This window comes from Rattus rattus, chromosome 9 (assembly GCF_011064425.1).
Source record: "Rattus rattus isolate New Zealand chromosome 9, Rrattus_CSIRO_v1, whole genome shotgun sequence".
Classification (NCBI taxonomy): Eukaryota; Metazoa; Chordata; class Mammalia; order Rodentia; family Muridae; genus Rattus; species Rattus rattus.
This window is the reverse complement of record NC_046162.1, coordinates 82,577,183-82,642,641: the sequence shown is the minus strand read 5'-3', so window position 1 is coordinate 82,642,641 and position 65,459 is coordinate 82,577,183. Positions and strand designations below refer to the sequence as shown.

Genomic DNA, 65,459 nt, shown 5'->3' with positions numbered 1-65,459 from the left:
CCAGCCCTCCTCCGATCCTCGGGCTACCTTATCCCCGTTGCAGTCCTGGCCCTTCAAGAACAGGTCTTCCTAAGGCAGGAGGCTGGCTGTTTTGACCTTGGACGAGGCTGGCTGAGCCGCACTGGGGCAGCCTGCCCACCTCCTTGGGCCAGGTTCCAAGTGACTCAGGCTTTGCGGCCTCCCACAGTTGGAAGTTGGAAGCAGGCCGCTGAGGGCCTGGCTCCCTGGGCCCTGGGGGAGGACAGGTATGAAGTTTCTGCTTCCAGGTCCTGAGGTTACCCACACCCATGCGCTTAGAGAGAGGTCTAACGGGCCCAGCAGGTTTAATTCACTTCCTCTGAGCTAGCACACCAGGGATTACCTCCCTGTGTTCGTGCCCACACTAGCAGTGGGTTCGAAGAGCTGTCCTGCTCTCTCCAAGGTCACGTAGCCAGGTCTGGGGCAGTGCCAGCAGACCTCCCCCGTTCTGTCTGGGTCATGTTTCCTTTGATGGAATGTCCTAAACCCAGGCACACGTGGCTGCATTTCTCAGGCTCCTTGGCTCTTGGCCCTTGCAAGCCTTACTTGGCGTGTTAGCTCTCAGGAGGTAGGAATGCCAATCCGGGTTTTCTTCCTACCCACTGGCTGTGTGGTTTTGGAGAAGTTACTCGACTTTTCTGAACTGTTCCTACCGTTCATTACAAAGTGGAGATGGGCTGGAGAATTCTAAGAAAGATGAGGGGAGCTTCAGTAGAGATGACATGGGAAAGTGCCCGGTGCAAGTTCACAAGCCCAGGTCATCTACACTCCTCCATTCTGTCCTCTTTTAAACCACTTTTTTTATTTTTGAGCAGGGTTTGTTACAAAAGGCATCGTGACCTGGCGATTCTTTCCCCTGCTGGCAGCGTGTACCTCAGTCCTGGCCTCAGGCAGGCTTTGAGTTTAGCAAGGAACAGAAAGGACAAGGCGAACCCTTACCTGGTGCTAGTTACCACAGCCTGGATGTCTCTGAGGCACGCCTGCTCATCAGATCCGATTTCCCTGGCTTCCTGTTTCTGAACTACTTTCTCCAAACCCACAGAGCTGCCTTGGTGGAAAGAGCTAGGCTTTTCCATTGCTCACGCCACGTTCTCGAGCCCCTGTCTGCCTCTCCAGCTGTACTGATGTGGGGGCGCAGTTGCAGGGGCAGGTTTGGATGGTCACCTGAACTGGGGGGTGTCTCCTGCTGTAGAGGCCTCAGGACCTGGCTTGTGCTGCGAGGATCCACGTATCCTTCAGTGATCTGGAGGAATCCCTGGCTGGGAGAGAACCCCCATAGCCTCCTTCCCTCCCTTCCATGGGCAGTGCAGCCATGCACCCCTACCCCAGCCTCACGGGCAGTGTGCCACACTCTCACACAGGCCTAGGGCCAGTTTGTTTCCTTTGCATGGAAACAGTGTAAGCCCCTAAGAGCAGGGCCCAGTAAACAGTTCCAGAATGCCTTTCAGGGGTGTCTCAACACTCAGAGACCCAGAAGCCAAGGGACCTGTGAGAGAGGGTTCATGGGATAAATGCAAGCCCACCATTTTTCTCCTTTTTCTTCATGGAGTTGCCCTTGGCAGAGCGACAAGCCTGGTCACTAATCTTTCTGGCTGAATTACACACGGAGCAGGAAGGTGGTAGCTGTATTCCCAAGGGCCTTAACCAGAGCCTCTGACCCTATGTCTAATATCATCAGGGCTTGGCTTCTGGGGCCTGGTGGCCCAGAGGGGAGCACTTTTTAATTTTTTTTTGTCCAGAGCTGAGGACCGAACCTAGGGCCTTGCGCTTGCTAGTCAAGCTCTCTACCACTGAGCTAAATCCCCAACCCCGAGGGGAGCACTTTTAACAGAACCACTGATTTGTCTCAGACATCCTACCGTAGGGGTGGGCAGGAAGGGAAAGGAGGACATATATGGTTTTTCTTCTTGGACTCATTCTCACAACATGATTTTGGCCTCCCTTGGCTGGGACTTGCTCCTCTGGGTAGGCAGGGAATTGAGGGAGTGGGATGGTAAATCCTGGTTCACTCAGTTGCATGTAGCATGATGAGGTGGGTCTCTGTCCTGATGTGGGACGATGCCCACAATGTGCCATTAAGTAGATAAAAGTATTGGTATAGTAGAATTTACGGTTTAATTACATAGCAAATTAAGCTCATACTTATGGTAGCATGTATGAGGATCAGATGGCACAGCTACACAGTTGTGGGCACATGACCTCATTAAGTGACTTCTCTTAGGGCACGAAGGGACTTCAGTGTCCACGAGCTATTCAGAGCCTGTGTGTCTGTAATTTTCCACTTTCAAAGCCAACCCGTTAGGTGGGCACAGTGGTATGGCGCTGTAATTTCAGCACTTGGAAAGAGAAAGCAGGAAGATCAGGAGTTCAAGATCATCCTTAACTACATAGTGAGTTCAAGGAGAGCCTGGACTACATGAGACCCTGTCTTTTTAAAAACAAGCAAACAAACAAAAAACCAAAAACTCCAAACAAACAAACAAACAAACAAACAAACAAAAAACCAGACAATATGCCACCAAGATGGCTTGGGGTTGGGGATTTAGCCCAGAGCACAGGAAAAGGCTCTTCACTCAAAAATCAGAGTGGTGACTTGAGTTTGATCTTCAGGGCCCACATGGGAGGAGGAGAGAACTAACCTCCAGGAGTTGGTCCTCTGACCACATGTGTGTCAAAACACACACACACACACACACACACACACACACACACACACACACACTCACACACAATGTAATTTAAAAAGATTTTAAAATCACATCCCATCCACCTCCCTGGAAATAGGCAGGCACCCAGAATAGGATTCCTTAAGAATATTCTATCTGCCAGGCAGGGGTGGCGGTGGCACAGGCTCAAGCCTTTAGTTCCAGCACTTGGGAGGTAAAGGTAGGCGGCGGATCTCTGTGAGTTCAAGGCCAACTTGGTCTACAGAGAGAGTTCCAGGACAGCCAGGGCTACATGAAGAAACCCTACCTAGAAAGAACAACCAACAAACAAAAGAAAGTTCATGTCCTTTTGAGGACCTCAGTGTCGTAGGTGCTTGAAGCCACTTCCTGAGGATGAGATTTGACCTGAAGGTGTGTGTCGTTAATAGCATTGGTGGATCTTCCCATCCTGGGTGGGGTGGCCTCCCTGCTTCCCTCTGATCTTATCCTTTCTGTCAGGCCAGTCAGCGCACGGCCACTCTGAGTGTGACAAGGACTTATTCACAGGATGGTTTCTCCATCCATGGGTTAAAGCCATGATTCCCATCCTAGAAAAACAGAGACTAGGTTTGCGTTTGGCTTGTCGCTAACACTTCCCTGAGAGGAGCCGCATGTGACAGTAAGGAGGCAGAGGCAGAGGAAGCTTGGGGACAGCAGGGACGGGGTGGGGGGGAGGGCTACAGAGTGAGATCCAGGCACTGTTCTACAAGTCAGGGGACAGTTTGTTGGAGTCGGTTGTCTCCCTCCACCATGAGGATCCCTGGGATTAAGCTCTGGTCGTCAGGCTTTGTGAAAAGCACTTTTACCACTGAACTATCTCACTGACTCCAGGTTTGTTTGTTTGTTTGTTTGTTTGGAGACAAATTATCCAGTCTCCAAGCTGACCAAAAACTTCAAGGATGACCTCCAACTCCTAATCCTCTGGTGTCTGCCTCCCAAGAGCTGGGAGTGCTGGGCTTACACTCATACCTCACCAGGTCAGGTTTTATTCTGTGGCGGGAATCAAATAAGGGTTTCATGCCTGCGAGGCCAACACTGCACTGGGTGATCGGCAGCCCCAGCCCTCAGAGTGCTTTCAGACATTCTTGTCTCCTTTGTCTACACTGCCAGTGACATCGCCTTGGTTACCGTTCCCATGCCTGGCTCTGAGAGGGCCGGGTGGTGTTCTGTTGTAGATTTCAGTCCCTCATCACGCTTGAGGTTCAAGTCCTGTCTGTGTGCATCCTTGTGCTAACCCGGGGGACCAGCTAGGTTAACCGTGGCAGGGAACTGGGTTCAAGATGGTGCATGAACAAGATTTAGATGTACAGGTTTCCTCAGAACGGGTTTGGGAAGCTCAGTATGGTGGTGTATGCCTGTAATCCCAGCCCTCGGAAGGCTGATTGAGGGCTGTAGAAGGCTGAGGCAGGGGGATCAAGAGTTCAAGGCAAGGGGGCTGGAGAGATGGCTCAGTGGTTAAGAGCACTGACTGCTCTTCCAGAGGTCCTGAGTTCAATTCCCAGCAACCACATGGTGGCTCATAACCATCTGTAATGAGATCAGATGCCCTCTTCTGGTGTGTCAGCGATAGTGTGTTCATATACATAAAATAAATAAATAAATAAATCTTAAAAAAAAAAAAAAAAAAAAAAAAAAGAGTTCAAGGCAAGCCATGCAATGGTGGTGCACACCTTTGATCCCAGCACTCAGGAGGCAGAGGCAAGTGCATCTCTTAAGTTTGAGGCTAACCTGGTCTACACAGGGAGTTCAAGGACAGCCTCAGTTACACTTTGAGCTTGAAGTCCATACGAGCTAGAGGAGACCCCATCTCAAAACAACAACAAACAGAATAAAGAAATAAATAGGAAAGGAATATATGTGTGTATCTACATATTAACATTCTTAGCACGCGCAAAGTTCTGGGTTCTATCCCCAGCACCTAAACTAAGGAGAACAGAGAGAAGCAGATCTTTCTAGGCTAGGTTGGGGTCACCTTCATTTCCTAACAGCCCCACCACCAAAGAGTTGAGGTTCGTTTGCTTCAGCTCCTGACCCTGTCCCTCATTTCAGGTGACACCATCAGTCCGCTGCAGCCCCCCCTGTGCCAGGATGACTTGAGGATGTGATCTGCAGTCCATCTAAAGCCTGGCTGAGGTCCGCATGCTGCCACCACTCTGGTCCCTGTCCCCCAGCCCGGGCCGTGCATTCCCGCCAGGAGGAAGCACAGGAGTGAGTCTTCTGAGCCTGTGGAGCAAGCAAGTGGCCGACAACGGAGGGACCCCGGGCCAGCGGCTTCTCGGTTTGTTGGAAACATTCTCCCACAGCGGCTCCGCAAGATGACCAGCCTGTTTCGCAGGAGCAGCAGCGGCAGCGGCGGTGGCGGGGCCACGGGGGCTCGCGGGGCCGGGACCGGGGCTGGGGATGGCAGCGCGGCCCCTCAGGAGCTCAACAACAGCCGGCCGGCCCGCCAGGTGCGCCGCCTGGAGTTCAACCAGGCCATGGACGACTTCAAGACGATGTTTCCTAACATGGACTACGACATCATTGAGTGCGTGCTGCGTGCCAACAGCGGCGCGGTGGATGCCACCATAGACCAGCTGTTACAGATGAACCTGGAGGCGGGTGGTGGCAGCGCCTACGAGGACAGCTCGGACTCGGAGGACAGCATCCCACCAGAGGTAGAGGAGGGGCTGGGACAGTTCACCTCCAAGAGAGGTCCAGCCTCTCTTAGCGGCTCTGGGGTGCTCCCAGCCCCAGCCACAGAAGGCTGGGATGTGGTGGGGTGAATAGATACTTTCTAACCAACAAGCATCCCCCCTTAGGGAACCTAAGGTCAGATAGTGACCAATATTATGGGTAGCAATCAAGCACCTATTCAGTGGTGTACTAGGGATGGTACAAGACCCTTGCTAAAGTCATAAGAATTAAGATGCTTGTTTAAAATGTAGGTATACAAGCCCCACTCCAATACTCTGACCCCATAGTTCCAAGCCTAGAGTTTCCAGTGTGTATTTTCCAAGAAAGACTTATTAGTTTTTCACGACAGGGGTTTTCCTATGTAGCCCTGGCTGTCCTGGAACTTACTGTGTAGACCAGGCTGGCTTGGACTCACAGAGATCTGCCTGCCTCTGCCTCCTGAGTGCTGGGGCTGAAGTTGTGTGCCACTGCTGTGGGTTGCCCTGGTGCTGTTTGCATTCTGATGTTAATTCTGTTTTCTCAAGAGAGGCTGCCCGGATGAGGAATGGATCACGTATTCAGGTGATTGCCTGTGAAGCTTCTCCCTCATTCTAATTGGTCAAATAAAGACTAGAGCCTATGATTGGACAATGGAAGGGAAAGATGGGGCTGGAGGTCTTAGAGAGTGGAGGAAGGAAGCTAGAGCAGAAGAACCACATGGCCTGGAGAAGCCACAAGTGACAAGGAATCTCACAGCTGAGGAATAGAGTAGCGTAGTGGGAGATCTGCCCAATCTAGGCACGCAGCTTATAAATATTATATCTGTGTTGTGTGTTTTTTACATGGGCTTATTGGGGTTGGAGACTTACTACAACATGGCCACCTTAGCCAGCCAAACCAGACTGTTTTTGGAACTCACACGATTGGAATCATGTGTTGAACCAGAGTAGGAGAGGCACAAGCAGAGGAGAGATATAGCAGAGCCGAGAAAGGAGGTGAACTGGCCCTGGGAGCACCTGTCAGGATCCCAGAGATGGGGCGAGAGACCAGTAAGGTTCTCCATACCCTCCTCCACTTAGAGCAGGGCAGCACCCCTACAGACAGGGAGCTGAGGATGGCTGCAGCGTGAGGAAGATCTGGGAGGAGTATTTCAGAACTGTCAGCTCCAGCCTACAGACCCGCATAAGCAGAAAGCCATTTCCAGGGTGGAGGGCACTGCCAGTCACAATCAAGGCCGGACGCTTGTGAGTAGCTGTTTTTCTTCCAGCTCCATTCAAGAGTTCTGTGCTCAACCAAGCCTAGAAAGACATACAGTTCTCAGGGCAAATGGGTGAGCTATGCAATCAGGACCAGAGCCCATGGATGAGACAAGGACCAGAAGATAGGAACAAACTCCATTTGTTTTTTGTTTGTTTGTTTGTCTGTTTTTTCTTTGCAGTCCTGAAAGTTAAACCCAGGGCTTCATACATGCCCTGCAATCCCTGTGTCTCAGAATCACGCCCAACCCTCTTTTTTTTTTTTAAAGATTTATTTATTTATTATATATGAATGCACTGTCACTGTTTTCACCCACACCAGAAGAGGGCATCGGATCCCATTACAGATGGTTGTGAGCCACAATATGGTTGCTGGAATTCGAACTCAGGACCTCTGGAAGAGCAGTCGGTGCTCTTAACCACTGAGCCACCTCTCCAGCCCCCCAGCCCTCTTTTTACATAGGGTTTGCCTATGTGTGTGTTGGGGAGCATAGAGACTTATGTTTTCTCTGTAGCTCAGGCAGACCCTGAACTTTCCATCCCCCTGCCTCAGCCCCTCAGGTATCTGGGATGACAAGTACGCTACACCAGAATTCCACTCTCTCCAGAGTCCAGCCTGTGCTGGGCATCTCCACTGCTTCAGAAATGCATCTTTTCTGTTTCTCAAACTCGATGAGAGCAGTCAGTCACCCTCGTTGATGTGAGAACTCTGGACCAGATATTACTGCAGAGCCTAGACTCTTTGATCCTCCTACCCCCCTTAGTGAGTGCTTCTAGGATTCTCTCTCCATGGAGCAGCTGTGTGGGCAATGATGACTTGTGCCAGCAGGGCGTTCTCTCCCCAAGCACATAGCAGTACAAGGGGAATGTTTGCGTCGAGATGTTACTAGTGTTTGTGTGTAAGCCGGAGACCAGTTTAGGGTGTTGTTTCTCAAGAGTAAGCTACCTTGTTTTGGGGGATAGAGTCTCTTGCTTATTAGGCAAGGCTGGCTCGCTGGTGTGCTTCCAGATCCACTACTGGTTCCACTCCCTCTGGACGGGCATCCCTAGTGGGGGCCACCAACTTTATTCGGTGCTGTGCATCGAACCCAAGACCTCAAACTTGTGTGGCAAGCACCGACTGAGCCATCTCCCTAGCCCTGTTCACAGTGTCTCTGCACAGCTTTCTCTCACCTTTTCCTCTGTCAAACATCCCTTTGGCCTGCCTGCATTAGTCAGTGAAGAGAACACTGGAAAATCCAGATGCTTCTCGTTGAAAGGAGGTGTGAGTTCATGTGCGTGTGTGCACGTGCAGGTGCATTCTTTCAGTGTGAGATGGGAAGTCCCCCGCATGCTTTGACTCTCTATGGTCCTGTTGGTCCTGACAATCTTGGAGGCGGGGTGTTTCCTGCTTTGCCCACAGCGCCTGTGGCACCACAGACCTCTTCAAGGCTTCCCCGGCCCCAGGCCTCCATTCTGTACTGCACTTCTGTTCCCAGGAAGTCTGCTGTCCACACACTGAGCCCCTTCTGGGCCACCCTTGGCTCTCTCCCAGCCCCCACCTTTGGAAGCCTGCCTGGACCCATCAGCAGGCAGCTCCTGGGCCAGTGCAAAACGCTGCAGAAAATTTATGAGGAACAATAAGAATGACAATAACTGCTGACTGGAAAAAGCCCCGTCTCTAGAGGCTGACGGATGGTGGGCTGGCTCAAGGGGTATCCTTGTCACAGAGAAAAGGCTCCTATCAGATAAATGGCCCAGAGCCTGCCTCCCTCCCAGCCTCCGGAACACCTGGCTGACACCCATCACCCAGTGAGTTAGGCTGGGGGACCACAGAACCTTTAGAGCCAGAAAAGTTCCTTGTGGCTAGAAATATTGGGGGTGGGCAGAAAGATGCTGGGGTTCCATCTCTGGGACTACAGGTTTTCTTTTCTGGAGCTGGCCGGCCCACCACGTGCCCGCTTCCACACTATCCAGCATTCCTCTCTGGAGGCTGCGTTTGCTGCTCTGGGAAGCTGCACTGTAGTAAACAGGCTCAGGGCCCGCCTGCCTCCCTGGGCTCCTTGAGTCTGGAGGCATGCTGCAGATCAGAAGAAACCCATGGAACTCCCCTCTCCCTCTCACCAGACCAGGCCTGGACCCTGTCACTCAGAGCCAAGAGCTGTCAGAAACGGGGTTGTGTAGGGTAGAGGAGGCAGCAGCCAGCCTTCTGGGTACCCTAGGATCTTGCTGAGCTCCTTCTGTGCTAAGCAATGGGGTGTCACCATACACCAGGAGCCCATTCCTCATACCATCCCCCACCCCACATCCCTCTCCTCCCTGGTGGAATGTGGGGTGAGCAGTGCAGCGTCCCGGCCGGCCAGGCGGCCTCATTCTTCTTCTGCAGAAGCATCTGTTTAAATACTTTCCGCCTCACAGGAAAGAACACGCATTCCAGGGCGGGAGCCTTCTTGGGTCAGGCTGGCGTGCAGAGCGCTGCAGTGTGTGTGCTTGATCCCTGCCAGGGAGTCCCTGCCAGCCTGCCTCCCCGTCCGTCCTAGGCGCAGCTGGGATAGGGGTCAGATATGTCCATGGAACCTGACCTGGCAGCAGCAGAGACACAGCTTTAGGGGTGTCTTCTACAAACCCAGGGTTTAAGTGGGTCTGGGGGCTTAGGGGCTGAGTCGGTTAGGACCTCTGAGCCCTTCCCAGGTTCTTTGGTCTCTGAGGAAGTAGGAACAGAGCTTAGGGGTGGGGTGGGTTGAGGTGTGTGACAGAGAGCTGCCCAGATGCCTCTGGGGAGCAGATTCATATCCACTGAATCACAGGGACTTGGCTTCACCCTATCCCCAGCCTTCCCCTGCCCTGCTCTCTCAGTGAGGAGGAAAGGGCCCAGAGGGACTGTAGGCAACTGGGCTGTTCACCCTGATCATCTTACTTAGGTGTGCGGGCTGCCTGAGGGAAGGCCGAGACTGTGAACCCCATGGTTCGTGTTGAAGGTTCCAACCTAGAGCCAGTCAGTGGTGTTGGCCCAGACCTCAGCCTCTGTGCTGTAATCTGAGTCTCAGCAGGCAGGGCAGGAGCATCAGAAGTGGCCTGACCTGCGCTCCTCAGAACAGCTCTGACTTCTGACACCAGCTCTTCAGCAAGCTTGGGCCTGTTCCCTCATGGAAGGCAGGGAGGGGCATTAGAGGGTCACCTGTGATTTTAGCCCTGCCCTCTCTCCTACAGCCACCTCCCCTCCGTCTGCGCTTTTGCTCCGGCTGCAGATGAATTTGGGAGATGCTGGAGTATTCAAGAAGGTGGCTAACTCAGGGGCTCTACAGAGCTTTCAAGAGGTTGTCAGCCATGCTGGACTGGGCTGGGCCTTTGGTATACAACTGTTGGAGGAGGGCACTCTCTCTTCTTCACATCTTCCCAAGGGAAGTAATGAGACAGGTTCAAGGCCAGCCAGGGCAACTTAGTGAAACCCTATTTCGGAATAAAAGTAAAAAGAACTGGCCCATACTTCAGTGGTAGAGTTCTTGCCTCATGTGTGTGAGATTCTGTGTTCAATTCCAGGTACCACAGAACAAATAAAACACACCCGGGCCTCAATTTTCTCATCCATAAAATGGACCTTAACTTGCCAGACTGGGGTTAAGATAAGAGATGTGGAAGTGCGATGAAGGAAGGGTATGGATGATGCCATCATCAGAGATGAGTACAGAGGACATGGGTCTCAAGTGTGCAGTCCAGTGGGGTTTCATGGCACGTACATACCCCGTGATAGGCACCCAGATCCATAAGCCTCTTCCACAGGCAGCCCCAGAGTCCCTAGCACCTCCTCCCATCCTCACCAACCCTCACTGTCTCTCTCTTCCACCCTGTGTTTGTTTTGCTGCTCTTGAGCATTGCTTGGACAGATGCTGCTGCCATGAACCATTCTTCGAGGCAGTGCATTGTCCTGTTTGCTAAGTATAATTGAGGGGTCATGGTAGCCACGTTGTTAGTGTCAATACATGAGGCTAGCATCAGCTCCCAGCAGCAATGCACAAAACTCCTTCGGACACATCCTCGCCTATACTTGGTTTCATCCGAATGCCACTGAGGTTCAAGGATGGATTATTAATCTCCTAATCAATAATTGTGACTATGTTTTTCTTTGTTGTCTCTAACTCAGATCTTGGAAAGGACTCTGGAGCCCGATAGCTCTGAGGAAGAGCCCCCGCCTGTGTATTCACCGCCAGCATACCACATGCACGTGTTCGACCGGCCTTACCTGACTGCTCCTCCAACTCCACCTCCCCGGTTAGAGTCCATTTTTATCTCAGAGCACAGTGGGTAGAGATGGAGACAGGAGTCGGATTGTATAAATCACAGTGGGAAATTGGCCGCCCCCGGCAGACATTGTTCTACTAGCTGCAAATTTGTACGGTGGCAAGGGACATTTTCACAGGACACCTCTGGGAGAACTTTCACCACTTCAACACTGTGGGACAGGGGAAGTGGCTCTCAGTCGGCAGGGTGCTTGTTGTACAAGCAAGGGGGCTTGGGCTTGAACTCTTAGTCCTCTACATATAAAAGCTGGGCACAGCAGCCCACGTCTGTAACACCAATAGCTGGCATTGCAGAGACGGGCAGGTCCCTGAAGCTAGCTGATTTAGCCAGTCGGTAAGTTCCAGGTTCAGTGCAAAACGATCCGAAAAATAAAGTGGAAACTAGAGAAATGGCTGCCCCTAAAGTGCCTGCAGAGAAAATACAAGGACCCGAGTTTGGAACCCATGTAAAAAAGTCAGTCATAACAGCATATGCCTATGGGATACAGTTAATTAAATATGGTACAGCCTCCAGGTTCTTGGAATGTGTAATCAAGGGTAGGAAATATTGTACTGACCCTTCCCTTCCCCAGCACATGGGCACATTAGTAATTAATCATTGTGCTGTCTCCTGCTGAGGCAAGATGAAACCTCAGAATCCCTCCCAACCCAGAACCCCCAGGTAGCCATCAGTCACCAGTGGATGACTGTTTGTCACCCCTGAGCTAGCGCTCTTGAGAGGATTTTTAAGCAATGTGAAGATGTGTCGTTTTCTGGGCTAGTTTGATGACTGGAGACAGAAGAGTGGACAGCAAGGACCCCAGAGACTTGCCTCAGCTTTGAGACTCTTGTTATTTGGAAACTTAAAATGAAGCTGGTGCCAATGGCGTCTGTTGTATGTGAATTGCTTGCTTTCTGGGCTCTGTGTTCATCTGATGCTAGAGCCGAGGTGTGGTTGCTTTGGCCTGGAGCTGCTGTTTCTTAGAATGACAGACTGGGTGAGAGGAGATGATATGAGGGGGGGGGACTGCAATAGTGACCCCCAATTCTATACATCTTAGGAGCCCTAGAACACTGATAGTGGGGAACCTGGAGAGCCAGGAAGAACAGCTACCATTTGCCAAACACCCTTCAAATGCCAGAGGCGGCCACAGTCCTTTACTCAATGACTTAAGTACTTAAGCAGTGCACCCGCCCATTTCACAGCTGGCAAAGCTGAGCCTCAGAGGGTTCCTGCTGTCCCCGTGGCCAAGGCTAGGGGAGATCAGAGCTAAATGATTTTCCTTTGACTCCTCCCCGCCCGACCCCCAGATAGGGTTTCTTTGTGCAGGCTTGCCTGTCCTAGAACTAGCTCTGTAGACCAGACCGGCCTGGAACTCACACCGATCCACCTCCCTCTGCTTCCTGAGTGCTGGAATTAAAGGTGTGTGCCACCACCACCTGGCTTGACTCCTGCGTCCTTGCTGTCTTAATCCCCTACTCCATTTAAGTTGCTGTGACAAAACACCCGAAGGCAAGGACTTGATTGAGGAAAGGCTTGTTTGGCTCCTGGTGTGAGAGGGATTTTAGTTCATTCTGGCAAGAAAGGTGTGGCAGAACAGAGGGCAGGGCTATGGGACTTTCACATCACCGCGCATCAGGAAGCAGAGAGAGCTGGTCTAAGGCCAGAGGCAGGTGCACCCTTCCGGGCCTGCCCCTAGTGACAGCTCCTCCCACCTGTAAAGAACCCATAGCTTCCCAAAGCAGTGGCCAGCTGGAGACCAGGAGTTCGACCATACACATCTGTAGGGGACTTTACAGACCAAGCTATAACATTTATTCCAAAGTACTTAAATATTTTCAAACTACAGCGTGTGTGTGTGTGTGTGTGTGTGTGTGTGTGTGTGTGTGTGTGTGTGTGTGTTGCTTGTCCTCTGGGCCCCTCTCCTGTAGATCAGAATTTAGGGGAACCACAAACATGGGGACCCAGAGGCTGCTGCCCAAGTCATGGCCTGACATCCACACCTCCTTACTTTAGTGAAACTGAAGTAGGAATGTGTTCCAGACAGAGGAAATGGTGTATGCCCAGGAGAGGCAGGAAGAGGGGACCATCTCGAGGAGCGCCTTCCTCATCAGAGCAAGTGGAGGGGAACATGCGTCAGTCACAGGGGCCCTGTGGGGCTCCCAACCAGCACACACCTTACCCCGCAACTACAGGAGACGCTGTGGGACTATACCACGGCAGGGCGCTGGTAGACTGGTATTCTAGAAATCTTTGGCTACTAAAGGTTAGGTTTGAGAAGGGCTAATGATCTGCTCCCTTTCTGTCACCATGTCCCTGGGATGAGCCTGGTGACAAGGGCAGAGTTTCAGAGTTCAGATGCTGTCCTGCTGGGTCCAAAGGAGCAGGGCCATCCCAGAGAAACAAACCTGGAATGCTAGGGTCCTTCGCCTAGGTTTTTGCTTGAATGATGCAGCTCTGTGACCTGTGACAGGGTCTGGCCCACGTGAACTGCATGTCCAGATTCCACTGAACCCCCCTCTGCAAAAGTGCATGTCTGAAATCCTTCCCAGTCAGGTGGTCCAACATCCTGTGGTAAGTGTGAAGTCATCACCTACCTCAGCTTGAAATTCTATTCTGGAGAGATGGCACAGTGGCTAAGAGCACTGACTGCTCTTCCAGAGGTCCTGAGTTCAAATCCCAGCATCCACTTGATGGCTCACAACCATCTGTAATGGGATCTGATGCCCTCTCCTGGTGTGTCTGAAGACAGTGTACTTACATACAATAAATAAAAAGGAAAGAAAGGAATTCTAGTCTGGGGCCTCTGGGAGCTCAGTACCTGAAGATCCTCTTGGCCTCCGTCTCCTTCCCCCTCCCCTACTGAGTTCTTCCCTTCATCTGCTTGAGTCTCTGGCAGCCTAGGAGGCCCCTCCACAGGCCGCCTGCTCTTTTTGTGTGGAAATTGTTTTACCTCAGCAGCTCATTTCTCTCATTCCTTTCCAACCATAATGGAGTTGCTGGGCTGCCTACACTGGGCTGGCCCGGTGCAGCTGAGGATGACTTCACCCCGACTGGTCGTCGTCTTTCCAGGACCCGTGCCCAGCAGCCCCGGGGAAACTCTGGAAGAAAAGGAAATCTCCCCATGTCAGCTCTCACCCCGTGGGCATCCCAGAAATAAATAGCTAGAAGGGTCTCAGTCAGAGTTTGGATTCTCCCTGTGCAGCCATCTTGGTTGGCTTCCAGGTATAATTGTGTTGGGGTGTTGACCTTGCCACAAACGAAGCCTAGATGAGCTTTCTTCCATTATGGCTGGAAGTGGTGTCTGTGGGACTGACAGATGGGCCTTGGGAGGAAACCAGAATTTGAGACAGGGACGTAAGTGGCAGAGCATTGTGGAGGAAACCTAGCCCTGGGTTCCCCTGCAGGCGCCTCTCTGGATAGCCCTGTGTGTCTCCGGCTGTGAGTTGAGCTCCTCCTAGCACTTAACAGCTGGTTATCCGTCTGCTGCTGCCCCAGCCCTCCCCTCAGCCCTCCCCTCATACCCACCGGGCCACCAGCCCAAAATAGAAAAGGAAAGGAAGCTATTTCCTCAAGTTAGCGGCAGACGGAAAAGCTCCTCTCCAGTGAGGGGGTGGAGGGATTCCTGGAGTTGGAGGCCAAATCAAAGCCAGGCTGAGCCCAGCATGGCCCCCACCACCCCCAGCCGCCTGCCTTCGCCATGTGTCATTTCCCTGATTCAGCGGGACACGTGTCCTGCGGTTGCCACGCAGCAGGCTGCCGAGGAGCCCTGAAGCTTCTGGCCCAGCTCCAAGCTTCCTTCAGGCCTAGGCTTGGGATAGAGCCTGGGGTCAGGGCATCCAGACTCTTCCTCCTCCCCCGTCCTGGCTGCCTGGCACAGACACACCTTGTCTGGGAAGAGAGGCCCCATTGAACCCCCTTGGAAACAAGAACCTAACTGTGGCCTCCAGCAGTTCAACCTGCAGCTCATGGGGAGGTGTGTGTGTGTGTGTGTGTGTGTGTGTGTGTGTGTGTGTGTGTGTGTCCCAGTACCTGGGCAGGAGGTCAGCAAGGTCAAGATTTTGTAACAAAGTACCAGGGGCTCCCCAAGGCTTCCCTACCCTTTGCTGGCTCTAGTAGAGCTAGAATGGGAATTCAGATCTGCAGGAATCTTGGGGAGCTCCCTTCCTCAGCAGACAAGGACAGAACAGACTGTTGGCGGGCTGCTTGTCTGCTGTTGGGGGGTGGGGGGGGTATCTATTATTTAACGGTTCAGCACTGTGCTGCTAGGGACCTAGCACAGAAGTGTCTGACCCAACCCCCCAGTCTATAGGGGACATTCATAAAGTCTGTATGTAAATCCATAACATTGACATTCACACCAGAGACACTGAGTGACAGGAATGTGGCCTAAGCCCAAGGCCAAAGCTGAGGAAAGAGCTGACTGAGGAGTGCCCCAGAGAGGAGAGAGAGATCCCCATGGCCCCTGGCCTGGCCGCCTTCCTTCTCAGTCTGCCAGTTCCCTCATTCTGCAGAATACACCCCTGTACCTTTGTTCCAAAGGCAGTGAGGGCACTGGACACTCTGAGTAAGATCTCCATCTGCCCAAGGGTGGGCCAACAGAGCTATGGCTAGGCCTGACTACTCCCTGGTCTCCGTATCTCCCATCCCCCAGGATTGATGTCCTGGGCTCTGGACAACCTGCAAGCCAGAGGCGCTACAGAAACTGGAACCCACCCTTGCTGGGCAACCTCCCAGATGACTTTCTCCGAATCCTGCCCCAGCAGATGGACAGCATTCAGGTAAGAGGCTGCCCTCAAACCTCCAGGCCCTACCTGCCTGTCCAGCATCTCTTCTGGGCTAAGTCATGGTACACCAGCCAGTTTTACTTCTTGCTTTTCAAGCTGCTTCTGTGGATTAGAATTAGTAAGGAAAGAAAGGTGAACCCACAGCCTTGCTTCTTGTCTGGCCTGGCTCTCTGGCATCAGCCTTCACCTCAGGCCGAGGGAGGGAAATGGGGTAGCTAATGGTGGGGTTGCTACTTTCCCCTCTGTGGAAGCTTCTTTCAGAAGGCCCCCCTGCTGGTGGGGCTGCAGCTAGTGTAGAGAGAAGTGTGAGACTGGAAGTCCACACAAGATGGTTGAACTGTTTAGAAATTGATTTTCAGGATGATTTAGGTTCCAGAAGAAGGAATGAAGTGGCCCTAGGTTGGGAGAAAAAGTCCCTTTGATGTCTTTCCTGCTTCTGCTACAAGGGCAGTTCTGAGCTGTCCAGAAAATGCTAGCTAGTGACTGGGTCCCACTGGGAGGAGGGGACTATGCGACGAGCTGGAGGATTCTGGGGAAGCACTCCTGCACTGCACGTACAGCTTACATGGATTTAAGTAGGTGATGTGTATGCTCACTCTTCCTCAGGGTCACCCTGGGGGCTCCAAGCCTATGAGTGGAGAGGGAGTCCCACCTGTGGCACCAGGGCCCATGGCCTGCGACCAGGACAGCCGCTGGAAACAGTACCTGGAAGATGAGAGAATCGCTCTCTTCCTGCAGAATGAGGAGTTCATGAAGGAGCTGCAGCGGAATCGGGACTTCCTCCTCGCCCTGGAGAGAGGTGGGCACCAAGCCTCACCATGCAAGAAGAGAATGACATGGGCAGGAGCCTCGGGCCTTGGGAGGTGTTGTGCTAGATGCCAGCATGCCAGGCATTTTCTAACCTGCTTAAGCTTGGCCCTCCCTGGGCCATGCAGGAGCTCCTGGTTTCAATGAGGGCTGGGAATACCTGAGAACCCAGAGGGAGAAGGGCATGCCCACTGCACCTTCTCCCCTGCCCTGCATATCAGAGTTCATCGTTAGCCTAGGCTTGGGGAACAGGGAAAGAAATGCTGCATTTCCCACCTACCTCTAGCTACATGGAGGGCCACCATGTCTTGAGCCCTGGGGACAAGGTGACTGGCTTCATGGGTGCCAGAATGGGAGTCTTCCTGAACGGAGGAGGTTAGAGACAGGGTATTTGCATGACCTATGGGTGGGTCACCCTGTTCCCCAACCAGGCTGCTTTTCCTTTTGAGGTAGGGTTTGGAGACAGGGCTGAGGAGGTGATCTTGTAACGGTCACAGAGGGAAAGAGGAAGGGAGGTGGGAGGAGGGAGGAGGAAGGGGAAAGAGTCTGAGGTGTTTGGGGAGCAGGGAGCAAACTGTACTGCTGGCATGTTGGGCTGGAGGAAGCAGGCCCACAGGCAGCATAAAAATGGCGTAGCTAGAGCCAGGCAGTGGTGGCACACACCCTTAAACGCAGCACTCAGGAGGCAGAGGTAGGTGGATCTCTTGAGTTCGACACTAGCCTGGACTACAGACCAAGTTGCAGGGCAGCCAGGGCTACACAGAGAAACCCTGCGTTGAAAAACAGAACAAATAAATTAACAAAAAAAAGAGAGAGAGGCTCGGCTGTGCATGTAGTGATCCCTGCAAACCCAGCATTAAGGACACAGAGGAAGGAGAACCGTGAGTTCCAAGAGAGCCGGGGCTCCATATCAAGACCCTAAATTAATGTAATCAAATAGGTTTAGACTCTTGGGAAGCTGCTGAATTCTGACATTCCAACATTGCAAATGCTTATTAGGTAGTTGTTTTTATTATCACAAGTTCAAAACCTGGCAGATAAAAAAAAAAAAAAAAAAAAAGAGGGGTTGGGGATTTAGCTCAGTGGTAGAGCGCTTGCCTAGCAAGCGCAAGGCCATGGGTTCGGTCCCCAGCTCCGAAAAATAGAAAAAAAAAAAAGACCTGGCAGCAGATGTGTGCTTGTGTGTGTGTGTGTGTGTGTGTGTGTGTGTGTGTGTGTGTGTGTGCGCGCGCGCACGTGTACTCATGTGTGCTTCAGGGGATTCAGTCTCCTGCGGCCTTCAGTGTGCCCCTGGGCACCCTGGAGCTCACTTCCCTGATAGAATCTGTCTCCTTTTCCAGACCGATTGAAATATGAATCCCAGAAATCCAAATCCAGCAATGTGGCCGTCGGAAGTGACGTTGGCTTTCCCTCCTCTGTCCCAGGTAAGCTTGCTGTCCTGAGAGAGAGCGCCTGATGAGCTCAGTGGGCCCACACCCCAACTTTTTCTTCAATGCTGAGAACTTAGGGGTAGGATGAAGAAACAGACCAAGGGTGTGGAGTGAGCGAGTGACCCTAGGTTCCTGCAGTCCTGGGAACTGTAGGTTACCTACCGCGGGCTGGCTGACCTCCCAACTATTTCTGGATCTTGGACTACCAGAGGACACACTGAACCATGTAGTGTCTCTTAATAGCAACCGGGAGTAGGAAGGCCGTAGAATCTTGTGGGGTTTGGCTTAATGAGGCCTAATGCCTAATTAGCATGCCAGCAAAGGCAAGACGTACATGTTGACTGAATCCAGCTCATGGAGAGAGACAGGGTGAGATTGGTCTGGGAAGGGTGCATTCTCTTAAGTAGCTGAGGACTGTCTGCCCTGAGACACACGCTGCCGTGTGTGGAGAAGAGAAATTCTGTGCATGGTGTGCAGAATGGTTCGACAAGAACTGCCAGAGAAGGGACCGGAGAGATGGCTCAGTGGTTAAGAGCACTGACTGCTCCTCCAGAGGTCCTGAGTTCATTTCCTAGCATCTGCATGTTGGCTCACAACCATCTGTAATGGGATCTGATGCCCTCCTCTGTCATGGAGGCATACATACAAAGAAAGTACTCATAAGTATAAACACATAAATCTTAAAATTTATTAAAAAAAAAAAAGAGGGCCAGAGAACAGGGTTTACAGTCCCTCTTATGACTGCCCCCCAACTCATTTCAGACTACACGTGACTTCCCTCTAGTGCCAGCAGCACTGGGGCTGACAGGCCAGAGGGTGAGTGACTATTACTAGGATGCATAGACAATAGCGGAGCTGAGGTTCGGAGTATAAGCAGAGACTGTGCTCATCCTCGGCCCCCGGACTAATCCTGGGTCAGTTACTGCCATCACCCCATGTCTGTATTAAAAAAGACTCAGTCTTTTTTCCCAGGAGCAGAACCTCCAACCTACAGTTGAGCTGGGAAGACAGGGACAGAAGGGTAAGGTGCCCCACTAATCCCAGCTCAGAGAGAGAAAATCCCACAGAACTGATTCATAAGCAAGCGGCCAGGAGCTTAGGCCCCACCAGATGTTCGGCTGGGAGTTTTCACAGAGCTTCTTGTCCTTGATCCCAAATTAATGAGGGACACTGGAGCTGCTGAGCTGGATCGGAGTGACTGAAAGGGAAGTTAGCAGGCAAGGTGACTCGGGAGGAGCCAAGTTACAGGACAGTGAGCGGCAGCCGAAGGGCCCTGAGACCCACGCACAGGTGTCTCAGTGCGTTCTGACTCTTGGCCGAGCCCTGCTCTCATTCCAGTTCAGCATCAGGGAGGCGTTCTTGGCTCTCTGTCCTTTCTGCTTCAGTTCACCAGTTAGGATGCACAGAGGGTCATGATGTCCCGGCCAATGGTTAACATTCTGCTCTGGGTGCAGGGTAAGGCTGTTATGCAGTCTGAGGGGATTTCTATGATGTAGATCTCCCCAGCCAGCTCGTTTCAAACTACCATGATGACTTTGAGGAGATGGGACTACTAGAGAAGTTGGGAACCCAAGGTCACCCGATTTCCCACACATGCAGCAGACCTTAAGACTGCCCTCACTTGCTCCGAAGAGGAAAATGCACCTTGCAAGAAGGAAGTACTCTTGCAACTTGCCTTAAACTCCCCAGTGGTTAGTGAAGAAGTCTGCCCTTTTGATGTAATAAAAGACAGACAGAAACAACCATGGAGGGGTACCCTCTGACCGACATCCCTAGGGCCTTGGCTGGCTGCTCACTCATTCTCTTAGTGGGACCTCGGAGACCCAATGGGCCTGGTCCCTCAGCAGGTGTCTCCTCCTTCCAGGAACCAATGATACCAACCCCACTGTGTCAGAAGACGCCTTATTCAGGGACAAGTTGAAACACATGGGAAAATGTGAGTCCTGCTCCTTGTCCCCTCCTTGTCCCAGCTCTCTTGAGGCAGGCCCTGTGGCCTCATGAGAGGGAGGGAGCCCGCTCGCCCCCCCCCGTGAAGATTTTTAATGCTATTGACTCTTGGTGAACTCGGGTGACATTTTAATCACTAGTTCCCTCAGCCTTCCTGTCTTACTTTATTCCGCAGCCGAGTCTGGAGACAAATTAAGTTTAAATCCTCTTGAGCCAGCTGTCTGTAGAAAAATAATGTGTGTCAGTGTTCACATTCTCTGTGGCGTGAGGGCTTGGCCCAGACAGGAGTCACTGGCTGAGTCTGTTTTCTGTGGGAATGGCAGACATTTTGGAATAGGGGAACCTCTTCTCACTCCCGGCTTTTTTTTTTTTTTTTTTTTTTTTTTAATTTATTTTTTGCCATCCTCTCCTTTCCAGTCTCATAGACCCATAACCAGTGGGAATGAGGCTGGATCCGTTCAAGGTTTTATTTCAGGGAAAAATTTCCGATGACTCATGGAAATCCTAGGACCAACTGTGGAGGTGGCTGGGAAGGGGCGGGAAGGCCGTGGCAGCAGCAGCAGGAAAGAAAGCCAAGAGCCGCGGTTGTCCGTCTCTAGGGAAGGAATACCCGGATCATGGTCTGGAGGCAGGCTGCCGTGTACTTGACTAGCGGTGGCCTGTGCTGCCCCTGGAGGCCGACCTGGGATGGCGCACTTGCTCCCTAGGTGGCACTGGTGTCTGCAATTCCTGTCACTTTCCTCTTCCCAGTCCCCACCCAAGGGGCCTGGTGCTGCCCTGGCTGCCCCCAAACCTGGAGGGAAGCCATCTGATGCTCTGGCTCTCTGGAGCATGAAGGGCTCACGAGTCTCTCTGCCCCAGCCACGCGCAGGAAGCTGTTTGAACTCGCCCGAGCCTTCTCCGAGAAGACCAAAATGAGGAAGTCAAAGAAGAAACATTTACCGAAGCTTCAGTCGTATCCTTCTGCTTGGCCCTGGGGCGGGGTGGGGAGCGCCGTCCACAGGGATGGAGATTCGGGCTGAACATTTCTTGGGAGTGGGATGTGGCTCTGTGACGGCCCCTCCTTGGTCAAGGAACCAGGAAACAATTCCCCCACCCCACCCCCCATCAGTTCCTGTGTTCCTTCCCTGGGACACTGTCCTTCCTGTGTCTTCTTTACTTTTGGCCTTGAGTCATCCGCATTTTGGAAGAAAAACATCATCCTCCCATTGAAATCACCGAGTCTTCCCCTAACTTTGCTAGCTGAACTGGTTCATAGGTCCCCTGCAGGGGGGTCTCCAGAGACCTGCTTTTTTTTTCACTTTTGGCTTTTCCTGTCTTCGTACCAAAGTTCTCATCCGTGCTTAGCCAACAGGGCCCGGGGTATCAAAAGCTGAGTAGCTAAAGGAGGACAGGGAGAAAGTCACTCTCCCTGTCCCTAGTCATGGGGGCAGAGTGAGGGGGTCGGACCTGGATAGCTAGTCCATTGACCCCAGGAGAGGAGCCTGGAAGGGGCACCATTAGGCAGTTTGGGGACAGGAGGTAGGAGAAGCCTCTCAGGTTGGTGGGTTACTGGGACAGTGCACAGGCAGACTGAACAAGTTGTGACAGTACCTATTCATCTCTGGGATAGTTTTCCTGAACAGTCTGGCAGGCTGGGGGCTGCTGCATCCACGGCCAACCTCCTGGATGACGTGGAGGGCCATGCTTATGGTGAGGCAGGGCAGGGAACGTTGAACTCCAAGTTGCTTGGGATGGGTGACCCTTCAAGAGGCGGTCCTGAGTGTTTAATACTCAGCAGGGGAGCACTCAGGCTGGGGAACATGTCAAGGGTTAGCGGGCAGGTGGCCCACGGAAATGTGGCCCCCTTGCCACGAGGTGCACACAATGCCACCCCCTTCCCGTAGTCCCTGAAGGGGAACCCAGGGTGCCAGGCACTGTTCCTGGAGAATGATCTCTAGGGAATGAGGGATAGACTGGCAAGGCTCACACACAGACAACCATAAGTTAGAAAGGTTTAGTCTGGGACGCAGCAGGGGTGCAGCACTTGGGAGGCAGAGGCAGGCAGATCTCGGTGATTTCAAGGTCTACCGAGCGATTTCAAGGACAGCCAGGGCTACATAGGAAAGCCCTGTCTTGAAAACCCAGAAGAAAAAAAAAAGAAAGACAGAAAGGAAAGAAGGAAAAAAGGAGAGAAAGGAAGAAAAGAAAAAGAAAGAAAGCGTCAGTCTAAGGGCCTTGAACATTTTACCCAGTCCCTTGCAAAGGTCATAAGAGGTCAAAAGACCTCTATTGGCCAACCATGGATGAACTCTCATTATTAGGCTCTTAAAGGGTCGGGAGACACCAGACACAGAGACTAGAGGGCCTTGGAGGTCTTCTGGATAACCCATCACCCCTATCCTATTCAACAGATTAGAAAACCGAAACCCAGACAAGGCTAAGGCTTGTCCAAGGCCTCAGAGCTCAGTGGTAGAGCCAGGTCAGCACACAGGTTGCCCTCGCCTCTCTGACTGTACCCACACGCTGCTGCCTAGGGCATCAAGGTCCAAGCAAAGGGACAGAGCCAAGGCAGCTCCTCTGCCCAGCCTGGGGACGGGCCCAAACGAGGTTCTACAGGGTGGAAGCTGAGGCCTCTTCCTTTGCCTTTCAGAGGAAGACTTCCGGGGAAGGCGGCAGGAGGAGCCTAAGGCGGAAGAGACCCTAAGAGAAGGACAGTAAGAGGTGAGGCGTGGGACCACAGCTGCCAGGGGCACCAAGGGCACAGGCCCATCACCTGTCATGTGTCCTCCAGGGATCCAGAGATGCTGGGCTGGAATCAAGTAACAGTGGTCCTTGCCTATTTCTCTTGTGACAGGGCACATGGTTTCCCCCTTCAAAACAGCGTGTGTGTGTGTGTGTGTGTGTGTGTGTGTGTGTGTGTGTGTGTGTGTGTGTGTGTGTGTATTCTTATGTAACCCCACTACTTTTGCACTGCTTATATAAGTGAGGCTGGCTTTGACCTTCAGACTCTCCTGCCTCTACTTCCCAAGTGCTGGGATTACAGACTTGCTGTATCACATCTGGCTTTTTGTGCTTTTAAGAATTCGGTTATTAATTGATTAATTTATTTGACAAACCATGATCGCACCTGCCTTTGACAAGATGCCCCGAACAGAAAAACCAAATCAGCTTTCGACCTTGAATAGTTTGCAGCCCCACTGACAAGACATCTCCAGGACACGCAGTGACTATTAAGAGGAGAACGAAAGAAACACTGTGGTGGCCATGCACATGAAGAACTGTGTTCAGTCCCCTGTTTAACAGGTTGGATGGTCAGGGATCTGCTGAAGGTTGGGAGTTAGTCCCTGGAATGGCTGCTTCTGTCTGGAGCCTCAGGGCCGGGCTGCCTCTCCAATCTCCTCTGTAAAGGCATCTGGGGGGATGCCCTGGGGAATGCCAGCATCTCCTGCAGAATCTAGGCACGTGTACCCCTCCAGGCGCCGCATCCCCCAGTGAGAAGCTGCCTGCCCGTCCACCTGCTCTGCCTGCCCAGCCGCTCTCCTGCTCCCAGCACTCAGCACCTTTTGGATTTTCTTGAGCTGTGGTGAAGCGGGTTTGGCACCCTTTCCAGCTATGGAGGAACAGATGCTCCTCTTGTGGTAGTTGTGGAGGTGACATAACCCAGGCGACAGAAGAGGCATGGTCAGCAAATGCAGGCACCGCCCTCTTCATCTTGTCCCGCTTCCGTATTCTTCTCTCTCTCTCTCTCTCTCTCTCTCTCTCTCTCTCTCTCTCTCTCCCTCCCTCCAGCTCGTCCATGCTCCACTGGATTTCCTCACCCACAGAGCGGCATCCCACTTTCCCTCCGTATCCATGTTAGGGCCGCTAGGGGACCACCCCTGCCCCTTCTTCCACCCTTCTGGTCCCCAGGGAAAAGGCGTTCCTCCCCAAACCACCTCATCTTTTTTTTTTTTTTTTTTTTTTGGTTCTTTTTTTTCGGAGCTGGGGACCGAACCTAGGGCCTTGCGCTTCCTAGGCAAGCGCTCTACCACTGAGCTAAATCCCCAACCCGACTACCTCATCTTTGAACTTGCTCTTTACTTCTGACTTCCAGCTTGTTTCCCCTCCCAGCTCCTCACTATAGAAACCAGACCGTTCTGTGTCTGCCACAAACTGACAGGCTCAGAAAGGGACTGAATCAAGGAGGTCACCTGCTAGCTCCAGGGCCCGGTGTGCACTCTGATGATCCCTTCCACATTCAAGGCCCGGTCTGCCTAGCACCTCAGGATCCCTGGTTTTTCTTCTGCCTCCTGGGAGCCTGTCTCTCCTCCCTCTCCTTCAATGCCTATTCTTTGCCCTGCCTTTGACTCTCTTCAGTCTTCTCCCTTCTCTCTCAACGGGCCCAACTGCCCTCTTCCACGAGAGCTGCTCTTCCAGATCCACTGGGTCCCTGCTGCACCCTCTAGTCTTTTTAGTATGTCTGTCTGTCTTGTCAGTTTATTGCAAGCCAGTCTCTCCTCCCTGTTTTCTTTCCCTTCTAGCTTTTCTCATCCATCTTGACAGACTATCTGTCACTCTTGTCTCCATTGCCCTACCTGTTAATCTTTTTTACCAACGCCTCTCCTCACTGTTTTGCTATTTTTAGAGACAGTGTTTCTTTGTATGGCTCTGGCTGTCCTGGAGCTAGCTCTGTAGATCAGGCTGGCCTTGAACCCAAAGAGATCAACCTGCTTCTGCCTCTGCCTCTGCCTCTGCCTCTGCCTCCTGAGTGATGGGATTAGAGGTGCGTGCCACTAAACACCACTTCTGTAGGTTTTTTTCCATGAGGCTTCTGAGCAAAAGTCATATGAACCCAGTCTGGTGTCTGAGGCTCGTGGGATTCTAGCTGGGGATTACTTCTCTGACCCTTCAAGTCCTCTGACTCGGTGTAGCTCCTTAAAGCTAACAGGACACAGATGAGTGGGGCAGTCTCCGACCTGCGAGGCCTCTCCACACAAAAGCTTCCTTTCCACTACCGTCTCCCACTCCATGTCTAGGTGCTAAGCCCCTGCACCTGAGCAGTGGGTGTGACCCAAAGCAGAGTTCCAGAATATGGTGCCTCATATTCTCCAGGAACCAGTGGTGGGGAAAAGACCAAGGAGCTCCTTTGATGGAAACGTCCCATTCTTACTTCCCAGGTGCCCGCAGCTTCACCTCGCCAGAGATGCTCTGACTGGGTGGAGGCAACCAGGGAGCAGCACCGGTGCCCTCCAGCTGCAGCCTAGACGGATGGTGCTTGCACACCAAGGCTCAGGCTTCTTCAGCCACAGTCCAGCCTAGCCACTGCCGCTTTCCACAGGACTTAGAATTTTCGGAAGCTGCTCGTGATTGGAGGAGGGGCCTGGAGCCTTCGAGACAGCAGCCAGCCAGCCACGGCCCCATTTGTAGGCTGGCTCCTCTATAGGGGATGAGCAGAAATGCAGGAACCACCCCCCTTCCCCCCCCCCAAAAAAAAAAAAAAAAAAGAAAAGAAAAGAAAAAAGAGAAAGAAAGAAAGAGAAAAAAGAAGAAAGATCCCATGGAGGCTCTTTGGGCCTGAAGAGGTTCTGTTCCTTTCCTATCTGACCTCCATAGTGGGTCTGATCTACACCCCCTCCCAACCCCCTGTGGCCTTTCCCCCCAAAGGTCTCCTGCCCCTCAGCCTTGCCAGGGACTGCTGACTCTTGGCTCCAACCTGCACGGAACTCTGGACACTTAGGTCTCGTCCGGTCCAGTTTATAGGGCTGCTTCTATTAAGGGCTGGCTGTCACCTCCAGCAGCCTCCACTTGACCCAGCAGGGATGGGGAGGGTGACCCCCGGAGCTGGAGGATTCTGTTTAGGCAGAGTCTTTAGTTTGGCCGAACCCAGAAGCTGGTTCTAAATTTACATCACAGTGGAGTACCTCAGGGTCTGGGCCAGTCCTGCTGTTTTGTAAGATGGGGAGGTGCTGGAGCTTCAGAGTGGGGGTGACCAAATGAGAAGATGCAGGCTGAAGCCTGGGGCAGGGGAATGGGCGGCAAGCACCTAGAACAAGAACTTACCAGGTATCTCAGGTGGAGAACCAGAGGGGATTTAAGGAACCGGCACCAACCACTGCCACGGGACAGAGACCACATCTGTGTCCCACTCATCCCCTGCCCTGGGAACGCGCTCAGCATTTAGAGAGATCTGGGAAGTCTGGACAGGTGTGGGGTCCTGGCTGAGAATGGGATCCGATGCTTGGGTGGTGGGAGCTGCTACGGACTGGCAGAAAATGGGAATCGCCTCAACTCCTGCGGGTCAGTCGAGCTTCCCCGGGCTCGGAAGAGCGGTACACGCTGAAAGTGACCAAGTTTGGAAGCGTGCACAGTCAGTCCGGGTGGGGGTTGGGGTGGGGATCACGTTGACTCCGAGCCAGGCCCGTGACCCCCTGGAGAGAAAGCTCCCCACCTCCAGGAGCCCCAGGAGGCTAAACTGAGTTCCAGACGTGTCTGGGACCTCCCTGCTTCAAGGCCGGAAGCACTCGGGGAAGGCCTAGGTTTGTGTGTGTCACTTTGTTATTTTTTCCCCTCCAGTGTGTGGTTTTTTTTTTTCCCCCCCTTGGAGCTGTTTCATAGGAATTCCGGTAATAAAGACTTGGTGTTCTCTTGGTGCTCTGATGTGGCCGGCGGCGTGGGCTGGACCCTCCCTCCTTTCTCCTCCGCAGGGGAGAGGGTTTGGTTTTTGGAGTCGTGCGGAATCCTTGGGTCACCTGCCTCGCTTTTCCCATCCCCTTCTCCCCGAGCTCGGTTAACCCTCAGGGTTGTTTCTAAAGTCAAAAGGACTCCGCGCCCTACACACACCGCCACAGGCGGTGACACCTGCTGCCTGTGAGATCTGCTGCTTTGTCTAGCGAGCCTCCTTCCTCTTTGCCGCGCAAAAACAAAACAAAACAAAAACAAAAACGCTTGCCAGTAGGCGAGAAAATAGGGTGGAGAAACCCAGCCTATTGCGAAAGCGGCATACCGCGCCTCCCTGCTTTAAACAAAAAAGAAGGGATTAATGCTGACTTCAGGCCGATAGGAGACTCCTAGATGTGCATCACAGATCTGTGCTCCTTACACTTACTTGAAAGGGAGCACAACGGTATCTTAACTTCCTCAGTTCCCAACTGAGCTGGACTCCCTTTCACCTTTACATGGGCAGGGGACAGGATGCGGGCTACTGAAAGAGGAAACGGGCAATTCTCAAGGTTAAAATTCTTCCTTGTGTGGCGCCAAAGGCCTTGTGGCTTTTTAACAGCACACGTTTCTTGTTCTGGACTCAGAGTCATTTTGACAAGGCTCTTTCCCTCAAGGAAAGGATTTCAAGCCAGGATATAAACAACTGTCCCCCTCGCCCTTCCCTTAGGGTCCTACCTTAACCCTAACAGACACAGGTAGGCTGGTATGGCGGCATTCCTCAGTCAGGCGGCATGCCATGCTAGGCAAACTATCCTAGAGCTATGCAGTACCAAAGGGACGCTGGAGAGCTCTCTGTGAGCTTGTAGAAATGCTTGCGTTTCTGGTTCTGGAGAGCTGGCTGAGTGGTTAAGAGCGCATACTGCTCCTGTAGAGGAACCAAGTTCAATTCCCAGCAGCTACATCAGGCAACTCTCTATTGCCAGTGACTCTAGCTCCAGTGGATCTGATGCTCACTTCTGACACACACACACACACACACACACACACACACACACACTCTCTCTCTCTCTCTCTCTCTCTCTCTCTCTCTCTCTCTCACTAAAAAATTAAAATAATAAATGTTCCATGGTGTCAGGTACTAGTCCCCAAATGCTTTTTCAAAATTCGTATACTCAGTACTCCAGACCAATTAAATCAACAACTATGGGGTTTGTTTTTAAAGTGTCCAAGGAGGCTCAGGTTTGGAATGAAGTTAGATCCAGGACTCTGGGATATCTGTCTCGTTTCAAGAGCCGAGTTGATCTTGCCCAATAACCACTTTACAGACAAGGAAATGACATGACTTTAAGTGACCTATCAAGATCACGGAATGAGAGCCGAATTAGGCTAGAAAAGGGCCTCCAGGCTGCCTCATCCGAAAGCCCCTTACCTCTTCTCCTCCGCTTCTCCTCAGAGTATGCTCTATGCTCTCCTGGGTACCTGCTAGAAATGCTTACACATTACTTATCTACCAGCCAGGAAGTGGTGGTGCACACCTTTAATTCCATCACTCTGGAGGCAGAGGCAGGTGGATCTCTACGAGTTCGAGGCCAGCCTGGTTTACAGAGCGAGTTCCAGAATGGGCACAGCTACACAGAAGAACCCCGTTTTGAAAAAAGTAAATAAATACAAAAATCTATCCAAGTTACAACCGGAGGGTGATTCTACTCCATACTCAAGTCTGAAAACAAGTTCAGGGCCAGCCAGCAAGATGACTTTGTAGGAAAAGGCGCTGGCGTCAGCCTGGCAACCTGAGCTTGATCCAAGATCTCAGTGTGGAAGCAGAGAACCACTTGAAAGTTCTCTGACCTCCGCATACACACCTTGGCATGTGCATGCAGGAGGGCACACACAATTGTAATAAACATAAATTAAAAAAAAAAAAAACAAGGGGTTGGGGATTTAGCTCAGTGGTAGAGCACTTGCCTAGCAAGCGCAAGGCCCTGGGTTCGGTCCCCAGCTCTGAAAAAAAGAAAAGGAAAAACAAAAACAAACAAACAAAAAAAACCCCAGCAGGCTGGAGAAATGGCTCAGTGGTTAAGAGCACTGACTGCTCTTCCAGAGGTCCTGAGTTCAAATCCCAGCAACCACATGGTGGCTCACAACCATCTGTAATGGGACCTGATGCCCTCTTCTGGTGTGTCTGAAGACAGCTACAGTGTACTTACATAGAATAAATTAATTAAGTTCCCAAAGCCCCAGAATTATATAACATGTTTTAATTCAAGTGTCTTATGAACACTATAGCTTTAAAAGTTCATAGGTCCGAGGTTCACACTTTAGAATGCATGTGTCCTGGAGACCCTATTGTACTGGGTTTGCAATTCAGCCTGAGAATTGGATTGTAAAGTCTCAGGTGGTTCTAATAGATGGCAAAGTTCTGAGAGCCATGTGCCATTTTGCCCATTAGTATAACAGAGACTGAAGGGGATTGTAAGTACAGCACAGGGTGAGGGGCATGGGGAGAGACATTACCAGGTTAAAGGGTGTGAAGACCGGACCCCGGAAGTGGAGACAGCCTCTACCTGACCACAGCCCTCAGCCCTTGAAACTCATGTTCATCTGCACACGTAAAGCTCCTAGTGGTCACACATGCTCCTGAATGTCATAAAGTGATAAAAGTCTTCTGTAAAAGTTCTGTTGGATTCCGAGCCTGCCAGTACCCCTGGCCCTCCATACATTTTGGCGCTCCTAATGGCTTAAACTTGCAAGGAAATCATGGGAGCTGATACTCAGTGTGTACAGAAGAACTGGTGTGCATATGTTGGAGTCTCAACTTCTGTCCCCTAGTTGTCTTGAAGCACCTGCTTGGAAGTGGGGGATAATGATCAGAGAATTTGTCCTGAAGAGGTAAGGCGTGAGGTACAAGGATGATAGCAATTACTGGGGGTTCACTGTCTCCCAGCCACTCTCCTGGGGTGCTTCGTGTGTTTCATTGTATCTAACCCCGCAATGAGAATATGAAATCAGTATTACCCCCATTTTTACGCACCAGGAAATGGAGGTGTAGGGGGGTACAGAGATGAAGTTGGGCCTCTTATATGATCTCCATCCTTAGTAAGCATCCCTGGATTTGAACCCAAGCAAGAGAATTCCAGAGTTCATACCTAAGTGCTAAGCTACCTGCTGGGGGACAAGAGGAGGACAGGTGACAAAACCACTTCCCAGAATAGCTGTGACCCAACAGAGTAGCCGGAACTCCCCGTTAGCATTCTTTATCTGGGTTTCAAAGCAATCTCTTAAGCATGCCTGGCAAGCCGCAGGCCTGCTATTGAGAGAGAAGCCCGCGGACTTCCTTATGCCCATTATCACAGCATAAATTCATTTGTTGGACTAGTGATCTGGGCCAGTTAGGAGAAAGCTCTGGTGAGGCGGGTGGTGGTGGTGGATGAAAAGGGCCTGTGTAACCCTACTGCCACCAGGCGGTCACTTTGCAGAAGCGGATGTCACTGACCACAGAAAGGAGGAACATTTTTTGGCAAGAGGCCATACAGATCGAGGTTCGTTCATATAGCCACATTTGGTGAAAATTGCAAAACAAAGCTGTCTTTAAATGTAAAATATCACTGAAGTGGTATAAGCTTCAGGACTCATAAGGCAAGCCCTACTCTACCTGAGGGAGGGTGTCGGGGAGCGGAACCCAGTCAACCTACAGTTGTCAATTCTAGATGTGTTGTTGTTGTTGTTTTATTTTGTTTCAGAGAGGATCTTACTGTGTAGACCAGGCTGGCCCCAGACTCAGAGATCTGCCTGCTTCTGCCTCCCAAGTGCTGGGATTAAAGAGTGTGCTAACCCTCAGGATCATTAATTAAAGGGGGCGGGGAGGGGGAACATGTCAAGAGGATTATTCAAGGGACTATAGCATGAGCCTGCCTTGCTGTGACCTTGTCATTCAAAGTGTGGCCTAGATGCAGAACTCTCAACGCTAGAACCAAGAAAATCCATTCAAACTTTCAATATAAACTTGAGAAAGCTGATTGTCCTATTTGCAGACTAGCAGAGTGGCTGTCATCAACCCAGAAGCTTGTTAGAAATGCAGTTCAAGCTCCCAATCCAGACCCACCTAAACAGAATCTGCCTTCTCAAATTCCCTAGGAGTTTTCCCCCAGATTCACAGGCCCTAAACTGCTGGGCCATGAAAACCCGCAGAGTGACAAATTAGCATAAACACCTATGGAATGTCGCTCAGGCTCAGCTCACTTCTCTCTCCTGGGCTGTGGAGAGGAGAGAGTCACACAGACCTCCAGGGCAGTTATGGGCACAAAGCGTTGCTCTGTCTGTCTGCTGGAGTCTTCTTCAGGGCAGGCCTCCGTTAGCGGAGGGTGACTGTGAACCGGTAGATGCAATTTCACGGTGGAACGCTCTGCTCCTAGGTGTGGAGTCCTCAGAAATCATCATCAGTTATGGTCACTGTACAAGGGCTTCGCAGAAGAAACTGACTGTTTCTTCACAACAAGGTTCTTTCGACCCCTGCCCCTGAGACAGAATCTCCCTATGTAGCCCAGACTATTCTGAACTTGAGGTCCTCCTGCCTCCGCCTCCCGAGTGCTGAGATTCCAAGCAGGTGCCAACACTCGCAGAAAGCAGGCTTTCCGTTAGGTGCTGTGGCTATCTCTATTTTACAGAAACAGCAGAAGCCTCAGAGGATGATTATAAGTATTTATTAATTGCTGAGGCAGTGGACAGCCATAGGTAAAAGTGACCGGGGACACTCAATGCATGGTGGGGTAGGAAAATATCTCCACACAGACAGTGTGTCTTGGCAAGGCCTCAAAGGGCTCAGGTGGCCATGCCAGATGTGTGCAGGCAGACAGACAGGCAGACAGGCAGACAGGCAGGCAGGCAGGCAGACAGACAGACACAGGCAGGCAGGCAGGCAGGCAGGCAGGCAGGCAGGCAGAGGCACAGGGACAGGCAGGCAGGCAGACAGACAGGCAGACAGGCAGACAGGCAGGCAGGCAGACAGGCAGACAGACAGACAGACAGGCAGACAGGCAGGCAGGCAGGCAGGCAGGCAGGCAGGCATAAGTGGCCTGTGGTTACTACAGCCTCATTTGTCCTAACTTGGCTTTATTTATTTGTGCTGTTCTCTGGAAAACTCACTAAGAACCAGTGGTGATCTCTGCTCCAGGCTGGGTGTGGGCAGAGACAGGCCCAGTTCCTGCCCTAAAAGAGGTCCAAGGAGATAGACTCAGACAAGTAAACAGGCAGAATTGAGAGGGAAGTTGGGGCACTAACCCCATGTGGCTGGTTATGGTGGGGGCTGCAGACATGGGCATCCTACAGGGCATGCTTAGCTAGAAAGGAAAGCAGAGACCAACGGCCTGCAGAAGAGCAAAAGGACCACACCCTCCTTTCCCTGCCTTGTGCCCTCCTCACCTTAGACCCATACAGTAGAGGAGTGTGAGTGAGTGAGTGTGTGTGAGTGAGTGTGTGTGTGAGTGTGTGTATGTGTGTGAGTGAGAGAGTGTGTGTGTGTGAGAGTGTGTGAGTGTGAGTGTGAGAGTGTGTGTGTGTATGTGTGTGAGTGAGAGAGAGAGAGAGTGTGTGCGCGTGTGCGCGTGTGCGAGTGCGTGCGTGCGAGTGCGTGCGCGTGCATGTGTGTGTTAAGACAGGGTCTCTCTCTGCAGTCCAAGCTGGCCTGGAACACATTATGTAGTCCAGGTTGTACAACCCTATAACTCTTATGCTGTGTATGAATACATAGTATTTCTTTCCTCCCATTTAAAGCAATTGCTGGGGGCAAGGAGATGACTCAGCAGGTGAGGGCACTTGATACCAACCTGGGGCACCTGAATTCAGTCCTTGGCCTCTACCCAGAGAAAGGAGAGAACCAATGCCCATGGGTCGCCTTCTGTCACCTCTCATATGTCCTGTACACCTCTCATAATGTTTTAATATTTAAATGAAGCAGTCACCTGATTACCCAGTGAACCCAGCTCTCTAGCCCACGAGGTTAGAGGTTAGGCGCTCTCATGATTTCGACAAGAGGCTGGCATTTTCTGTGTCTTCTTTGTCTGACAACTTCCCATGCACTACTTAAGCGGGGGTGCTATTTACAAAGATGTTGGCAGAATATAGGGAAGCCATGTGGGATGGGTATGTAGACCGGATGCCAAGAGCAGCACAGTTCAATGAACTGAGCCAAGTCTGAGGGATGGCTCTGCAGAGTGGCTCACGGTAGGCTATGGGACCTTACGTTCTCAGAGTGTGCAGGGATGGAGTAGGAGATGGGACAAAGCTCACCTCCACGCTCCTCCTTCTGCTCCCCGCCAGGACCTTCAACCAGAATCTAGCTGGAAGCAGAGAGCGAGGGGTCTGGTGGGTGCAGCCCACATATGGAAGGAAGCCAGGCTCCTGCAGTGTAGGGCGAGGTGAAGGGTGGCCGAGGGTGGCTATAGATCAGCTGACAAACCGGAGTGTTCAGCTCGTACTAACCAATGCTACGGGCTGAACTGCCTCTCCTTCAGTTCATACAGTGACGTTCTAACCCTAAGACTATGACCGCATTCGGACATAGTCTTTACAGCAGCAGTTGAGCTGAGTAAATAATCACGGACCTAAATCCAATATGACTGGTGTCCTCATACGAGTTTAAAACGCACATATCTTTGCTCACAGAGAAAAGACTATGAAAAGACGAAGAGAGGATGGCCAACATCTACAAGGTACGGAATCGCACTACAGAAATACCCAGCCCCAACCAACATGATGGTGTGTGCCGATAATACCACTGTGAATGGAGTCAGAGCTCAGAGAATTCCAGAACGTTTGGGGGCAGCCTGAGCTACAGAGTGAGTTTAAAGCCACTCTGTATATAAGGCTGTGTAGTGAGATTGTCCTCTCCCATCCCCAAGACAGGGACTTGAATAGCCTACCTTGGCCTCAAAACTGCTTTGTGGCTGAGGATGACCTTCAGCCTCTGATTTTTTTGCGTCTACCTCTGGAGCCCTGGGATGACTGTTACACACCATCATGTCCTGCTCTATTTGATGCTGTGCTTTGTACAAACTACACAAGCCCTCTACCAACTGAATTGCATGTCTAGACTCAGCCCATCTCAATAAACCACCACGGCCATCGGCACGGTGGCGCATGCCTTTAATGCCACCAGCACTTGGGGAGCAGGTGCAGGTAGATTTCTGTAGTTCCAGGTCAGCCAGGCTACTTAGTGAGACCGTCTATAAGCAGAACAGCAGCAGAATAACAGAAACAAGCACGGGGCTGAAGAGATGGTTCATTAGAACACACACTGCTCTTGTAGAGTCAGGCGAGAGCTTGCGTCTAAGTGCTAAGTGGAAAAAACAGATAACCTTTCGGGGTTGGAGGGGGTGGAACAAAACAATTGCAGGTCCTGTATAGGACTGTAATCCAAGCCACTCTAGAGGCTAAGCTAGAAGGATTACAAATTCAAGGCCAGCCTAGGTAACTTAGTGAGCTCTTGTCTAAGTAAAACGTGAGAAGAGGGCAGGGGTAGGTAGGACTTAGCAGCAGAGTACTTGCAAGTGATGTGCTAGGTTCACTCCCCCTCTCCCAAAAGGCCACCTGTGCCATCAGCTACACTCCCAGATGACTTCACGACAGTGACACTATAACCACCATGGGACAGTGGCTGGCCAGCACTTACTGTGTACCCTAGCCCATCCCTTTTCAGCCTAATCTAGAAGACAGAGAGCTTCAACTCTCTGTTCTTTCTGTTCGCAGCTACCCAACAACTTTGTCTTGGGTTATGAGTGAGCACGTCTTGGGTGTGGACTTTTGATCAGCCAAGTCCCCACATTTCCTGAGTCTTCCTCTCTGCCCACCAAAATTCTTTTCTTTCTGTTACAGAAAGGATTAAACATGGCAAGTAGATCTGATGCCTTCTTCTGGTGTCATGAAGACAGCGACAGTGTACTCACATATATAAAATAAATCAATTAATAAATAATTCTTTTTTTAAAAAAAGGGGGGGGGGGCTGGAGAGTTGGCTCAGTGTTAAGAGCACTGACTGTTCTTCCAGAGGTCCTGAGTTCAAATCCCAGCAACCACATGGTGGCTCACAACCATCTGCAATGAGATCTGATGCCTTCTTCTGGTGTCATGAAGACAGTGACAGTGTACTCACATATATAAAATAAATCAATTAGGGGTTGGGGATTTAGCTCAGCGGTAGAGCACTTGCCTGGGCAAGCAAGGCCCTGGGTTCGATCCCCAGCTCGAAAAAAAAAAAAAAAAACTAAATCAATTAATAAATAATTCTTAAAAAAAAAAACAAGGCAAGTAAATTTCAAAAGCTCAAGATGGACCGACTGCTCCAAGATAATTTAGAGAGCCCCACCACCACACACACACTCTTGTAATTTCTTCTGAATTGAGAAGCTTCATCTTTGACTTTCTTCCATGAACTTGGAATAAACCTTTCTAATTCTTTCCCATCAAAGGCTGTGTTAGTTTACAGGGGCAGGCCTTGCAGGGAGAAGGGAAGTGTGACTCTGGGCAAGGCTGGCAGATCGCTTTGAGACAGACAGAATTAGAAAGTTGTTGAGGGCTGGGAAGGTTATATTTAGCTAAGATCATGTTTACTCCCCAGAGCTGACTACCCTAGATCTCAGGGACTAGAACCTTGAGCCTTCACAGTGGACCCAGGGTCAGAGTCTCTTTTCTTTCTTCGTTTTTAGATTACAAATATGGTTCTGGTGTCTAGGTAGTGGACTTGAATTCATGCATCTGTTTTTTTTTCCTTACACACACACACACACACACACACACACACACACACACACACACACACACACACACACACACACACCAGACAGGATTTCTCTGTGTATCTCTGGCTATGGGGAATTCGTTCTGTAGACCAGGCTGGCCTCAAATTCGGGATCCACCTGCCTCTGCCTCCCAAATGCTGGGATTAAAGATGTGCACCACCACCGCCTTGGTGATTATTTTCTTTTACGTCCCACCCCCCCATGTATGTAATACAAGTACCACTGGTCCCCATTAACTCCAGAGGCATTAGATCTCCCTGGAGTTGGAGTTACAGGTTCTTGTCATGCTAGGAACTGAACTCAGGTTCTGTGAAAGAGCAATATAAGCACTTAACTGCTTTGCCACCTCTCCAGACTCGGTCTTGAGGTAGCAGAGATGCCCATCTCTCAGGCCAGGCCTGGGGCCATTGCATCTCCTGCTTATGGGGCCAGTTTTGCTAAGGCCTTTCATCTCCCCAGTCTTCTAATCCGGGCTAGTTAAGGTAGCACTGCGGGATACAGGAAAGCCCAGGCTGCAATCAGTTGCATATCAGACAGAGGTACTTAGGTTCCCCAGGCTTTGCTTTCTCATCCATAATGAAGGTGATAATAGCCACCCTGTGGGTGGGAAGAGTTATCTGTGAGATAACGAAAGTGGCAATTGCTCTGAAAACTTTCGCCGCCTCCCTAGAGTGGGAGGGTTTTGACATGACTTCATGCTCTTTCCTAAGGACAAAGAAAGATAATGGGCTCCTTGGAGACCTCTTGTGTGATTCAAAACATCCATTGGGGCATAGAGTTTACATATGAATACAGACGCTCTACAGGGCAAACTCTGAGACTGGAATAAAGAGGAAAGAAGAAAAAAGAAAGCACACCTCTGAATTCACCCTTGCATTTTTGTCCCGGGGATAACTGAATTCACAGTGCTGGATTTTATCCTCCTACAAACGCTGCCACCTATGAATGTTTTCCTTTTCCCTCTTATAGATCGGGGTCCCACCCACGGATTTCTGCAGTGTTTCATTTAACCATAAGCCATGGGCATAATCTAGGTATGTAAATACAGAGGGTCCTAGTTTGTTAATTTACTAGGTGCATAGGGTTTTATAGAATGCACGAATCCAAATTTTCAACATCTGGTTTATTTTGAGATAGGGCCTCTCTCTACACAGCCTTGGCTTTTCTGGAACTTAACATGTAGCTCCGGCTGTCCTCTAACTTACAGATGCTGGATATCTGCCTGCCTCTGTATCTCTCGTGCTGGGATTAAAGGTGTGTGCTACCAAGTCCTGTACTACTTTTCATTTGATGAAAATGTTTTGCTGTTCTGTTTTTCCCTTGACAGCATTTTTCTGTGTAGTCCTGGCTGTCCTGCAACTCCATCTGAACACCTGACTAGCCTCAAATTCAGAGAACGCCTGCCTCTGCCTCCTGAGATATGGGACTAAAGGTATGAGCCATCCCCGCCCGATCATGTATTGAATTTTAATTAATTTTATATGTATCAGTATTTTGTGTGCATATAAGTCTGTACACCATGTACATGCCTGGCGCCTGCAGAGTTCAGAAGATATCAAATCCCCCGGGTCTGGAGTGAAAGGTGGTTGCTTTTGAGTTATCCTGTGGTTGCTAGAACTCGAATCTGGGTCCTCTAGAAGACAGTCAGTGCTCTTAACCGTTGAGCTTTCTCTCCAGCCTGATGTTTGATGTTGTTTTTTTAAAATCTTGTCACTACATTCAAGAATGATGATCCTTGCACAAATACCCTGATGAAATTTCTACAGGGTGCTTCTCCCTTGGAGGGACGGATATCCTCCAAACCCATACTTTGAACAGTTGTACAGTGACAGACTACGTACCCTCAGATTTTTAGTTTCTTTCTCCGAATGCGTTAGTTCTGAATGCTTTCGCTTCTTAAAACTCCAGCTCTAGCAGGCGGGTGAGAGACGCCTCCAGCGGAGGGACCGCGACTTGCAGGCAGCTTTCCACTGAGTGTGAAAACAGACTGCTCCAGCGATCCTCACTTAAGGTGCAAGGCCGAGGGAGGAGGCCTGGAGGTTCATGTCACTTGAAAAAGTTACTTTGCCTCTCTTTGGGTCTCAGCTGCTTTTTGAGTAGTGTGAATGGCTAAAATTAGGTCCAGTCGAGGCTGGTGGCTCTCAAATGTCTGATTGGCTGGCTGCTCCTGACTGTAAGGATGTGCCTCATCCCTGCGATACCCACAGTGTATTCCCTTCTCCCTGCCAGACCTGCTGGAGATCAGGAAGCTTTGAGAAGAAAGAAGAAAGCAGGCGCCACACTCAACCTTTCCCCTGGACCGGTCGTTCGTTTACTACTCTTGCGCATCTTTGGAGCACTCCCGCTCTTTCGGCTCGGGAATCGATTGTTCGTGTCTGAGCCTCCCGCACGGAATACCAGAGCGCTCCCGCTCAGCCCATCGTTTGCTTCTGCCTGATTCTGCCCTCCGGATGACGTTAAAGAGGGATTTTAATCCTTGGCTCGGCCAGCAGCTGCTTTCCCCTTCACTAGCTTGCTGCTACTTCCGCTTCCGGCAACAGCCAGCGACTTTCTAGTCTAAGTGGCCATGGCGGGGAGCCGGCTGGAGACCGTGGGGAGCGTGTTCTCCCGGTGCGTGCTATGAATTGGGCTAAGGCAGGCTTCCCAGCGGGTCATGACGCTCCTGGCGTAGCCTGAGAGGATGCGGTTGCGGATGTCCGAGCCGGGTGATGCCCTTGGCACGGAATCTGTGTGTCTACGTTCCCTTGGATTTCTATTCTGTCAGATTGTGTTCGCCACCCATTTCGGTGGAGACCCTATACAATAAAAAGGCTGAAGGGCCTGACTGGGCAGACTTTGCTTCTCCACTATGGAACGGTGGGTGGGCTGGGGGTTGAGACCCGAGCAAGAAGATCGAGTGGCTTAAAGCTGAGTGTCGTGTAATCTCGGCCTTTTAGGAGGCGAGGCAAAAGGATAGCCACAAGACCAGGGCCAACCTGGCATCGTAACGAAGTTCAGGCCAGTGAGGCTACTGGCAGACTTTTGTCAAAACAAAAAGCCTGCGTGGACACGCTGTAATCCTAGCACTGTGGAAGTGCAGGGCGGCACTAAATTCAAGGTCATCCTCAGCTACATTCTGAGATTAAGGCTAGCCTAGGTTACATGAGAGCTAACCAACAGGACTTAACACTGTGGTCTTGCTAGGTTGCTGTGGGTTTTGGCCATGCCTCCTCTAGGTGGGAGGTTCCTTTTGACTCACCTCTACCAATCTGCTAACCAGCTGACCTTGGTTCTATTCCCTCTCTAAGGACCAGGGATCTGATGCGGGCTGGGGTGTTGAAGGAGAAGCCACTGTGGTATGACATATACAAGGCCTTTCCACCTCTGAAAGAACCTGTCTTCCGAAGGCCTCGTTTGCGATATGGCAAAGCCAAAGCTGACATCCAGGACATCTTTTACCGAGAGGATCAGATTCGAGCGTAAGTGTCTCCTCTGTAGTGAGCAGGACACAACAGACCTTCAGAAAGGAAGGCTTGTGTAGAAATCTGCTCATAAGCTGAATCAGGGGCTTTCTCTGTGGAGTTGGTCTTATATTGCGAGTAAAATCATGACATCACAAACACACACACACACACACACACACACACACACACACACACCCTCACACCCTCCTGTCCTGTGGTGAGAGGTAACAGAAGTTCTAAGAAGTGGAGTCTGGAGACCCCAAACTGACAATATTGCAGATAAAGTGTCTGTTTTATATGAGGTACTTGGTCAGCCCTTGACAAACATCAGCTCATAGACTTTATTACTCTAACCCTGTCTTCGATGGCACATATCATTGCTTCTGTTTTATTCAAGAGAACTATCAGGTTCAAGGAGGTTAACCACCTATGGCTACCCCAGAGGGCGGCAGATCTGAGAAGTCACATCTGGCCCCACACTTAAGGCGGTGCTATCACATTAGCAGCTTTGGAAGTGGAAATAGGAGGAATGTGGTCTGTGGATTTAATGTCTAACAATCATTGAAACCGCTCTGGAAAGGATGCTTAGAAGTTCAGAGCACTTACAATAATCATGACTAGAAATTTGAAGGAAAATGCCTGCGTACTTTATTTCTTTAGCATCTATTTCTTCCTTTTTTCCTCTTGAGAAAAGGTCTTGATCTTCCTGCCTCTGCCTCTGGAGTCCCAGTGTTATAGGCTTGTATCACCATGCATACCATATTTAATACACACTTATTGTAGAAAATTGAGAAACAAAGGGATAGCATAAGGAAGAAAGCGGAGTACCCACCACCCTCTTCTGTGGTAGTAGTTTGAGGCAGCTCCTGGGACTTAGCTGTCACTTTGAAAACATTGTCCCCACATATACAAGTACACTGTAGCTGTCTTCAGACACACCAGAAGAGAACATCAGATCTCATTACAGATGGTTGGGAGCCACCGTGTGGTTGCTGGGATTTGAACTCAGGACCTCCGGAAGTGCCCTTAACCACTGAGTCCTCTCTCCAGCCTGTCCCCATAGTCTTGTTTAACATTGTGAGCCAAAATACTAGCATATCAGAGTTGTGGAGGTGAAGGAAGTAAGGCTTAAAAGCATTTGCTATTTTTAAGATTTTTAATAACTTGTCTGTTGGTGCATGTGAGTGCTGGCTCCCTCTGGAGGCCAGAGGTCTTGCAGTTTCTTTGAAATAAAGACTTATTTCTATTTTATGCATATGAGAGTTTTGCCTGTACGTTTATCTGTGTATTGTGTGTGTTCACTGCTGGAGGGTGTGAGATACCATGAAACTGGAGTTAGAGGTAGTCATGAAGCTCCTGCCCTGGGTTCTGGGGACCGTCATAGGTCCTTTGGGAGAGCAGTAAACTCACTTAACTCTTGAGCCAGCCCTCCGTTCCCTAATGCCTTTCTTAGTGTGTAGAAGTTGTTTATTTCATTTTACAAGTTTTCTCTTGGGCTTTCTGTCAAACACTGCCCTACATGTCTTAGGCACTAAGATATATATATATATATATATAGATAGATAGATAGATAGATAGATAGATAGATAGATAGATATAGATATAGATATAGATATAGATATAGATATATATTCCCATCTACCAACTTTCCTTTTTGGAGGCCTAATTGCTTTTACTCTTGGAGTTTCGGGGAAGATCTTTTTCAGTAAATTCATCTTAAGTAAATATATCTTATTTATTTTTAGCCCAGGATAATCTTTAACTTCTAGTCTTTCTGCCTGACTTCTGGGATTTCAAGTATGTGATTTCGCCTCTCCCTTTTTACCGTTGTCCCCGCTGCTCTTTGGTTTGTCTCCTTTTGTTTTTTTATAATTTACCACATTGATTTGTTTTGGGCGTGTATATGTGTGCACTTGCCCACATGTTTGTGGGCATGCGTGTGGGATCAGAGAACAACTTGTGGGAGACGTTTTTTTCCTTTTAGCATGTGAGTCCCAAGAATTGAACTCATGTATCAGGCTTGGGGCAGTTACTTTTTTACTCACTGAGCCATGTTCCTGGTCCTAGGCCCACTTTTTTTTTTTTAGTTCCTTTCAAAGTACTATTGGGTGTTGTTGACACAAGTAAAAATATGTGTTATTTAATTTGCCTTCCGCTCTCTATAAATGATGTTGGAAAATACACTTTTTTTAAAAACTTTGTCTTTTTTTTACTCATTTATTATATGTAAGTACACTGTAGCTGTCTTCAGACACACCAGAAGAGGGCATCGGATCTCTTTACAGATGGTTGTGAGCCATCATGTGGTTGCTGGGAATTGAACTCAGGACCTCTGGAAGAGTAGTCGGGGCTCTTAACCGCTGAGCCATCTCTCCAGCCTGAAAATGGACTTTTTTAATACACACACACACACACACACGCACACACACACACACACACACACACACACACACACACACACACTGTATGTATACCTGCATGCCAGAAGAGGGCATCAGATCACATTATAGATGGTTGTGAGCCATTATGTGGTGGTTGCTGGGATTTGAACTCAGGACCTCTGGAAAAGAATTGCCAGTGCTCTTAACCACTGAGCCATCTCTGGGTCCACTGTTTTTCTTTTAAATAGTGAAGAGAACTTCGGCTGTCACAGTCTAGGTGGGCATGATAGCTCACACATGTGGTCCCAGCACCTGACAGGTGAAGCAGCTGGAGTTTGAGGACAGCCTGGGTTACACAGCATAACTGTTTCATACAACCGAGGGCTGTATTTCAGTGGTGCAGTGCTTACCCAGTGTGTGTGAGGCCTTAGGTTCTTCAATCTCTAGTTCTGTCTCCCTGACACCCTACCATAAAACCAGCAGAACCCAGACCTACCATGGACCATGTGCTGTCCCACTCAGTGCCATAATCTCAGTGTCCAGCCCAGTTCATGGCCTGTGAGTTGTTCGTAACCCTCTGTTGATGAAAACATTAGTGCTTACTGACTGGGCGAATCCTCTGGGCTAGCCGAAGACACCGAAAAGGGAGGCTGAGGAGTCAAGATTGATCTAGTGTTTTGGTGTTTTGTGTTTTGAGACAGGGTCTTGCTCCAGTGAAGGCCAAAGTGATCTCAATTTTGTTCAACTTCTTACTTTAGTCTCCATGGTGGGGGATTACAGACATGAGCTACCACACTCTGCTCTCTGTAGCACTTTCCTAAGGTAGTAAAACAAGTATGTTTTGCTCCCTAAGATTTTTCAAACACTTCTGCTTGGGGTTGACGCATGTACACGGTCCCTTATACATTGCTTCTTTGTGCTTTGCTGCGCCAGGAGTTGAACTCAGGTTTGCCCACACACCAGGCAAGCACTCAGCCACTGTGCCGCCTCAGACCTTTTTGGTGGTTTTTTTTTTTTGTTTGGAGACTCACTGTGATTCCTGGGCGGGACTTACTGTGTAGCTCAGGCTGGCTTTGAACCTGGGATATCTCACACTTGAGAGTGCTGGCTTCTTGCTATGTCCTTCCTCGGGAGAGAGCAGAGGGAAGCACGCCTCTGTCTTTCCCTCAGGCCCCCAGTGTGTTTTCTTTAAGGGCTGTACTTGTGACCTAATGAACAGCCAGAGCCCCCGTCTCTGCTCCTATACCTTGGGGTTTCCCCATAGGAATCTTTAGTTCAAAGCAACGACTGCAGAGACTGTGGGCAAAGATCACAAACACGTTAGAGATGAAGAATCCATTTTGCTTTCAAACTTAAAAAGAGGTCTACTGGCTTTCTTTTTCTTTTTTTGGGGGGGGGATGGGTTGTTGTTGGTGCTAATACTATAATTAGTTATAATTTTCAGTTTATCAATCTAGCAAGGGTCATGAAATAGGAAAATAAACACTTGTATATTGGAAATTTTAATTGAGTGTAATTTGTTGCAGTTGTAATTTGAAGCACTTGGGCAATTTAGAAAGGTTTTTTTTGTGTGTGTGTTTTTGTTTTGTTTTGTTTTTCAGATAAATAAGCACCTACTTTGATCTCACAGTAGGATTTTTTGCGGATTTATTCCATGGGCTTTCTTGTACACAACACTCGTAAGGACACGTGTACTTGCAATAGTCTTGATGGCCAAGAGCTAGAAACAGTTTCTGCAGTCGTGTGAGAGAATTCCTTCTCAAAACCCAAGTGAGGGCCGGGAGTGTTTAGTGGTTCTGGGCCTCTATGGGGATGATCAGAGTGGTTTGGAAGGGCCGGCCAGATGGCTCAGCGGGTCAAAGCTGCCAAGCCTGATGATCCGAGTTCAAGCCCCGCAATCCACATGGAAGAAGGTGAAAATCTCTCTGCTCCCTAGATTGTCCTCTGACCTCTGCTCCCGTGTTGTGACAACACACACCTCTACACATTGATAAACAGATTGTAATAGTTGTGTGACTGATTGTACCAAATGTCACTGGTCCACTGATGAAGGATTATTAAATTTTATTAAAATGGAGTATGCATGTATGTACATGTATGAGTACACGCTACAGCATGCAGGTAGGAGTCGGAGGACGACTTAACAGGAGTCTCCTTCCACCATGTGGCTTCTAGGAATCAAACTCAGGCTGTTAGGTTTGGTGTCTCTAAGCCACCGCAAAGGTCCAACAAAGATTGATTTTTCGATGTGCAGATTCTTCCCCAATTTAGAGGAAAGGGAGGGGGCACCCCTTCTTTGGGTTGAAGGATGTGGCTGGCGACTTGAGAATGGTTAAGAGCACTTGCTGTGGCAGTGCTGACCTGAGTGAGTCTCCCGTGTCCGTATGGAAAGCTGTACATACCTGCATGAGTCTGTGATGGCCGCCCTGGGGGCGGAGGGAAAGCAGGTCCTGAGAGCTGACCAGCCAGCCATCCAGCCAAAGAGCTGAGCATCCCGGACAGTGAGTGAGAAAGAGACCTGGTCTCAGCTCTAAAGTGGAGAGCTGTAGGGGAAGACACTCAATGCTCTACGATGGCCTCCACATGCACCTGAACACTCAGTGAGCATGTGAGACACACACACATGCACACACGCACGCACACGCACACACACACACACGCACACTGATACATCTGTAGTGTTATCTGCTGGTGAGGTATTTCTGAGTGTGGTGACACATGCATGAATCTGGTCAGTGTTCTCTGAGATGGGAACAGGGAAGTTGGAGGGCAGAAGGATGAGGGAGCATTAGTCCTCCCTGAGATTCCTTTGTCCGCTTGATGTGTGCGTTGTTCTTTGACTTAGGCTCCCTAACTTCTCAAGCCTAGCAGTTATTCCACTTTCCCCGGCTCCACGGCTCTGCTCTCCATAGCCTATAATAGGAGATTCATATTGTTTCTACATTTTCTAGGAAATTCTTTTCAACCTATGGATCTGGTCACAAAGCTATTGATCTGTTCAACCCAAACTTCAAGTCTACCTGTCAGCGGTAAGCATTTCCCAGGCCTGAGTAAATCAAGCTCCCCTGAGGGTTCAGATGTGGTTTTGAGGAGTTGTGTAGAGTTCTCCTTCAGTAGGGGTGCTTCTTGAGGAGGGGTGCACCTCTAGGCAGGTTTCTGGGCCCTGCTTGGTCTGTATAGCAGATGTCGCCATAGCCCCAGCACAGGCCTAGTATGGGCTGCTTGGAATTCTAGGTTTGTGGAGAAGTACACAGAGCTGCAGAGTCTTGGAGAAACAGATGAAGAGAAGTTATTTGTAGAAACGGGGAAGGCTCTGTTGGCAGAAGGCGTCATTTTAAGACGAGTAAGAGAAGCAAAGACTGTGAGTACCTAATTGTCAAAGCTGTTATTGTTGGGCTGGGGGTGTAGTTCCACAGTAGCATATGTGCACACATGCACACACACACACACACACACACACACACACACACACACACACACACACACACACACACACACTTCAATTGGTGTTGCCTCTCTGTCCATAAAAGGGGTAGTTTGCTTCCCCAATCCTTGGCTCATGCCTTAAACTCCAGGTCAGATTCTGTTGTATTGAATATACTGGGATTCTGCGGCCACTGCTTGGAACAAGTGGGTTGCTGTTAGGCTCTTGAGGATGTAGTTCTATAGACATCTGTGTGCCTGGTCACTGGTACACTGGCAGTATCTGAGATACATGCTTCTTTCTGGTCTTGTAAGCAGGATGACTGTGGTCACATTCTCTGCAAACCCTGACAGGTCAATGTGAGACTCCAAGCTTCATCAGAAGGAAATGACCCTCTGGAAGAAGATGGCCAGAAGCAGCGTGTGCAGGTGAAACAGGAGCCAGAGACAGCCTCCTCGTCCCCCTGAGGCCCCTCAGTGCACTGAGCGTGCCCACCACCACTGGCCTAAGACGTTTGGACTCTGATGGCCTCTGTCTGTCAGGCCTGTGTGCCTTCTCTTAGTTCCTGTCCCTGGGTTGTTATAAGTCTCAGTACTGTGGCTTAAAAGCGCCAGTGTTGTGAACTTTTATTTCAAGACATGGTTAAATAAAGGGTTCTCCAATGCTTCCAAAGTAAATTTACTCTGAAACTGTAAATAACACCAGGAAACCTTTAAAGGTGCCTCGTGCTGGCTGTGGGCCGCCCACAACTGAACTCGCTGTGCTTCTTGTGTGAATCCCTCAGAATTCTACTTGGCCACATGGTGTGGTTCCTCAGCCAAGTGTCTGCAGGTGATGTTTGTAACTTTTGCTGTAGAGCTGTTGACTGCAGCTTGACAGGCCTAGCAGAGGCACAGCCAGCAGCCACTGCAGTAAGACCGAAGGCCCTGATTGATGTGGACAAAGACCAAATCCAATACTTGAATGTCACGGGTTGGACTAAGAGTGTTGGAGATGATTAGCATGAGCTCAGAGCTCATGGACTGCCTAGAAAATGTTTGGCGAATGAATAAATGATCACACCTAGCTACCTAAGGACTGTTTTTCGTAGTCACTGAGTTTCTGGCAGGGGTAGGAGCAACTGATTCAGAGGGTCTTCCCCACAAACACCCTGCCTTCCTGGTGCTGCTTCATCACGTGGTGTAAATAAGTGAGATATCCCGTTGTGATTTAGCTCTCGTATTTGTGGGTAGTTTCCTCCAGCAGTCAAGAGCAGTTTCCGACACTCCTTTTCTTAAGCCTCTGTGGCTTCTCTGCAGTTCTGAGTGCAGGCCTTCCTCCATCTTGGAGTGAAGGTCAGGGTCTATAGCCTGTCCACCTCATGCATGTGAGTGTGGGTGAAGATAAGTCTTCTAACTGAAGTGTTTCTCTGCTGTGTTACCCACTGCTTCCGGCATTGCTATTGATTTATGTGTCCTCAGAATGGGGAATCTCACCATGGAGAAGCAAAATCTCATACATTCAAAGACAGTAGGCACCTATTGGGTCCCAAATGTCAGGTTAGATGTTAGGGAAGAGATGGCCCTGGTCGCAGGGGTTGTGGGTAAGACAGCCCCAAGGACAGGAGATCTGGCCCTGCCTCTCACCAGCTGCAGCACTTGGGAGAGCAGACCCTGCACCTTGCATGGGCAGCACAGTAGAGCTGGCTCTGGTGGCCTGGGTGTGGGTGAGCTGGCCCGAGGGCCTGAGAGCTGGATAATTGGCCCTACCCTTTGTTGGCTGCCATCATTGGGTGAGCAGTACTGGAGAGCTTACCCTGGGTAGTGTGAGTGCAGGAGAGATGGCAGTCAGACTAACCTCAGCTACCACCCAGGCCTAGATCCAGGGCTTTGAGTTATCCCACCCCAACATCTACCCCATCTATGAACTGCTGGAGCACATGAAGGAGTCAGTCCTGCAGATCCAAAGCTGTAGGATCTCCATGACACGGAAACAACAGGATATCCAAGAGGAGTCCAGAATCCAGGAGTGAGAATCCAGTTTTGATAGTGTCTCAGAAGCCAGAGGCCTTGAACCAGACTAATGACTCATTGCAATGACCATTTGCAAGCACAAAGTGTATACCTTGGGACACGCACCAGGGTCAGCTATCCTGTGCTCATGCCCTAACAGCTGGCCCACATGCAACCTACAAGCAGGGTCAGCTCTACCGTGCTGTGCAGGTGAGGTGCAGGGTCTGCTCTCTGAGGGCTTCAGCCCATGAGGGGCAGAGGCAGATCTGCTGTCATCCCCAGCATTCCAGTGAAAAATGGGAGCCAGCCCACATGTGCAACCCTAGTGCCAGGAGACAGTGGGCCCCTGGGTCCAGCCAACTACTCGAGCTTTGAGCTACTTTGAGCTTCAGGCCAAAGTAGACCTGACTCAAAACAAACAAACAAACACCCAAAAAAACCAAACCAACCCAACCAAACCAAAACAAACCAAAAACCCAAGGAGGCCGGTGGCACTTGAGGAATGACACTTGAGGCTGACCTGGCCTTCACATGTGCACATGCATTGAGCCACACAAGGACCATGGTAGAGGTTCGTGGGGGTGAGGTCCACCTTGGATTAGCTTTGGAATACTTCATGAGGAAACATGGGAAATACTGTGCTGGAATTTTGGCTACTTTATGGGTTTCTGTTTCTACCATTCTCCACCCTTATCCCTTCCAACACTGCAACAAAGGGAGGAGAGAAAGAAGGCTGGAGGGGAAAGGGAACTGTCAGTCTCATTAGACTACTTCCTGCTGGCCTGGGGCTTGAGCTCCTTGGGGCTATATTGATCCTTTTTGTCATGATATCTCCGACCACCAGCAGCAGGGGGAGCAGCAGCCACTGCACCCCTCTGAGGCTCTGGCATTTATACACTCTCAAGAGTCCCCAGAGTTCCAAATGTAAACTATCTGCAGCTGGCAAAATCACACCCCTGCCAGAGCACGAAGCAAATCACAGTCACCTGCTGTGGGCAACCTGAAGCGTCCTGTATCCCACACGTGGGATTAAATTAAAAACACATTCCTATAACATTTCTACATTTTAAAAGAAACCCAAATTCTCACTACACTACTCAGCCTTTATGGTTTCAAATTCAAAATGGCAGCTCTGCTTGGTATCTTCATGGTTCAGGCTGAGTGTCAACGTTCTGCTGGTCCCCAGAGGGACTGCACTCACGTGCTTCACTATAGTTTGTGAGTCAAGCCTCCGGCCCGTGCCCAGCACCAAACTTCCTGTGGCCTTCAGCTTCAAGCATTCCTTTCCTATTAAGAACAAACAAGGGCAGACATGTTCACTTTTGTAGCCACTGAAGCATTGAACAGCTTTTCAGAAGCAGGCTCTCCTGAGGGCTGGCAGAACTGAAGCTGAAGGCAGGTGTCCAGGCTCCAGTGACATTCGCAGAAGACAAGCCTGAGACGTTGGGTCTTTCTGGATGCCCCTGTTTGTACTGGTGTCACCTTGTGCTCATCCCAGCCGACAATATATGTGCAAAGGTTGCCAAGACGTCCAGTTGTGAGGTGAGTTGAAATGGTGGGTACACAGCTTCCTGGGCTTCTCGTGGGTATGGATCGCTGTTTTGAGAAGTGACAAGAAAGATGTTTGGACAGACAGGGTGGGATCGGATTGTGATAGCCTTGGCAGTCACACGGAGGAGTCAGCTGGGCAGGAAAGTGAGCGGGGAAGCCATGTAGTGACAGCAGCATCTAGCCAACAGAAGGCCCAGGACTTGGGAGGGAGAGATGTGGAGCTAGCTAGTCCCAACTGCAACTGTGAGTGACCAGGAGACTGGTAGTGTGAAGATAGAGCCAGTGAGGAAGGAATAGGGCTTTAATTCTGCCTGGTGGAGATGATAGCCCAGTGCCCAAGTGGCAGGGATATATAGGTACTTAAGGAATGGATAAAGTCACTAGTAAAAGAAGAAGATGCAGAGTTAGGAGAATGAATGAGGTAACAATGGTGGCGGTGACAGGACACAACCCAGGGTGAAGTATTCTCAGTTAAGGGTAGGAAGAAGAACCTTAACCCTAATGCTAATCTTAACCCTAACCCTAACCCTGAGGCAGCAAAAAGGAATCTAAGCCAGGAGCTGAAGAGATAGCTAAGTAAATGGCCTTGCAAGCATAAAGTCCCGAGTTCCAGCTCCATGACCCATGGTTTAAAAAAAAAAAAAAAAGCTGGGCGAGGTGGAACACACTTGTAATCTCAGGACTGGGGAGGTAGAAGTGGGCGTATCCCTGGAGCTTGCTGGCCAATCAAACTAGCTTACTTGGTGAGTTCCAGGCCAGTGAGAGTTTGTCTCAAAAGAAAAGTGGGCGGTGCTCGAGAAAGACCCCCTGAAGCTGTCCTCACCTCACATTGCACACGTGCCTGCACCTAATGCATATCTGTAGTCCCATCACTTAGGAGGCCGAGACCGGAGGATTGCTGCAAGTTTGACCCAGCCTAGTTTTTTAAAAAAAAAAAAACGCAGTCATTAAAGCAGAATGATAAAGCCCCGGGGATCCAGATGTGGTCCACTTGGAGTCACTGGGCCGCGTCCAGTCTCTTCAGATCTCTTCAGATCTGGCTGTGACCAAGCCTGACAGGAAGCTGAACTGGGTTGGCAGTTTTCTCGAGTCTGTCTAGTAGAGAGGGCACCTGACACAATGTGGCCCTGAGAGTGGAGGCCTGCTGCGCAGACCACTGCCAAAGCAGAGCGTGGGAGAGTGGGAGTGGGGCAGGGAAACCAGAGCTCTCTCTTCCCGCTCTGTGCTCTGGAGAGGTTCGTCTCAGAGATGAGTCGGGTCCCAGCCTCACTTCCGGGTGAGCTGTGGGCTGCCGGGCTGTTTGGGCTGTTTCAGTGAACCACTTGGTGGAGGTCACCTTGGCTGGCAGAGGAAGGGCAGTTGCCCTCCTGTGGGAAGGACAGGAAATGGTTTCCATGTCGCTCCTAGGGTAGTGCTCGGTGTGGCACGCTGGCCTCTGATTGGATGCACCTAGCTCCAGGGCAGTTTCTGTGGAGATGCCTCACCAGGCAAGTGGCTATTGCTCAGGCACAGTGAGTAGGTTGCTAGGGGAGGGTAAAGGAGGCAGAGAGTGGAGTGTCATGTCCCCTAAACATGTCACCATCAACCAGCATTGCTTCCTTCCACCGGGAGATTGCAGAGGGAGATTTTGTTGTTGTTGTTGACTTGCTAAGCTGACAATCACATTGCATTTCAAGCTTAATTTTACCCTTGATTGACGCTTTTCCTGGGCTCTAACTTAAACACCAGTCACCTGACCTTCTCGCTGCTCAGTTCTTTTAATTAAAAGATGGTTCCAAGCAACAACGAGTAGGGGTCCATTTATTATTTATCAAGCATTTGCCTTCCAGCAGTTAGTGAAAGGTCACTGGCTTCAGCGGATGCTTTGTTTTTTGGTGAGCAGCTTAGATGAAAACAGATAGACCGTCAATCTTGGCTCCCTCCTGTTTGCTCACTGGCAGGACACTGTTTAATAGTCATTGTGGCATTTAGGATTGCAGGCCTCGGAATCATGCAGAAAAGTGCATGTGCGTCCCTTGCCAGAACACTTCTCCAAAAGTAAACATCAGGTTGTGATTATGGTTAATAATGAGATATTGATTGTCTGAAAATGTCACCGCCCCGGAGCAGTCGGCTGCGGCACCACTAGGTGGCGCTGCGCTCTCGTGCTGTTCAACTAGAAAGCTCGTTTTATTTCCTTGCCTCCGGGCCCCTTGTCTTTCAAGGTTGGCAAGTGTCCTTGTGAAATAACGTTCTGGCTGAGATGTAGGAAGCTGAGGACCTGGGGTGCTATTGGGATGGAGCAGAGATTGAAGGGAACGGGCCACGGGACAAATGACAGAGGCCTGAGGGTGTATGTGTATAGGGGAGGGGCGTGCAGCTCCTTGTACTATAATAGGAGCGGGAGAGGAGGGAGCTAACTATGCTGGGCCCCTGGAGACTCTGCCCAGAGCACTGCTTCCTAACCTTCTTCACTCAATGACACTTCTGCAAATTTCATATAGAGCGAGAGGGAGGGAAGGTGTAGGTAGGGAGGCAGTGGGGAACAGTTTCCTGGACCCCGGGGAACAAAAAGTCTTACCTATCTTGTGCAGGGAGGGGAATCAGTGACCCAGGAACCCCAATTTCCTAACCTGTAAGACAGCACTTGTAGCTCCCCCCCCCCATGGAGTGGTGGATGAGCCAACAGCAGAGGCCGAGTTCTTGACAGTATCTTGGCCCTCGGTGCCTAGGTCGGGTGGGAAGGGATATGCGTTAGACTAACGCAGACAGGAAACATTTGTCTAAATACTTGCTCTCTCCATCCTCAGCCTCCAAAGTTACCACCTCTTTTGTTTGGTGTTTTTGGTTTTTAAGACAAGGATCTCAGACAGGCAGTGGTGGTGCAAAACTTTAATCTCAGCACTAGGGAAGGCGAAGCCAGGCAGATCTCTGAGTCCTAGGCTAGTCTGGTCTACAGAATGAATTCTAGGACAGACAGGGCTACACAAAGAAAAACCCTGTTCTTAAAACTACCCCCCCCAAATCCCCCACAGAGACAAAGGTCTCGCTATATAGTCTTGGCTCCCACACTTGGCTGTTGCCCTCTCTTTCCAGCACTGTATACGTGAATATAGAAATATACTTTTTTGTTTTGTTTTTCAAGACAGGGTGTTTCTGTTTAGAACTTACTCTGTGGAACAGGCTGGCCTTGAACTCATAGATTCTCCTGCCTCTGCTTTCTGAGTGCTGGGATTAAAGGCATGTGCCATGGCCGCCCGGCATTAATGTGCATTTTTAAGTGAAGAATACCAAAAATGTATTAGAGGGGTGTCTACTCTTAGAGTTTACCCAGGGGTGGTAGCCGTCATTAAGCAAACAACACACTTGTTTTTATTTAGTTACTTCTGATGGGGCATGGAGAAGACAGACAGAGAGAGAGAGAGAGAGAGAGAGAGAGAGAGAGAGAGAGAGAGAGAGAGAGAGAGAGAGAATAATGAACAGTAGACCAGGCCAGGCCAGGCTGGCTTTGAACTCACTATGTTGCTGAGTTCAAGGTATCTCCTGCGGCCACCTCCCAAGTGCTAGAATTACAGGGGTGCACTGTTGTGCCTGGCTTGCATCCGTGTCAATGGCTCTCCTGTGTCTTCCATTAGCCCTCCTCATTCTGCTCCTTTTGCTGTGTCCACTCAAGAGAGGTGACATCGGAAGGCTCTGACCTCTTTCCTCCATTGTACAATCAGAACATCTGGGCTCACATCTGGACACTCATGGCTTCACACATGTCACGTAGCCACTTTGAGCCACATCCGGTCCCAGCACAGTTTGAAACCTAACAGGCACTTGCATGCGTCGAGGGAATGAACAAATGGGTGGCTCCCCATCCTGGCCACGGAGATGACAGGATCAATGCCAGGTTCACTTGCAGTATCAAAGCGGAACTAGATGCTGGCTGCACTCAAACTTTGCAAATTGCCCACGCTTTCTGCAGCTGCAGAAATAAAGGTGCAAGGAAAAGGAACTATACCCCAGATGGTGAGGGTGCAGGACCCAACACAGAACAGCATGCACCCGGGGCTGACGGGTGGGAGCATTCGGCCTGCTAAGAATTCCTCGGGAGAGGCTGGCTGCCCAAACCCTCTCAGGGTACTTGGTTTAAACTCCAAGACACTTCTCTGTTATCGCCAAAATATTCGCTGCCTCCTTAAGAGACCCCTGGGGCTTTATCACCAGCCTCCCGGGTCTCCGCTGAATGAGGCAAGTGGCCTTGTAGCCTCTCCATCTTGGCAGCCTGGTGCTACACGCACACACAGAGTAGATGCCTTCAGTGCCAGGGCTGTAGCTGCCACACTGGCTTCTGTGTTCTGTGCCAGGGGAAGGCCTTGGTGGGCTGCCGACTGCCACCAGAGCCAGGAGTGTCAGGAGAGTCTGACCCAGAGTTAGCTTGTCTCACACCCTCAGGAACTCATCAGGGTCTGCCTGCCTCCCAAAGGCCTGTTGACTCTGGGGTTGTCTCAGATGCGGCTCTTCAGGCCTCTGTAGATGCCCAGGTGCGTGCGGCTAGCATCTCAGGATGCTGGGGTGCGCTCCCGCTCTGCACACTATTTCTGTGTCCTGAGGAGACATCACTATCCATCTTTTCTTTCACAGAGACCCACGAGAGAATGCTCTGTTGCACCTTAGTTCAAGGAAAACCAGTGCTACTTTTGAACAAGGGGAACGATCTCCTTTCATGGTTTTGGTAAATCTGGTGCCTTAGTTTCCCAGTTAGCTCTGGCTGTTACACTCAGTTAGATGTACATCTGGGCATAGCTTTGGTGTAGTACCCTCAAGCATCAAAAAGAGCAAAGTATATATAAGATACAGGCCCGTACTTATAACCATTAGCCCTGGCTGCATGCAGTCCCTTTGCCGTGACTAAACTTACTACTCTCAAAGTATTTCTATGTAAATCCTTGGTCTTATGCCCTTGTGCTGTCTTCTTGGACTTGGTGTTTATCCTTCCCATTATTGTTTTCTTCTGGGACCTACGCAACGGCCCAGTGGTTAAAAGCACTTGCTGCTCTTCTGAGAGGCAAGACGCTCACGTTTAGTCTTGCGTTGGGCTTTTCGCCTCTGCCTATGACTCCAGCTCGGGAGTGCAGGGTGGGGTGGGGTGGGGATCCAATGTCCTCTTTGGCTTCTTCTGGTACACACACACACACACACACACACACACACACACACACACACACACACACACGCGCAATTAGAAATAAAGATGACTCCAGCCCAGCGTGGTGGCACACCCCTTTAATCACAGCGCCTAGAAGGCTGAAGCATCTGGAACTCTGCGAGTTTGACACCAGCACTGTCTACCTAGCAAGTTTAAGGACAGTTAGAGCGACATAGAGAGACTTGGTCTCTACACAAACAAACAAACAAACAAACAAACAGGAGCTGGAGAGATGGCTCGATAGTTAAAAAAAAATACTGGCCGCTCTTCTTGAGATCCTGAGTTCAGTTTCCAGCACCCACACGGCAGCTCACAACCGCCTATGACTATAGCCTCGTGTAATTCTCATGGAATCTGATGCCTTCTGGGTACACACAGACAACAGACAAAACGTCCATGTACATAAAATATGTAAAGAAACGAATAAATGAAATAATTTTTTTTAAAGTGAGTTACCCTTCTCACATATGCAGCCCTCCTTGGTGTTGAGGTTGCTCTGTCCCGGATGCTGTGAGGACCATCACTGTGCCTGTTTCTTTGCATGTTTACAAGAAGGAACTCCCCTGGGTCTCTTCAGTGGGATTGCTGGGCTGAGCAGCCGTCCTTAGCTTTCTGAGCAATGACTGCGGGTGTGTGTGTGTGTGTGTGTGTGTGAGGCCTGGGGTCATCACCCCATTCCGTTTTACTTACTACTTTGATCTTTTGTTCCCTTTACTCTGATGTCACCAATGTCTTCATTTTCATCATACTATGGGTTCCTGTAACTATCCATTCCTTCACTTTTTCTCCATTGTTTTTTTTTTTTTTTTTTTTTTTTTTTTTTTTTCGATTCAGGGCCTTTGTTTACTAAGGCAAGCGCTCTACCACTTTTTTTTTTCCTTTTTAATTCTGTTTGGAGCTGGGGACTGAACTCAGGGCCTTGCGCATGTAGGCAATCGCTCTATCACTGAGCTAAATCCCCAACCCCATTCCTTCACTCTTTAAAAAAAGATTTATTTATCTATTATATGTAAGTACACTGTCACTGTCTTCAGACACACCAGAAGAGGGCATCGGATCCCATTACAGATGGCTGTGAGCCACCATGTGGTTGCTGGGAATTGAACTCAGGACCTCTGGAAGAGCAGTCAGTGCTCTTAACGACTAAGCCATCTATCTCTCCAGCCCCCAAATAAATTATCTTTAAAAATGATTTTTAAGGGGTTGGGGATTTAACTCAGGGGTAGAGCGCTTGCCTAGGAAGCGAAAGGCCCTGGGTTCGGACCCCAGCACCGAAAAAAAAAAAAAAAAAAAAAGAACCAAAAAAAAAGATTTTTAAGTGTATGTGCATGTGCATGGGTGCATGCATGCGTGTGTATGCAGAGTGGGTGTCAACCCTGGCTGTCCTTCTTCAGGAGCTGCTTACCTCGTTTTGTGACTGGATTTCTCACTTAGCCTGCGGCTCACTGAGTAGACTAAACTGGCTGGCCAGTGAGTCTTAGGGATCCTCCTGTCTCCGACTCCCTGGCGATGGAGGATAAACATGAGCCACCCTGCCCAGCTTGTCACATGGTTGTGTGGATGATCAAACTCAGAGGTTCATGCCGGCACTTTCCTGACTGAGTCATCCCTCCCGGCCCCACCTGATTGCAACTAAGGGCATTCGTGTTGGGTGGCCCAGGCTGTGGTTTTCACAGTGCTGGGTGGTGGTGGACCCATGCATGGATTACAGAGCTGGTGACACTCAGGGCTTAGGGTGAGAGCATGCAGTGGCCATGACCTCCTACATAGTAAGCACTTAGCATGCTTAGACATGACAGGTTCAGGTTAACCCTACTAGGGAGGAGGGGCCTTCCTGTCCTCCTGGCTTATGGCTTTTCAAGTTTTAAAGGTCCATTGCGTGAAAGACCTGCTGCCTGTATAAACATTGGCTTAGGAAGGGAGAACTTAGTGTGGGCCCACACTCTGACACGAGCCATGCCAGGACACGGAGTGGGCCTCTGCCTGTCACTTCCTCCCTCGGCCACTGCAGACTTATTGAGCAATATATTATGAGTGTGCCTCACTCTGATGATGTGTTATGGATAAATCATTAAGGAGGCAGCTCACCGCCGTGATGTATTGGTGTAATAGATCATCAGACTGAAGTCTCCCCGACACACGGGCTGGCTCAAAGGGTGGTGTCACTCAGGGAAGAATTAACCCAGCAGCAGAGCTGGCTTAATTACAGGATAAAAGGTTCGTGAATGATAGGCTGAAGTCTACCACCCCAGCATTCTGATTCTTGATGTAAAAATATAATTGGGCTTCCTGAGAGAACTTCTGATTATTTTCAAACAGCCTTCTGCTTTACCACAGCACAACTCGCCACTTGGCTGCAAGGGTGCTTTCTGTGGGAGGTAGGGGGGTTTGGTGGAGGCAGGGGGAGGCGGTGTTGTCTTTGGGCCCTCGCCATATGTGAATTACTGTAGGCCACAGAATGAGTTACGGGAAATAAAATCCAGGAGGCCTACCTTCCAGGCCTTCAAAGTAATGACCATCGGAGTTGAATAGAGCATCCAGATCAAACCTACCCCAGGCAGTGAATCTCAGGTTGTCAACTTCACCTGCGAGCACATATCTGAGGACGTCAGTGTCGTAGGGTCCTGATATTATATACCTAATATATATTATAATATTATAATATATATATTAATATATATTATAATATTATAATATTATATATTAATATATATTATAATATTATAATATTATACCTAATATTATGCTGAAAGCGTTCCAGATACTGTTGAATCTAACTTAATTGACACCACATTGGAAGACAGGCATAAACCTACTGTTATTCTCAGTTACCAGAAAAAAATCAGCCCAGAGCTGGACTTCTGGCCAAAGGCAAACTATTGCCCAGTGCTGGAGCCCGAGTACCGCAGGTGATTCTCAGCTGCCCTCTCCCCATGTGAGGCCCTGCTTTCTCTGAGGACCCTAAAATAGCAGCGCAGTAACCCACAGACCTCAGCAAGCACCCGAAAGATGGGTTTCAGCTGTGGCTTAGCTGGTAGAGTGCTTGTCTAACACGTTCCAAGCCCTGGGTTCTATTCCCAGCCCCGTATAAACTGGGAGCACACTTCTGCCCTCAGGAGGTAGAAACAGGAGGATCAGCAGCTCAGGTTTAGCCTTGGCTATCTGGAGAGTTTTGAGGACATGTTAGGCTACACGAGAACCTGTCTCAACAACAACAAACATCACCGAAAAAGCGATGCTCTGTAGAAACAGTCTCTCACTACGTAGACTAGGCTGGCCTTGGATTTACAGAGCCCCTTTGAATCCCAGAGTGCTGGGATTAAAGACACCAACAAGCTCTTCCAGAAAGAAATCAGAGTAAGAACACCTGGGAGCTTTATTTTCTTCTCAGACACGTTGGTCAAACTGCAGGTACTGCTCAGTACCTACTAAGGCTCCTAACTGATCTTGGTGGTTGTTGGTTTGACATCATAGTTAAGAACTACATTATCGGGTTGGGGATTTAGCTCAGTGGTAGAGTGCTTGCCTAGCAAGTGCAAGGCCCTGGGTTCGGTCCCCAGTTCCAAAAAAAAAGAAAAGAAAAGAACTATATTATCATTTATGAACTATTTTAGAACTATCTTAAAGCTGAGTTATTATTTATTTAAATATTTGCCTTATGTGTATGTGCATGTGGGTGCCCATGGACCAGAATCATATATCCCCTGGAGCTGTAGTTATAGGCGAATTCCCATTGTCTAGAAGGACACAGATTATGTTGAACAAGTTGGGTTGGAGTTCCCACATTGTGTAATCTGGGGAAGATCATTTAACTTCTGCATGCTTTGCTGTGCTCATCCAAGAATGGATGGTCCAGCACTGCTCCTGCTTTGAGAGGCTGGAAGAACCAAGAGAGCCTGGATATTAAGAACCTAGCATTAGGGCTGGAAAGATGGCTCAGTGGTTAAGAGCACTGACTGCTCTTCTAGAGATCTTGAGTTCAATTCCCAGCAACCACATGGTGGCTCACAGCCATCTGTAATGAGATCTGATGCCCTCTTCTGTCTGAAGACAGTGACAGTGTACTCAAAATAAATAAATGAATCTAAAAAAAAAAAAAAAAGAACCTAGCATTAGCTGCTCATGGTGGCACATACGTTTAATCCCAGCACTCGAGAGGCAGAAGTAGGAAGATCTCTGTGAATCTGAGGCTAACCTGGTCTACATAGAGAGTTCCAGGACAGCCAGGGCTACACAGAGAAACCCTGTCTTGAAACAAACAAAGAGCCTAGCATTTTGGGTCCACCTTAGTTGACAGAGTGCTTGCCCCAGCGTCCAGAAAATCCTGTCTCTGATTTCTGTCTGCGTGAGCCTGGTAGCACCTAACTGTAATCCCAGCCATGAGGAGGTGGAGGTGGGAAGATCAGTGTTCATGGGACACATGAAACAAAAGGCTAGCCTAGCTAGTATGCTAGCTGGTGATCCAAGTTCTCTCCTGATGAGATAGGAGGCAGAGAAAGGCAAATTCCTGGGAGTTCTAGAATCAGCACAGCCTGGCACATGCAGGAGCAAACAAGGGACTGTGTTTTAGATAAGGTGACAACCTCTTCAAGGCTGTCCCCTGACCGCCACATACTTGCCGAGGCCATGTATACACACGCTCAGATACACGAGTGTACACGTTCACGCACACAGAGTTCTTTGTTTAATTTTAGGGAAGAAGGGCTGTAGAGATGGCTCCATGGATCGGAGGTTCAGTTTCCAGTACCCACACATGGTGGCTCACAACCATCTGGAACTCCAGTTCCAGGGGCGTTGACATCCCCTTTCTAGTCTTGGCAGGCAACAGGCACACAAGTGGTTCACAGGCATACATGCAGGCACAATACGTATGCCAGGAGAATAAAAATGCTTTCAAAAGGCTAAGACCTTAGCCTTCTGACAACACACGAGACATGTCACTGCGACTGTAGCCTCGTGGGACAGCATGATTGCATCCAGGTGAAACTGGCGCTTGCCTTTTGCTTGTTTTCACATTGAGGATGAGGCAAAGTGACATTTCCTGTTTGCGGTTGCTCAGATAGATGGCTCAGTAGGCGAAGGCGCTTGCTGCCAAGTTTGGCAACCTGGATTTGATCCTGCAGACCTACGTGGTGGAGGATGGAACAAACTCCCACAAGTTGTCCGTTGACCTTCATATGTGTGCCATGGCACGTGAGCTCCCACATATGTATGCACCCCACCCCCACCTCAACAAAATGTAATAATTAAGAGACTTGGCTCTGCGGGGGGGGGGACGACTTACTGGTGCTGCACACCATGGCATTTACAGTGAGGTTTCTGATAAAGAAGCCGCTTACTCTGCCCCCCCCCCAAAGCCAAGGCTATCTCCTGGCGAAGGATAGAAATCTGGGATGTGATAAGATGGATAATCCTGCATTGTGACATTTATTAAAGATGTCCAGATTAAAAATTGGGTTGTCTGTCAATCAATCAACCTGTTTTCTCCATTTTTCTGTCATTTGCTACAAATATTCTTGCACATCACTGAAACCCCTGTGGACCTCCTGAATGCTAGTAGCCCGTCCCCTTCGCTTTGGAAGGGACAAGCTTGGATACACTCCCTCGAAGAGGTCCCTGGATTTGCCCTTGTCTCACAGAGGCTTTCCTGTGATCGTCTAAAGTTCTCCCCAGTCGTGTGCTTTTGAAGGAGGAAGAAGGACACATGAATATCACTACCAGTGAAGTGTGGGATGGGCTGCCTTCTCCTGCTGCTGGGACCTGCAGGGATAGAAGGGGGCAGGCTAGGAACAGCATGTGAGGCTCGACCGTTTGACAGACGGACGGGAATGCAGGGCTCCCTTGAGTCAAGGGACTGAGTTAGCATCCTTTGGGTTTTTGAACACATTGACCTAAGCTTGTCTGAAGTTGAGTTCCCTGGAAACGGGCCCGAGCAGCAAAGCTGCAGGCAGGATATGAGGTAGAAGTGTTGTCAGAAGATACACATGGAAGCGGTGTCAGGAAGGTGGGACCCTGAGGAGGAGATGCTGCCTACAGTGTGCTTATGGCTTCACCTGACTCCACAGGGAGCTCTGGAGCTGGGTTGACCCTTCTGAGTCGTCTAAGTGGCCGACCTTTGCCTCCCTCCTGCCCCGCCCTATCAGCCAGTTATTAATGAGCTGTTCCACCCCATTAGAAGGGATGACTTAGGTAAAGCAATTTCCAGTGAGGGATGAAGCTTTGAGCCATCAACAGCCCGTATTCCCAGCAGTGGAGGTCTAAGTGTGGACGCCTTGTAGAGAGGATAGATGGACACTGTCCGTGACAGCACACCCTTCCTGGGGCCCAGATTTCCCTCTTCTCAGAGAGGGTGTGTACCATCTTTGATGGTTCCTCTAAGGGTAATCGGTTTTGTTTCCTGGATTAGTGGGAGAACCACAGCCCCAGACGATTCATTTGACACCAAGGCTCCACTGGTATCCATGATAGTCCTTTCTCTATGGCCTATGCCAGGGTCATCTTGTCCCAGCTGGCATTTCTGCTGATCTGAGCAGCTCGTCAGGAAGGATGGCTCACCTTCTCATTCCTGACAGTATGGATGTTTAGTACTAGTTCTCAAATCTGGGTATAGGGGCACAGGAAATGGTCCAGTTGAGCCATCCGGGAGACAGGAGTGTTCTCGTCTGCCTTCAGTAAAATGTCAGTGGCCTCGGCTCACACATGATGGCCTATCTATGTGCTTAGCTTGGCCTCTTTCCTCCTCCATCAACTTCCCAGGAGGCTCCCTTGTGTCACACGAGTGTGAAATGAAGGAGGAAAGCCAGGGGCACCACCACCGTGTGATGTGGGAGTCAGGGCCACTATTCATGTAGTTTCCTTGTGCTGACCCCAACTGCCTTCTGCCCATCTGACAGTCATTTTTGCCTGGGCTGGGCTGCCACTGTGGCTCAGTGGGTCCGACAGAGCTTAGCCCATGGTGGGCAGCCCAGCTAGCCATCTGTCATTACTCGCTCAGAAGCTTCGTTTCTGCTGGTGCCCAGTTGCATTCTGGTCGTGGCCTCTCAGACAGTATATGGTTCTTCCTGCAGATGGCATCATGCCTTGGTGTAGAGCCATAGGCATCTGTAATATCCTGTATTGGGCTCACCGAAAGCGCCACATGGGACCCTTTTCACAGACAGCTCTGGTGCCGTGGAACCTCTGGAGTCACACTGTCAGACAGTTGGGCTGTCTGAGGCACGGCTGCCTGTGTTACAGCCCCAACCTGCTGTGGTGCACTTTCCTACTCTGAGCCCATGCCAAGGTGGCAGTCTTCTGGCAAGTGGGTTACAGTGGAATTCCAAAGCGCAGTCTATGGCACCGATAGAACTTGCCAAGACCCACCAAGATCACGCTTTTCTTTATTTTTAAGTATCTTTCCGCTGTTGCCAAACTTCCTGCAACACACACACACACACACACACACACACACACACACACACACACACCCCCAGTTTAAGAAGCTGCTAAGGGGGGTTGGGGATTTGGCTCAGGGGTAGAGCGCTTGCCTAGCAAGCGCAAGGCCCTGGGTTCGGTCCCCAGCCCCGAAAAAAAGAAAAGAAAAAAAAGAAGCTGCTAAGGGAGCTGATAACATGACTTCCATCCCTAGGATCCACACTGTGGAGTGAGTTAACTCCTGTGAGTTGTCCTCTGACGTCCACATGCACATAAATAAATAAACAATGCCATTTGCCCAAAGAAGCTGGACCCTAAAGAACTATCCCAAGTTCTGAATCCCAGGATCCTCAGTTCCCATCGCCCGCCAAGAAGCACAATGCTAAGCTGGATATGGTGGCTCACGCCTGTCATCCTAGCACATGGGAAGCCTAGCACATTCTAGCACAGGCTGGAAGATCATGAGTGCAAGGCCAGACCTTAAGAGGCTTCACTCCTGAGCAGAGGGGGTCAGCATTAGCTGAAGAGGTGCATCGAGCTCTCAGAACAGAAGGCAGCTGCTACTGGCTCGCTGGGGTGGGTTAACAAGCAGTTTCCTCTGAAGGATTTCAGGTGTTCAAGGAGCACAGGGAGGGGTGAGAGCTCCAGCATTCAGGCTGCCACAGCTGCCTGGGGATGCAAAAGCAGGAACAGCTCCTGCTAAAGCTGGTCCAAGCCTGACATAGGTCAAGGCAGCAAGGGGGAAGATTGGACGCCAGATCTGTCCTGCTGTGGTCACCTAGTGAACATCTGCAGGTCCAAGTGACAGTGTCATGATGTGTGTTGTGTTGTGTTTTTTGGTTGGTTGCTGCTGCTAGAACATCAAGCATTTACTTCAAGCTGCCACTTACACTAAGAAGGCCTGAACTGGTAGTCATTTCCTGATAGGTTTTATGTTATGGAAATTAAGCGAAAGAAGGCATCTGAGCTATAGAAACTGCATTTTTACAGCACCAAAGATACGCTCTTCTGGCCTCTCTGGACCGTGGGGATGAGGGGCAGCCGAGATGTGGCAGACATCACTGCAAAGATGACTAGCTTACAAAATGGAGACCATATACGCCATCTTGGGAGAACAGGAGGTGCTTGGGAGGTCAGAGAAACAGCTCGTGGCCACTAGGAATCAGAGCTGGAGCCAAAGAAGGATTCAAACTGGGAGTTGAGTAGACAGCAAGCTGAGACGATGAGCTGGGGTACGGAGCCAGTGCCTCCCCTACAGCTGCTCCCTGAGCATAGTCCTGACCTGAGTGTGGTCCTGTGCTGGGGTGACAGCATCCACAAACGCCATCTCCTTCCCCTTTGCCCAAGTCTTTTTTTTTTTTTTTTTTTTTTTTTGACACGGGATCTCAGTATACATACCTGTCTAGCCTTGGACCAATCTCTGTAGACCAGGCTGGCCTCAAACTCACAGAGATCTGTCTGCCACCTGCCTCTGGAGTGCTGGGATTAGAGGTGTGCCCTGTCATGCCCAGTTCACCCAAACAATCTTAACCCATGCGTCCATTCAGAGTTAATGCTTACGATTCAGGCACAACATGATTTGTTAGGCAAGGGCCTGCCTCTGAGCAATATTCCCCATCCTCGGTTTTTATTACTTATTGATCTTGTGACAAGGTCTCACTAGGTAGCCTGAGCTGGCTTTGAACTCACAGAGATCTACATGCTTCCACACATGACTTCTGAGTGCTGGGGCAGGGCTTCATGGCACCACACCCAGCCCCTGTCTGTCTGTCTGTCTGTCTGTCTATCTCGGAGCCTTGCTATGTAGCCTAGGCTAGCCTCGAACTCACCATCTTCCTGGCCTAGAGTACCCAGTGTTGGGATTGCAGTGGGTGCCACCATGCTCAGTCCCAAGTTTTTTTAATTTCGAGGTTCAAAATTTTCTAATTTTTATTTTTAATCTTACAACCCCATAATAAAAATTCATTTGAAATATAAAGATGTGATATTCTCTGCTACCTACTGTGTGTATGACAGCCAATGCTGGACACCTGTACTGTCAGCCTTCACGCAGCAGAGACCCTGCAAATCTAAGACCAGCTTGGATTACGTAGCTAGTGCTGGACTGGCCAGGGTTACATCAGGAGACACTGTCTCAAAAACAAAGCAAGAAGCGTATACTAACAGTCACCAAACATCGTGACTCAGGTATAGAAGTTAGGCCAGGGAATACAGAAGAGCATCTAGAAGAACAGCCCTGGGTGGATGGATGTTAAGTATATCACAGAATAATGTTGCACATTACTGAGGTAAGGGCGGGTTATTAAATAAGGACTGCAGGGGCTCAGATGGGAATTTCAGGGAAGATTTAAGCTTGGCTTTCTAGCTAGTTCCATAATTCAACAAATTACAAGTGGATTAAGGATGTAAAAATAAGATTACATGTTTAGAATGGAAATAAATAAAATAATTTAATAAAAATGCTAAACTAAAATAAAATTGCAACTACAAAAGTACTAGCCCTGGCTTGCTGGTATTCTCCACACTACAGTGTTGTTGTTGCTGTTCTCTTGTTATTTATATAACCTGTTCTCCAGAACTGTCAGTCTACCGTCTTCTGGGTCTCACGTCAAGCTCAGAAAGGCTTCTAGTACTTTTGTAGTGAAGACTCAGAGTTAGAGAGAAGGCTCAGTGGTTAAGAACACTGGCTGCTCACTGGTTAAGACGGCAGGCTTTTAGGGGTTGGGGATTTGGCTCAGTGGTAGAGCGCTTGCCCAGGAAGCGCAAGGTCCTGGGTTCGGGCCCCAGCCCCGGAAAAAAAAAAAAAAAAAAAAAAAAAAAAAAAGACGGCAGGCTTTTGAGACACGTGGCTGTTTACAATTGTCTGTAACTCAAGTTTCAGGCGTTCTGATGCCCTCTTCTGGTTGCCATGGGCATTGCATTCACGTGGTGCCCAGACATACATGCAGGCAAACACCCAAACACATAAAATAAAATCACAAAAAAAAGGTGGATACCACGAGGTGCTGACAGGGGAAGACACCCAGAGGCCTATCAGCGGCATGGCCTGCCTACAGTGGGGGCCATTACAGGTGTGCGAATACGTGGTAAAGAGAGAAAGAGAAGCAGAAGGGTTTGTGTATTGTGAAGAGAGGAGGACCTGGAGACTCCAAGGAGGAAGGGAATAGCTTGACACGGGTACCCATCTCTTCCACCTGAGGCCATGGTGAAGTCCCAACCCATAAGGGCCATGTTGGATCCATGGCCATGTAGAAGCAGAGCTGTGTGTCAATGTCTGTGACTCATATGGACATCCCTGGTCTGGGCTGAAGCCTGAGACCATGTTGATGTCCAAGGGCTATGCAGACCTGGCCTAGCCTCTCACTGGCTGTGGCATTCTGGAGAGCTGGCCCCACACCTCACCGGCTGCAGCACTTGGGAGAGTGGACCCTGCTCCTTGCCTGGGCAGCACAGTAGAGCTGGCCCTGGTGGCATGAGCATAGGAGAGCTGGCGCTGCCACTCATCTGCTGTGCAGTGGCTCCGGCATGGGAGAGATGCCACGCCCTCGTCCTTGGACATCTGCGGCCGGTGGAAGAGCTGGTCCCTGGGTCATGTGAGCTGGAGAGCTGTCCCAATTTCTCACCAGCTGCAGCACTTGGGAGAGCAGGCTCCCCGCCCTGTACCTGGACTGAACAGCACAGTTGAGCTGACTCTGGTGGTCCGGATGCAGGTGACCTGGCCCCCAGTATATGAAAGCCAGAGAGCTGGCCCTGCCTCTTGCCAGCTGCTGGCATTGCATGAGCTGGCTGGGGTGATGCTGGCATTGCCCTGGCATTGTAGGTGTGGGAGAGATGGCAGTCTGACCAACTCAACTCCCGCCCAGCCCAGATCCAGGGCTTTGAGTTATCCACCCCAACATCTACCCCATCTGTGAACTGACGGAGCTTGTAGTCAGTTCTGAAGATCCAAGCTGAAGGATCTCCATGACACAGGGCAACAAGAGAATATCTGGGAGGATCCTCGGGAGAATTCCAGTGTATAGCAGAAGCCAGAAGCCTTGAACCAGACCAATGACTCATTGCAATGAATATTTGCAAGCAAAGATGTGTGGACAAAAGGCTATACTGTGGGACACACTGTGACACACTGCAGTTTCCATCACGAGACATTTTTATGTTTTGTTTTGTTGTTTATTTTCTCTTTGTGGGGAGGTTGCAAGGGTGGCGGGTAGATAGGAAGGTTTGGGGAGATGAGCAGGATTGGGGTGCAGGATTGTGGAATTCAAAAATATCAATACAAAGTTCAAATAAAAAGGTGAACTGCTATCGTGTGCAAAGAGCTGCTACTATCTAGTAGATGAGAAAACCACAAATGGGGGTTGGGATTTGGCTCAGTGGTAGAGTGCTTGCCTAGGGGCGCAAGGCCCTGGGTTCGGTCCCCAGCTCGAAAAAAAATTAAAAAAAAAAAAAAAAAAAAAAAAACAAATGATTGAACCGGAACTGTAAGTCACAGAAGAAATGGAATTGGGTGGTGGCGGCATACTCCTTTAGTCCCAGCACTTGGGAACCAGAGGTAGGTGAATCTGAGTTCAAGGCTAGCCTGGTCTACAGAAGTGAGTTTCAGGGCAGTCAGGGCTTTGCAGAGAAATCCTGTCTTGTAAAACCAAATGCCAAAACCAATATATAAATAAATATTTATATTTATGTGCATGAGTGTTTTACCAACAAGTATATAAGTGCACCACATGTGTACCTGGTATCCTGGGAGGCCAGGAGAAGGTGTTAGATCCCCTGGGACTGGAGTAGCAGATGGCTGCGAGCTGCCGTGT

At 50.0% G+C, this 65,459-nt stretch overlaps 2 protein-coding genes across 2 annotated transcripts; both read left to right on the top strand.

Moving 5' to 3' along the window:
• The first annotated feature begins 4,771 nt into the window (after nt 1-4,771).
• Nucleotides 4,772-22,576, top strand: Cuedc1 (CUE domain containing 1). The gene is made up of 9 exons (XM_032913082.1): nt 4,772-5,380; nt 10,755-10,882; nt 15,546-15,672; nt 16,285-16,477; nt 17,826-17,909; nt 19,780-19,851; nt 20,724-20,817; nt 21,496-21,554; nt 22,495-22,576. Exons 1-9 carry the CDS (start codon nt 5,039-5,041, stop codon nt 22,560-22,562), a joined length of 1,167 nt encoding a protein of 388 aa, XP_032768973.1. The 5' UTR covers nt 4,772-5,038; the 3' UTR covers nt 22,563-22,576.
• Nucleotides 22,577-36,998: 14,422 nt separating this feature from the next.
• Mrps23 (mitochondrial ribosomal protein S23) lies at nt 36,999-45,200 on the top strand. Its single transcript, XM_032913640.1, has 5 exons — nt 36,999-37,885; nt 38,563-38,733; nt 44,051-44,128; nt 44,334-44,460; nt 44,877-45,200. The coding sequence occupies exons 1-5, from the start codon at nt 37,842-37,844 to the stop codon at nt 44,988-44,990; spliced, it is 534 nt and encodes a 177-aa protein (XP_032769531.1). The 5' UTR covers nt 36,999-37,841; the 3' UTR covers nt 44,991-45,200.
• The last annotated feature ends 20,259 nt before the right edge of the window (nt 45,201-65,459 follow it).

Excerpts from the sequence above, each read along its gene's own strand:
- Cuedc1 (XM_032913082.1), top strand. The coding sequence starts at position 5,039 with ATGACCAGCCTGTTTCGCAGGAGCAGCAGCGGCAGCGGCGGTGGCGGG. Across the intron at positions 15,673-16,284 it reads AGCAGATGGACAGCATTCAG|GGTCACCCTGGGGGCTCCAA; the intron begins GTAAGAGGCTGC and ends ACTCTTCCTCAG. Across the intron at positions 17,910-19,779 it reads CTTTCCCTCCTCTGTCCCAG|GAACCAATGATACCAACCCC; the intron begins GTAAGCTTGCTG and ends TCCTCCTTCCAG.
- Mrps23 (XM_032913640.1), top strand. The coding sequence starts at position 37,842 with ATGGCGGGGAGCCGGCTGGAGACCGTGGGGAGCGTGTTCTCCCG. Across the intron at positions 37,886-38,562 it reads GTGGGGAGCGTGTTCTCCCG|GACCAGGGATCTGATGCGGG; the intron begins GTGCGTGCTATG and ends TCCCTCTCTAAG. Across the intron at positions 44,129-44,333 it reads TTCAAGTCTACCTGTCAGCG|GTTTGTGGAGAAGTACACAG; the intron begins GTAAGCATTTCC and ends TTGGAATTCTAG.